At 33.6% G+C, this 72,089-nt stretch overlaps 1 protein-coding gene across 2 annotated transcripts; it reads left to right on the forward strand.

Moving 5' to 3' along the window:
* Positions 1–8,798: 8,798 nt before the first annotated feature.
* Positions 8,799–40,949, forward strand: LOC143229640 (putative methylmalonate-semialdehyde/malonate-semialdehyde dehydrogenase [acylating], mitochondrial). 2 transcript variants are annotated; one of them, XM_076462246.1, is made up of 15 exons: positions 8,799–9,062; positions 10,601–10,648; positions 15,290–15,364; positions 15,718–15,879; positions 17,808–17,886; positions 20,188–20,342; positions 29,063–29,210; positions 30,554–30,618; positions 31,036–31,092; positions 34,039–34,098; positions 35,211–35,340; positions 37,173–37,354; positions 38,440–38,619; positions 39,187–39,285; positions 40,350–40,949. In XM_076462246.1, the coding sequence occupies exons 1-15, from the start codon at positions 9,027–9,029 to the stop codon at positions 40,449–40,451; spliced, it is 1,578 nt and encodes a 525-aa protein (XP_076318361.1). In that variant the 5' UTR covers positions 8,799–9,026; the 3' UTR covers positions 40,452–40,949. The 2 variants fall into 2 exon arrangements, with proteins under 2 accessions (XP_076318361.1, XP_076318362.1); XM_076462247.1 differs by lacking the exon at positions 8,799–9,062 and adding an exon at positions 9,329–9,420.
* The last annotated feature ends 31,140 nt before the right edge of the window (positions 40,950–72,089 follow it).

Here is a 72,089-nt window from a genome sequence, read left to right on the forward strand (position 1 = left end):
AAGAAATACGAATCTTTGTTCGTTTCTTTGTTTCAAAATATTCGATCAAACATGCCCAAAGAATTACCATCGCACATTAACTGGGTTTGTTTGTTTTGAATTTCGCGCAAAGCTACACGAGGGCTATCTGCGCTAGCCATCCCTAATTTTGCAGTGTAAGGCTAGAGGGAAGGCAGCTAGTCATCACCACCCACCGCCAACTCTTGAGCTACTCTTTTACCAACGAATAGTGAGATTGACCGTCACATTATAACGCCTCCACGGCTGAAAGGGCGAGCATGTTTCGTGCGACGGAGATTCGAACCCTCCGACCCTCAGATTTCGATTATCCACCTGGCCATGCCGAGTCTCCCTAACTTGGAATTAATAGACTAGAAGGAAGGCAACTAGTCAACAACACTAGCCGTCAGCTCTTGTTCTATTCTTCTTATCGCACAGAAGGATTTTTTTATCACTCTTATAAGAAACTCATGATGTAGTGGGTACATTTATGGGACAATATGTCGCAAACCATAAATCCTTGGTTTTAAGCCGTGACATACTTATCATTAAGTGACATAGGCCAGTGTTTTATATACTTGTATTGGTATCCAGTAATGAGATAATCACTCTGACTTACATATAAAAACAATCAGTTACCAAGCATTGATAGAAATTAGCATTTATTTAAGAATAAAAAACGTGTATAAAATAAGTTTTTCTCTGATTAAAATATAAAGATAAATATCTAGATTTGACGATAACATGAATTAGAGGTTAGAACAACTTGTGTGGTTTTGACGACAACGTGAAGTAAATGTGACAACATCTTGTGTGGTTTTGAGAATAACGCAAAGCAGAGGACAGAATAGTCTGTATCACTACCTAAACGACCCCCGCTAATCTAGCTGTAAGTCTACAGATTTTCATAAACTGATTTATACATAATTACGTAGTCACTAAATTATATTGAACTTGTTTTTATGAAGTTGTTAAATCAATATTTATTTTTAAATCTATTCTCATGAATCGATATTACGAATTGTGACTATTGTTTTCAGTAGAAGCACAAACCAATTTGAGGCAGATGTCATTGTAGTTTTCGTTGATGACATTAAGATATTATTATTATCCAAGGATAGATGTGGCTCTGATGCTGAATGTTTTTCAAGTCATTATTGCTTTGGTATTGAGTCTTCCAAAATTATATATAAGATTCAATATCCCTAACAAGGTATTATTATTTGTAATAAAAATGCACATTTTTGTTGCATATGATAATGAAATCATGTAATTCTTTAGACATTAGAAGTGTAACAGTATGCGTTTTAAGTTCCTAGATGAAATGGATGCTGTGTTTACTTTGAATTACTTATTGTTGTGTGAACATTGATTAAACAGTTTACAAACTGTCTTTGTTCAGTCGCTGTAATTTATTTAAAAAGTAATTCATACTCACTTACTTTAAAATCGAAATATTATCTTCAGTGGGGGCTTGCCTCGCAATCTGAATGTCGCGAGTTCGAATCCCCGTCACACCAAACATGCTCGCCCTTTCAGGCATGGGACGTTATAATGTGACGGTCAAGCCCACTATTCGTTGGTAAAAGAGTAGACCAAGAATTAGCGGTGGATAGTGATGACTAACTGCTTTCCCTCTAGCCTTTCATTGTTAAATTAGAGATTATAGCGCAGATAGCTCTCACATATCTTTACACTAAATTCCAAACAGACAGAACTTAGGTGAACTGGATTTGAAGTAACTAAACTGAAAATTTAAAAACCTGCAAACAGAGATAGTGAGAAAGTAGACAAATATTAACTCAATTTACAAACCCCTATTTTGGCTCCATGCTGTTGCCTGGAGTCACATTTCGTGAAGTTAAAATAATGTTTGTAAATATCATTTTCTTAATACTTGTATAGAATGTTAAAATATTAAAAAGGAAACATACAATGTTGAAAGCGATAAATATTTCAAAATATTTTTAATTCAGGCCAGTCTATGGCCTGTAAAATGTGGATCTTTTATCTTTCATTGTTTACCACATTGGCCTGGCATGGCCAAGCGCGTAAGGCGTGCGACTCGTAATCCGAGGGTCGCGGGTTCGCGCCCGCGTCGCGCTAAACATGCTCGCCCTCCCAGCCGTGGGGGTGTATAATGTGACGGTCAATCCCACTATTCGTTGGTAAAAGAGTAGCCCAAGAGTTGGCTGTGGGCGGTGATGATTATTTGTCTTCCCCTAGTCTTACACTGCTAAATTAGGGACGGCGAGCACAGATAGCCCTCGAGTAGCTTTGTGCGAAATTCCAAAACAAACATACAAAGTTTACCACATCATCATCAGAAGTGAACGTGCAAGACGTGTCATATTTATTCATCTTTTGATAGGTCATGTGACCTGTGTGTAAGTTTACTTTTCTGCATAAATCCCAGTGGATATCCCGCCACATTCTCACACAGATAACTGCCTGGATTTTTTTTACTTAATAACTCACAATATTATTTTTAACTTTATTATTTCTAAAGATTCACGAATTTTACTTGCTCTAACAGAGAGATTAACTACTTGTGAACAAAAAAAGCTACGGTAAATTGAGAATAGTTATTGTGGGAAAAGTCACGCTTGAAGAAGAAATGATATGTTTATTTATGTTCACGAGGCGTGGGACCTAGTGTTAGAGTGTTCGATTTGCAACCTGAGAATAGCAGGTCCGAATCTCCATTTCCAAAGATGCTCGCCCTTTCAATCGCAGGGGCATTTTTATGTGACAGCCATTCCTACTATTTGTTGATAAAAGAGTCGGCGGTGGGTGATACTGACTAGTAAATTAGAAAGCGCTACCTGGAAATAAGATGGACATTAGCAAATAAATCTTACCGAAAAGTCTCATATATCGATATCTGATGTATTCCAATTGTTAACAGCGGCCTTGGGACTTAGAAAAAGTACTGAATTTGAGCAAGTACATCCTTGTGGGAGAAAAGATGTGCCTTTTTATATTGTTTAACTTGTTATGGACAGAGGCATGTTTGAAGTAAGAAATATATGCCATTTTTTATACTGTTTAACTTGTTTTGGGCAAAGACATGTTTAAGGTAAGAAATATATGATCTTTTTTCATACTGTTTAACTAGCTACAGACAAAGACATGTTTTAGGGAAGGAAGATGTGCTTCTTTATAATAGCTAGTGCTGAGAAAGGATACACTAAGAGGAAATACAAGCTGTTATCCTTTGAACTGTATTTTTTTTATTTCGCGCAAAGCTACTCGAGGACTATCTGCGCTAGCCGTTCCTAATTTGGCAGTGTAAGACTAGAAGGAAGGCAGCTAATCATCACCACCCACAGCTGACTCTTGGGCTATCTTTTACCAACGAATAGTAGGATTGACCGTAACATTATAACGCCCTACAGCTGAAAGGACGAGCATATTTGGTGCGACCAGGATTCAAACCCGCGACCCTCGGAGTACGAGTCGAACGCCTTAACATAGTTGGCCATGCCGGGCCCCCTTTGAACTGTCTAGCAAGAGAGGAAAGGTGTTTTTCTTCCGTCGTAAATTATCGTAAAAACACATAAATATCGTTCTTACTGTTGAATTTGAAGTTAAAGTTAAGTTTGGAGATGTTATTTTGGATTCACATATTTGAATTATAAAATCCAATCTCTAAAATAGTTTTGAAAATAAATAAAATAACGTTTACAGTGCGACCAAGTAAACAAAAAAATACTTAGTGTTCAATTTCAATAATAGAGTTTTTTATACTTAAACTGTTTTTAAAATAGTTTTTTATCCAAACTAACACTGATGGTGTAATACTTGTACTTTTCTGGAAAACGTAATAATGAACATAACAGTTCATTTTAAGATTAATTATTTTATAAAATAAAATTAAACTAATTAGTCAATCTGTAATGCAGGCACACTTAATTATGTATGATCCAACGTTTAATGGGTTTTTTTTTATGTTAATCCCTGATTTATGTGGACCAACAGCTGCAAAATAGAGAGCTTTGTACTTTCCTTATGAACCCGTTCACCATGTCCAATTATATATAATTAGCTTTGTTCAGCAAAGTCACGCTATAATCGATAATTTAGAAATGATTCAATGGATCATAATAACTTATGGGAATAAAATGTTATGCTTTCTCTCGTATGTGTATAGACTTAATTTTACAATACTAAAAAGTTGCAAGTGTATTTTATTTCAATTTAGGTTACTTTGAAACACTGTAGTGTGTCGTGTGGTCAAAACAAAATGGCAAAACGCACTGTATTATTAGCAAGAGTGATAATGTAATTCATTCCGCTTTCTGTGGAATTTCATACGATAGAAAAACGTTTTTAACTTTCATGGATTTGTTTTCAAAGTTGGTACACTGATAGATCTTACCTATAATTAAGTATCAAATATGGTCTATATATAAGATATTGTTGCAAAGTTATTCAATAAAAACTTCTCACATTTGATCAAAATATTTGCGCATGCCTACGCAAAAAGTCACGTGAAGTATCGGTGTAAACGTTTAATGCAGCTTTACCTAAGAGTAAGAGTAGACCACATGGCTTTTATCGTTCGGAGTAAAAACGGCTAACTTACAGCACCAAAACTATTGGGTGAGAGCACGTACAGGTACATAGGCATTGTTAGGCGAGACAAACTAAACTAGGAATTTCTATTTCAAATTTTCGAAAGAACATTACAGATAGACAGTCAATACTAAGTATCCATTGCTAACTTTTAACAACACGTTTGCTAAATTTTATAAAATTATCCTTATTAAAGTATGTTTAGCGTCACGTGATATTAGATTAGGCAATTAGCATAAATAATGCTGCTTGATACGGCTGTACCGAGAGTATGTGTGTGTGTTCTCTGTTTGTGTGGATGTGTCAGCAAGATTTCTCGAAATAACTGAATGGATTTGGACGAATATAGGTACAAACATCTGGGCTATGATCCAACTTATAAATGATTAGTTTCTGGAGGATCAAGGTCACGAAAATAAAAACGAAACAAAACTCCCTATCTGTCAGCATGAGGACCGATTTTCCGCACTGCTTTTGTTCTATAACTCAGTCAAAAATAATCGGATTTTGATAAAACTTCATAGACTTATGTAGAATATTATTCCTTGTTATTCTGCCAAAAATGTTCCGCGTCTATTAGATAGAAATACGTTTTCTTATTGTTTTGAGAGCCAAATATGATGAACAGGTAGTAGCGGAGTCCTGTCGGTGGCACAGCGGTATGTTTGTAGACAGACGCTAGAAAACAGGTTTAGATAGCCTTGTTGTGCAGATCATAGGCAACCCTTTGTGTAGCTTTTGTGTTTAACTAGAAATAAACAAGCGCGGAGGAGGTATGCTCTCTGCTAGGTTATCTAGAATTAATTATATATTTACAGTTATTATTCAAAACTAGCAATTTTTTCATTGTCTTGTTGAAAATCATATTATTTTTAGCACGGTTGAAAAAGCAAGTGAAATTGAGCAATTTCTAAATATGAAAACAAACAGCTTTTAAAAATTTAACTATTAAAGTTTTCGTGTTTTCTTATAACAAAGCCACATCGGGTTATCCACTGAGTCCACCGAGGGGAATCGAACCTCTGATTGTAGCGATGTAAATCCGCAGACTTACCACGGTACCAGTATGGAACGTATTAAAGTGAGAAGGGAAATTTGAAAAAATTGTTTGTTTGTTTTTTAATTTCGCGCAAAGCTTTTCCAGGGCTATCTGCGCTAGCCGTCCCTAATTTAGCAGTGTGAGACTAGAGGGAAGGCAGCTAATCATCACAACCCACCGCCAACTCTTGAGCTACTCTTTTACCAACGAATAGTGGGATTCACCGTCACATTCATTATAACGCCCCCACGGCTGAAAGGACGAGCATGTTTGGTGTGACGGGGATTCGAACCCGCGACCCTCGGATTACAAGTCGAGTGCCTTAACCCACCTGGCCACGCCGGGCCTTACTGAACAAATACTTTAATACAATTAAAATTAGAACGTTACTTATTTTTTACTTAAAGAGCTGTTTATTGGTTAGTATTTTAATTAAGCTTATAATTATGTTCGAACGTCCCTCATTTTGCATTTGAACACTAACAAAAATCTATATTTATAGAAGTACTCATGTTAATTGTTAAATAATGACTTAGTTGTATTAGCTTTGGACTCACAGATCTAACTGTATTCAATTTTAACCATATCTAGAAAATTGTTTTCAAGAGAATATTATTATAAAAATGTCTAAAAAATGTCAAGTGTTGTTCTTATCAAAATAAGTAGCTATGAGCAAAACTTATGTAACAAAAAATGAGACTTGGTGTGTTTTTTCTTATAGCAAAGCCACATCGAGCTATCTGCGTTGTAAATCCGGAGACATACCGCTGTACTCGCGGGGTGCGAGATTTGGTTAAGAAAGGGTTAAAATGAAGTAATTATAATAACATTTCGAGCTCAATACATCACCTATTCTTACCAAAGTTGAGCCAGGCATGGCCAGGTGGTTAAGGCGCTCGAGAGTCGCGAGATCAAATTCCCGTCACGCCCAACATGCTCGCCCTTTCAACCGTGGGGACGTTATAAATGTAGGTCAATCCCACTATTCGTTGTTATAAAAGTAGCCCAAGAGTTGGCAGTGGGCTGTGATGACTAGCTGCCTTCCCTCTTGTTTTTCACTGCTAAATTATTGACGGCTAGCGCAGATAGCTGTCGTGTAGCTTTCCGCGAAATTCAAAAAACAAAGAAGCAAACAACTTTTGCAGAAGTCCTATATATATCTAAATCCTATAAATGTTGTACGTATGCCACTTTTGAAAACACTTTCGAGCATCTCTATAGTCGATTCTGCAATCAGCAGTGTATGTTGCTATTTATTTCCTATTATATAAGGAGAGTTAATTTAATGTTGAAATTCTTCGAGCATTATAAAACTACTGTTATGATGTTTTTGCTGTGGGTATTCTGTTCTCTTACTGGATTTCAAACTCACAGTAACAGCAAAAACGTTCTAATAAATTATGAATAAATTGCTTCTTCAAAACAGTTTAACTGTTTGAGAAATATATTATTAAACTTTATTTTCAGTTCTTGCTTATTGCTGAATTTTTATTACTTATTGTTGTTTTTACGTGATTTCAGTCATATTGTAACTTGTTTAGACCATAAAACGCTGATGATTTAAAACAAAGTAAAATAAGTTTATTTATCGTTATGAATATGTGTGCTAATGGATCAATTCAAAACTCTTTGTAGATATAGTAAAAAGAATGCGTTTTTTTACTGTTTGTTTCTTGCTAAGCACAAAATTACGCAATAGGTTACTCGTTCTACACTCACCACAAGTATCGTAGCCCGGTTTTTAGCCATATAAGCCTACATATTTACCAGTAGGTCACTGGAGGGAACGACAATTGAGAGCAACGAAAACACTTTTTAATGTTCAGCCAAAAATGTTTCCCATTGTTGCAGATTAATTATAGGAAAAAAAAAATATTTTTAATTGTATGTCTTCAAATTATATCAGATGCTGTGTATAATATATCAAATTAATTATAGGAAAAGTAGCATACTTGTATGATTTGAAATTATGTTTGTTGTTGTGTATAACATTTTAAGTGTTACTCATTTTTAACAGCGGAATGTCTGCGAACTTACAACGCTAGAATTGATGTTTCGATGCCCGTAGTAAACAGAGCACAGAGAGCTCATTGTGTAGCTTTTTGCTAAACTTCAAACGAACATACTCTTTTTTTAAAAAAATCAGTAATTTTCTGAATGACTAAAAAATGTTTTCTCCATTGTTTCCAACACAGGAAAAAATAACATATTCAAAATTAGGTAACTCTAAACATCATCTTTTCTTTCCTCTGTTGTCTAAATTTTATTATGTTTATTTATCGCTACGTAACTTGTGGTAAGCATATTTACGTATACATATTTATTTTGATTTAGAATCATAGATTATGTTTTGCTGGTTTTATTCATACTTATTTTTCTTATCCCAATATTATCGTTGCTTAATGTTTTGTGGTGAGTTTGAACGATTTGGATTCAAGGTGAATCAACGGGATATGTTTTTAGTTGATTCTTAAAGAATAAAACTTTCTGAAACATTATCCATAATCTTTTATATTAAAAATCACTCTCACTGTTTCTTTTTCTACTGTTAAATTCCTAGCTTAGCTGGTTATGTTAGTTCCATTTTAATTTATGTTGTGTTTTATTTTCTTCTTTTTATTATCCATGGATCCTTTGTAGAGAAATAACAATTAAATGAATTAATATAGACCTAAAAGTGTTGATTGCTGCTATCAATAAGTGATTATTCAGCCCGCTATGGCCAGGTGGTTAAGGTACTTGACTCGTGATGCGATGAGCGCGGATTCGCATCCTCGTAACATAAAACATGCTTACCCTTTCAGACGTTGGGGCGTTACAAGAGACGGTCAACCTTATTGTTCGTTGGTGAAAAAGTAGCTCAAAAGTTGGCGGTTGGTGATGATTACTAGCTGGCTTCCCTTTAGTCTTACACTGCTAAATTAGGGACGGCCAGCGCAGATAGCCCTGTCGCTTTGCGCGAAATTTAAACCAAATCATATTCTGTAGTAACAAAGATAGTACTCACGTTTTCTAGCATTTTTAATGAATATCAGTAAACTATTGTTTGAAAAACACGTAATGAAACAAAAGGTGTAACAAAACAGAATGCATTTTTAAGATATTAAAAATGGGCAATTCTCAATAAACTTAAGTACAGAATGCCATTATTTATTTTTTATTTTTTACTTACATATCTTGTTTGGCACTGTCGACAAAGGTTTAAGCAAAACTACAAACATCAAGCATACGAAGCTATATATTTAATTTATTTAGACTAATTCTGTAAATTTAGTTTCAATTAAAGATATTCGCAATCAAGTAAATATAATTTCAATTTTAAGTGGGACAAATTTGGAGCTTTATTATACTTTAAATCATAGAGGGCTTTCATATCACAAGATAGTGTTAATATAGTTGGATTAGGAAAATGATAACCATGGAGATTAGGGGTCCTTTTTTCAAGGTTGGTAAAATTTGAGTGTTTACATATAATTGATAAGGAAAAATAGAATAAATAAGTTGTAAGTACTAGTATTCAACACTAATAATCCTGTAAACTTAACCCTGTATGCAATAACAAATTGTAATTTGTAAATAACCTCTATTTCTTGTACTACAACTCACAGGTTGTAACTTGTGGTGATGACCTTAGTTAGATACTACAATTTATCTAGTGCTGGCTGTATGTACTTCTAGTAACACTGGCTGCGCAAACTCATAAGGTAACTAACACTGGATACCAGGAAGATAGGATGACCTTCAGTCAACGGTTAGAATGAATTGGTTTGAGTACAGTTTATATTTTCCATGATTCAGACTTGGTAAATAATGTTTTCTACAACACTTTGAAAGTTACTTGTCTTTATCTCAAAGTTTATGATCATATAAAACTTACTATTAATAGTATTAGTACAAGTCACTTGAACAGTGGCAGTTTAAGTTAAAACTGTTTTGCTTATAAAGGTTAAAATTTAAAAACGTTGCTTCTGTCCTTATATTTGTGGTATTACTATATTATAGTTGTTACTGTGAGGCTCACACTAGAGAACTACAAGATTAGCTTCCAGTACCATGGCATAAAATACTTGCAGCCATAACTTTATCCACATGATTATTTAACCCTCTCGGTAGTTCCAAAATGTTATGTTCAGCTCACTTGTGTGCTCTATTGCTTGTTGTACAAAGTTACCAGACTCAATTTCTATTTTTAAGCTTTCATCAATCCATTAAGAGGTAGCTCTTGGTTTATTAAGGATGCTCTATCTAAATCAATGAAAAAATAAACTCAAGTCCAGCAAAAAAAAAATTTGCAGTATAAATTCTTGCAACCATCGACTAGAAAAGTTGTTTATTTTGTTGTTTTCTGGTCTCATGATAATAGTAAACATGTTTCTCAATTATGTGAAAAAATTTTACAGTGTAATTGAAATGGAAATAATTTAATAAAGTACTAATAAAATATACTGTAAATTCTTAAAACTTTGAAGTGAAATCATCAGGTTGGCTGACAGACTGAGACTAAAGTGCCTTTAGAAGCTTTGAACAGTAATAAGAAATTTCAATTAAAAACAAAATCAGTTAAAGAAACTATAATATTTTAAGGTGTTGAATTTCATGATTTTAAGGCTCAGTAAATTTTTGGAATTTTCATATGCTTTAAGTATGTAGTGCAAGATGTGTATATATGACTTGTCTTTAATTGATGGTTACTCAATACTAAGGAAAAACAATACTAATAAGTTTTGGGTTTGACATTTTATCATTAAATATTGTGCACACATTGCTTTTAAATGTTATCTGACTATAGGAAAACTTCTATAATGGTAACGACTCATAGTTACTAAATTATTGTAAAATAAGCATAAACTTCTGAAACAGTAATTTAATTCTAAACAATAATGGAATAAGTATTTTTGTAAAAATTAAAGTAACCAAGAATTTAACAAGTATATTTCCATTATGATGTCAGTAGTTATTATTGAATTTTATTTTTTATTACAGAGGCTGTTTCTTTCATTTGGACAAAGAGCATTTGCAACTTCAACTGTAGTAAGTAGCAGCTTTTCATATATACGTATAAAATATGCACATACTAATGAATGTTTTAGCTTTAAGGTTATTTAATGCAAGTTTCTTTACTTACCATAAAGTAAAGAATGAATTAAACTGAAAAGTTCCACCTACAGTATTCAGGCCTTTCCCATTAACTTTAATGAATAATCAGAATTTTTTTAAAAAAACTGCCTAAAGCTAGTCATTTGTAACTTCTTGCAGTTATGAACATTAGAATAATATTCCACTGAATTCCTCCTCTTTTCAATTAGAAGGAATTATTTAAATCTCTCTGTAATTTAAGATATTTGAAAATTGTTTTTAATAACCTTGTTCGATCAACTTGAAATTTCTCCAATCAAGAACAGGAATAAACTAGCCAATCATGGCATGTTCTCCACAATCCACCAGAATGCTGTAAAGACTGAATACACTGTACGTGCACTGACCTGAAGGTGAATATCTGAAGACTTTCAAAATGTTTTCTCTCTTCAACATTTGTTTTTCTACAACAGCCAGTTGCTGTCCATTCAACTAAATTTTGTTCTTGTATGCCTTTTTCAGCATATTCATGTTGTTCTTTTGACAATACTAAAAGATGAAGCTCGACAAAAAAAATACATTTTTTGAAAGCATTCCTAATTCACTTTTACAGTACCCTGCTAGTACAGCAGTAAGTCTACTGATTTACAATGCTAAAATCAGAGGTTTGATTTCTCTCTGGACTCAGTAGATAGCCTGAGGTTGCTTTGCTAAATGAACACACACACACACATACCTCTACAGAAAGAAGGTCTGCTTAATGAAAGCATTTAGCTTGTTTCATTCAGTGATTTATGGTTTTTATTTCACTCACTGATTAACAAAAAGCAAAGTAAAGTACTTATTTTAGCAAGATGTTAGTTGCGTGAGAGAGTAGAAGCTTACATGATTTCTAGCATTCATTTGGTAATGTTACATAAACTAATTTCTGAATTAGATGTGACAAGAATTTTATACAAAATGAACTATTATCTTGGCTTATAACATTACATTAATGTACTATAAAATAACTGATTATAAATTATTGATTCCACATTTCTGAAGTATTCTGAAGCTCTGACACTCTTCAGCAGGAGTTGTGAGTTACTGTAATAATGATCAGAGGTACTCTGATAGTCATTGCTGTTATTACAGTTGTGCACCAAGTGGTTGATTCCATTGTAATTTTTGACTCTGTATTCCTACCTCTGTTCCTTCAACTGAGTCTGTACAATCTTTTTGTGAATTTGACCATCTATTTTCATTGCCTATTCTTGCTTCTGGTTTTCTCTTTTTGAGATCAAATAATCTGTTTCAACCTTTGCTGCTTGGTTTAATGAGAAGTCTTTTTTATCTCCCTCCACTATTGTTTTTTTTACTTTGTTGTATGAGCCTCAATCATTTTAATCTCTTTCAGTTTTGAAATCTCTTCTTTTTTTCTTTTTTTTCCTTTTTCACTCTCTTATTCTGCTCATCTCCATCTCTTACTATGGAGCCTCAAAGTGGATTAGCAGTTAATATCAGGGTTTATAATGCTTAAATATTTGAATTTCCTGTAACAGGTGCAACACTGGTTACATTGTCAAGCCAAAAGCTTGACAACAATTAAACCTTTTAACCAGTGCTTTACATGTTTTATTTGAGATGTGGTTCTGGACATCTGATCCATCTCTATAGGCTGGTATTCATAGGAGCAGTCTTTCAGTATTAAAGTCCTTGAAATGTTGGTTGCTCAATGAGCTTACCATCATCTCCTGATTCATCTCTCTGGTCCTTTTTGTTTTTTATGATACATTCATATACCTTCTCTTTCATTTTTTCAAACCACCTGCAAGAAGGTACATATTTTTTGGATCATTGTTTTCCTTGCCTTTTCACTAGATTTTCTCTTTTGTGTCCCCAGCCTCATTGTTCAGCTTTCAGTCTTATCTCACAAGCTTAGTCCCTGGTGGTAGATTGATTATCTTGCCTAAACTTGCAGAGTGATCTCTCCATCCTGTAGTATTTTCAATGAATGTGCTTTTTCTTTGAATGCCCCATTTTCACAATCTTTCTGAATTGCCCAACACCTATATTTCACATTTTTGGTCTCCATTTCTGGATTTTTTCTGTTTTGGTTATGGGTGTTGTGACTCTGCATTTCTCAATCTCTTTATTTATATGCCTATTCTGCTATTTAACTTCTGCTTATTTCAGCTGTTACTAATTCAAGACATTTTTATACTTATTTCTGTAGTCCCCATCCACTTTCCTTTTCTTACTCCAGACCCTTTGTGTTTTATCCTAGCTATTTTCATCAGTCATCCTCCCTATTTGGTTTCTCCTCTTAACTGGATCATTTGATTAGGTCTTAGGATTCTTACATCTCTTTGTTTTAAAACATTGGCCACCCTGCACCTGCACAATCTTTCCCTTTTAGATGTATTTTCCTCTTCTGATTTGCAGGAGCTGTTACCCTGATATTTTTATCTTGGATGTTGTGTGCACTTTGAGCCACTTGGTACTGGGTTAATATTATGCCCTTATCACTCCTTCCTGCTCATACTTAGGCTGCACAGGATGGTGATCATTTTACTTAACATTTCATCCCTAAACAGTTACTCTAGTCCAAGTTATTTGTGTTGTTCTGTATGGGTCGTTTATCGTTACTTGGGCCACTACATTTCAAGGCAGTTGGCATTTTTTTCTTGCCTTAGAACTTTTTCTACAGTAGCTTGTTTACTTCCATTTTGATTGGTTTGGTAATACACCTCACAGTAATGGAACCCACCATATAACCAGTGTAGTCTCACAGGAAATATTTCTCTCTCCTGAAATTTAAAGAAATTTATAAGCCCATCTGCCACTGCTCAGTGTCTACTGTTTAGATGTGTTTTTTTTTGCAAGATTATTTTGTCTGTCAGTGTGTAGGACCTTGTGTAAATGATATAAAAAAATACATTTTTTAGTCCACATACCCTTCTATTACATGAATTCCTCCTTTCTTTTTTCTTCTTGTAGAGTAATGGGAGAACCCTTGTTTCCCTAATCCCAAGCCACTAGAGAGGTCAGTGTGGATAATTCCCATTATGGTCACAATAATCACATTGGTATGAAACTCGATGGATGGACTGTCTGGGAAATAGAGTTGGGATACTTACCTGGAAGTGTGGTACAGGTCATTTTCTACACTACAAATTTGGCCATTCCTGATAGATATGCCAGTCTTTTGTTAATCTTGGAAGGGAATTCTGGGATGATTTCTCCTTGAACTTATTGTGGTAATGCTTTAATTTATGTATTTCTCCAATACTGTGACATAGCTACATTTAAACATAGATACTCTGCTGACTACTTGAGATATGTCTTCTTGAACAATTTTTATAGCATCCATCTATGAAATACATTGGCAGCATAAAGTTCTTTCTTCTTTACCTTTTGCACTGTTACCTTTATTGGATGAAGAGTATTTGTTGTACAAGAAAGATACTGCCTCCCACCTTATGATTTCTCACTAGACTACATCCCTAGTAAATCATATACTTCTTGGGCTTTCTTTTTCAGACATAATAATTATGATAATCTTATATTTGTTAAGTTATTTTGCTCTACACCAGTTTCAAAATTAAAAGAAAACTTGTTTCACACTGAACTGAATAACTAGTTAGTTTGTCAATTGATCTCTATCTGTGAGACAAACTCATAAACTAGATAAATAAAAAAGGAAGTTGTGTATCTTAAGAATCAAGAGTAGAATTTTGAAATTGTGTGAATGAAAATGGAATTAGAGTTGCTGAAAATAAAGCCAATGATGACAGTGGTTCACATTGTCCTGAGAGAGAGAGAGAGAATACTGATTTAGTAACTTGTGAATAGTATTAAAAATGTAATGAACCCATGAGCTTTCCAAAAGAAAAAATAAATCCAACTTGCAATTATTTCCATATCTTGTCCTTTTATCTAAAGCAATGTTCCTGAATAAACAATTTCCTGTTATAAAAGATTAATCTTATGTTAAAATTATATATTACTAACAATACTTTTGCATTCAGCTCTTCAGTATTCAGTAAAAAGTCCAAACTCCAAATAAAAAAGTAAAGAAAAGTTTCCATAAATAGTCCTTCAGGAAACAATATCTGAAGTTGCAGTTACTTTTTATATGGAGACTGGACTTTTTATTACATATGTTAACTTCAGAATTTGATGGTAAAGATAGATTAAAGCTAATGACCTGCCTTGTTTAAAGATGAAATTGATGAAACATTTGAAGTTTTGTGTCGGATGAAATAATAGTAGTACATTATAGTTTTGTTGCTGTATTAATGTAACTTTCAGTAAAAATTGTGATCAGTATATTTAGACAATGTTTTCTTTCAAAATAAGTGATAAAAGGAAATTTATCCTAAAATTTTAATAACATGAATTGTCATATGTTTAGTTGGTTAGAGATCAAGAACAGTCTTAGTTTTTAGGCTTTCTAGGGTAATCAAATAATCAAACATTTTGTTTACGTAAAACCTTTTAAATCATTAAATGGTTCTTAAGGTATTTTCAATCTTTGTTTTTGTATGCATGCATACATTGTAAGCATTAGTTCAATATTTTTGGTGATGTATTTATTTTTTTAACAATTTTCAGCCTACCACAAAGTTGTTTATTAATGGGAAGTTTGTGGAATCAAGTGCTTCTAAGTGGATAGATGTACATAATCCTGTAAGCTTGGTTATTATTTACAGTAAAATTTTTAATGTTTTAAAACTAAAACTTTGAGTCTAATTATTAACACCATGTTTGATTATTAAACTAAAATTGTGGAAAATATTCTTTTTAACTTTTATAATGGTGATAAAAATAATCAAATGGAATTATCATAAAAATGGAATCACGTTGTATTAAACAAATATAAACAACCTTTCATTTAAAGTTTGTATATGAAGGTTCTGCTTTAAATTATTTTATATATTTTGTTTTAGAAAATATATGATTGTTAGAACATTTATTGCTTACATTTTTGGAATGTTTTTTTCTACTTAGTCTTATTTACTTTGTGTAAATTAATATTTTAGGCTACTAATGAGGTTGTTACTCAAGTTCCAATTTGTCCGAAAGAAGAAATGGAAGAGGCAGTTGCCTCAGCAAAAGCTGCATTTAAAAGCTGGTCCAAAACTTCCATCCTAACACGGCAACAGACCATGTTTCGTTACCAAAGCTTGATAAAAGAAAATATGGTAAAACGCTTTTCACTAGCTTCTAGTTTCAAGATTGATTATATTTCTGTTGCTCTTTATTTTCATTCTTACTGTAATTGACTAATTGTACTTATTACTTCTTTTGATTTTTTTTATACATTTTTATCAAACATGCAAGAAATAGCAATTGTACATGTTATCCAGCATTGAAAAATTTAATTTACCCTATATTTTAAAAAATTTGTTTTCTTTTAGTTGATAGTTAAAATCTTTCTTGAATTTATTTCTAAGTAGTATTGGAGTGAAAAAATTATTTATGGCATAGTTTTACATGCCATGAATTAAATAATCATCTGAGCTTTTAAACCTTAATACAAAGATAGCTAAGTCTTGAGATTTGTAACAATCATTTAAGTTTAAATTTGAAAATCAATTTTGTAGCACTGCACTTTTTATTTTGAGCAAAAAAAGATTAACTCTGAATTTCAAATGTTAGTTTTCTATCTTTTTTAAAGAAATGAAAATTTCTTATTTTAAAATAGTCTTAAATTTCATAGTGCAGTTTTGCTTGTGCTTTGGTTCTCTATTTTGTCTCCTGTGAATGGAATTTATTCACTTGACCTTTCTGAAAGATTTGTTTCTTTTTATTCAACTTATTCTATAGAACTTCAAGTTTAAAGACTTTGTTCCTAGCTTAGTCACATTACATATTGATTTACTTTAGACATTTGAATTTTCTGAGTTTATTAGATTTCTTGGAAAGCTAAAAATGTTATAACATTTTTTATGTAAAACATACTTATCCTAAAAAATTTAGTAAGTTAATTTTACTTTTGTGCCAGAAGGCTTCATAAACCAATTTTTATTAACAGGAAATATCAGGCTACAAATAATAATCTTACAATAATGAAAATAGCTTGTATATATGTTTTTGTGTATGTATGTGACCAAAATAATAAACAAAATTTTGGCACCCACTACTGAATATATCACAAAAATCCATACAAAATATTTCACACTTTGGGTATTCAAGATTGAGACAGTTAGAAAAGTAAGTATGATATGTGCAATAATCATTCCTTTATCACAGAACACAATTCTACATAAAAGTATGCTTTTGACAATAACATAACTTTCACTAGGACTGTATGTGAGGGTTTAGTTATGTCTTTGTTGTTGTAAGTTGTAAATACTGAGTTGTTTTTTTATATAGAAATAAGACATGAATATTGCAGTCAGTAGTGCATAAGACAAACCTATAGGACAGTGTTTCTTCTTGTTGAATGTTTGAAATGTATATATTGTGATGCACAGTTTATCATAGATACATCAAGGTGATGAAGTAAAGAAAACAATAGAAATAACATAATAATTACTTAATACAAAAACTAAAAACATAAAAATCAAATTTCAGTTAATGATAGTTGTTACAAGCTGTGGTTAAGTTTTGGCCATTACCTAGATATCAACATATCTTTAAGCAATTCCTAGTTAGATGAATATGGTTGTAAAATGTGTGTACTCTTACCTGTATTGTTATATAGGAGAGAACGATGAATATATTAGTTTATAACAGTCCTACATGATACTCATATATTCTGAGACCCATATTTTAGTTGAAATTTTGTCCCATCAGTTGAAGTGACCTTTCAGTCAGCACATGTATATTTGCAAACATTCCATATTACTTGTATCTCATCTACTTTCTTTAATTTTATTCATTTAACTTATTTTGTAGCATGTATGTATTAATTAATATGTTTTTAATGTATTACATATCACTGATGATGGAATGTGTTATTTTTAAAAACATTCAAATATTACATGTGGTATCACTCAGACATGATTTTCCTGTTCTTGCTTAAGGTCCATCTTCCATCTAATGAATCAGTAAATATATATATATATATATATAAGAACTTATATGCTATGGTGTGTTTTTTCCTATAGCCTTTTTGTCTTTACAGAAAAGATTAGCAGCAAGTATAACAGAAGAACAGGGTAAAACATCAGTGGATGCAGAAGGAGATGTGTTTAGGGGACTGCGTAAGTGTTCTTACTCTCGATATATTGAAATGCCTTGTTATAAAGATGGTGTGGGCTCATGTATATTCAAAAGAATGCTATATAAATCTTGTGGCATTCAGTTATGATCAAGTAAACTACTGTAAATAGTTTTTTAGATATGTATTTTAAAGGGTAACACTGTCGCATAACTCACAAAATTATATTGTATAAAGAAGACCGATGCAATAAGTTCTAGTTTAAAATTATTACATATTGCAATTTCAAATAGAAGTTAAATGTCATTATATATCCAATTTATGATACTTGCCAACAAGATTGATATGCAGTTTCTTTGATACAAACAACAATTATTACAAATAATACATGTAAAAACTTTAACTAACTTAATAACAATATTAAGTCTTCTACCTAGTCTGAAACTTCTTTATTTTGTTGAGGGCTCACAATGGGTGAATTAATTTGGAGTTGCTAGCTAGCTCTGCACTATTCTCTCTTTTCTCACAGTATTTAATATTGATGTTTCAATTTATGATGATTTTTATGAGTGTTGTGTCTATATAGATATCATCAGTACCTCCATGTAATGCAAATATATAAAGGATTATTAATTATGTATTAACTCTTTCACTATGACCTCAGTATAATATGCATGAGTTTGTTTGCACATTTGCTCGTGTTAACTGTGTGCATTATAACTTGATACAGCATGTGTACATCTACAAAATTTGGTAGACTTTTAGTAAAGATTACATATATTTTGTATACAAAAAGTCAGATTTTTAATGAAATATTTTTGCTTTCTATTTGTGTGTGAAAACAGTCTGTTTCATTACTTGTCTGAATACAAAGTGATTTATGTTATGATTAAAAAAAACACTCTTCATCCCACAAATTTCTTTTTCATAAAGACTTCATATTTTTTTATTTTCTATACTCTTAGTATATGGGGTCAGTCACTTAGTCAACCTCATAACCATCATAAAAAATTAGGAAACAAATATAAATTATGCTTTTTTTGTGCTGGAACGACTACATACTATAACACGAAAATAAAAATGTTTAGTCTGAGAAGCTTAAGTCTGGTAATGTTATATATTTATTATTTTTTATTATGTTGAACTTCCAGTCATGCCTACATAACTTGCATTGACATGGTGCACATGCACTTGTTACATATCCAGTAATGTACAACTAACCTTTAGTCTGTTTTGGCTGTGTTGTAGTGGACTAGTGTTATGCGATATGTAGTTACATTTCAATGATTATACATTATATATATTTATATAGATTATTAATATTTAGAAATAAATTTTTAAACTTGTTTTTGTTAAAATATGTAACAATAAGTCAAGAAGTAAAGCAAATGCGTATTCCTTCTTGCTATGTCCTTTTTTACTCTATTGCTACTGTACATAAGTTGCTAAGCCTTTTAAAATTTCACACATGGAGGATATTAAACAGTGTTTTTTTAGGTTTTAAAAAATACGAAACATCGAGCACACTAAAGATACCTTGCCTCCTTGAAGTCTTTGATAGAAAGAACATAGTAGCCTTTTTGCAGATGAAGATGGCTGAGAAAACCATTCTGGGGACTTTCAGTTGTTGATTGGTTATTAATGTCATAGTGACATCAATGTACATAAGTATTTTCAAAAATGGAAAGAGATGATGGGGCAACTGTGTTTGATTCAGTACATAAACTGTATCTCAGCAAAATAAAAATGATATGAAGTTCCTATTTTATATTCTAGCTTGTCAGTATTAGTAATTTGAGTTTCTAATTTGTAGAAAACTAAAGATTTAGTATTTTGACATGACAAACATCACTGCATTCAACATATGTGACTCACTAAAATTTATATTTATATATTATTTTAATATTTAATTTTAAATTAAGAAATTAACTCACATATAATGTTAAAGTTTGAATTGTAATCTACAGTTTGATTCCCAAACTTATTGACATAAATTATAAAATAGTTCAATACAATTTTGAATGAAAGTCAAATGATATAACATGGCCTTTGGCCCATTATGTCATGAAAGGGTTAAGATTTAATCATTTTAGAATTGTTGGGTAAAAACATGTCAATAAAGCCATTTAAATATTTATTCTAAATGAATATTTACTTGTATTTTTAACTCAATTATACGTGTATTGATAGCTTATTTCAGCCTTTGAACATTAATAGGTTTGAAAACCTGATATACAGTCTTTTATCTCTTAAATTGAGAATTTTTTATTTATTTCTCAGTATTAGCTTTATTTTGCATATATAAGTGCTTCTCTTTATAATTACTTGCTCACAATTTATGCAGAGGTTGTAGAACATGCTTGCAGTGTGACTTCTCTGCAGCTAGGTGAATCCTTATCATCCATAGCTCAAAATATGGACATTCACTCTTACCGTATCCCTCTTGGGGTTTGTGCTGGAGTCGCCCCTTTTAACTTTCCTGCCATGATTCCACTTTGGGTGAGCTAGTATTTATTTTACTTTCATTTGTTATTGTTAGCTTTATGAATTTAGAAGTAATGAATTTTCTTTATGTAATAAAGTTGTGCATGTTATGTTTACTAAGGCTTCTTTTGAAACTTAATATTTGACATAGTTAATGGATACAGTACCATTATATCAAATTTTTGTAGTTTTCAAAGGGTTTGTTTAAATTCACTAAATCTTTTTGTTTGATATATGTCAATTAACCCTTTTACTTCAGGCTAATGCATGCTGTATTACTTTAATGGGGGAAGGGCATTTATTAAAAAAACATAACAGTAACTCTAGGCATCCTTCACAAAATCTGACAAGATTTATTAAAATGTATAAGTATTTAGCACACAAAGAATGACATTTGAATTAAGTCTTCCTAATAAAAGTGTCATTTATCTATAGTACTTACTTTGATTCGAACTATTAAAAAGTTTGAGTGCAAAGTGATTTTCATTTTAAGTATAAAAATATTTTTCTTATTGTTTTCATATTTTATATACACAACCCCTAGAACCTCCTCGGTGAATATCAAAAGTTTTTAAAATTCTAATTCTTTTTATTTTCTCTACCATATTACTAACTCTAGCTATTATCATCAATGTACAGTGCAATGGTATAATTAAAATTCGGAAATAGAAAAAAAAATACATATATTTTAATTTTTTGTAGAATGTTTTTAAAGAGTATTATTTTTCTGTTAAATTCATAATTTCAGGTTTTATCCTTTTCACATTTAGTTCATTTTTAATGTTTCTTTTTTGCCCTTTACTGATTATTCATCTTGACACTTGTTAACAGTGCTTCTAGCATGTATGTGTGAAACTCTGGCAAAATTTTTGTGCAATATATAAGCTTTGGGAAGTCTGGTGTAAAGTTAAGTTTAAATCTTTAATTTGTGCATTTTGAAACATAGTTTATATATAATTAATAATAACATATTTAGGTAAGAAACATCTGTAAGTGTTGCAATCAAACAACCATCTAACAATGCTACACTCATGGAATACATGCAACTAATTGCACCAGTTTTAAAATACCAGTGTTATACTGCAGTGTATAATACATTTTCTAATGTATGTCACAAAGTTTAAACAAGGCTGAAAGTGAGTGTAACATCTTTTAAAGGTTAAAAAAATTCATTATTTATTTCAACTGCATTTATTCAAAGAACTTTGATATATATACTGGCCAAAAGGTTATTTAAGCACCTTATATTACAGATGTACATCTACACACCTGCCATTGTATTATTGTAGGTACAGAGGGAAAAGTAGAGAATTTTTGTAGCTCATTGATCATGTGATAATACATCTGAAGCTTTTAGTGGGTTTTTAAAGATTTCTTCTGAAATGGTACGACTTTCTCTCACCTCAAGCTATCATGACCTTCATTTGCCCTTTGAGTATCATTAAAGTTTCCAGTTTTTTATACCTCTTCATTTTTGCACCACTGCACAACATGTGCTGATCATGTGACTCCCCTCCACCAATTATGCTTCATCTGTATTGGCATTATAGTATAATCCTCGCTTTCTCAATTGATATTCTAATGTATAGACAATTGTTTTAACTCATTCTACATGTGACTACAAAATCACAAATTATATTTTCCACTTCTTGTATTTAATTTCCATTATTTCTACTAATTTGTGTCAGAAATGTTTTCCAAATTCTACTTTGTTCATTTGAATATGAAAGTTAATATGGTCAATGATGAAATTCCTGCCATAAGTAGGTTGTAATTCTGTACCTACTCAATGACAAAAGAGTTGTCATTATATTTAACATTATTATTATATGATATTGTAATATACTCATTCCAAAGTGCTTCTCCAAGATATTGTTTTCCCAGGTAGGTTGTTCTTGTTGATCATGAAATAAAAGTTAGATGCAAGATTCTTCCACTGCATGTTTTCTGTCCAGATGAACTGCTCTTGTTATTCACAGTAAAAAACAAGTGCTTCTACCAGATTTTTTTTTGTCTGGGTGGACTACTTTTTCTCTAAATATCTTATCTACAAGGTTTGAAACGGATCTTGTACAATGCATTTGCACTGGATGTTTTCTGCCCAGATGGACCACATTAGTCATACTCCATAATATCACAAGGTGGTTTCCCTGGATGTTTTTTGTCTGAGCACACTGCATTTGTTGATCTCTAATTATATTACAATCAAGACGTGATCAAGTTTATGCAAGGCACTTCAACTGGATATTTTCTGCTCAAATGGACTACACTTGACATTCTGCATAATATAACAAGCATTTCCTACTGGATGTTTTTACCTGAGCTGACTGCATTTATTGATTACAATAAACAGTCATGGACAGAATTGGAAGTTACAGTCGTGTGCAAGGCACTTCCATTGCTATTTTTGCCCAGATGGAGCACACTTGGCATCGTCTGTTGTATCCCAACACATTTCTCTTGGATTGTTTTTGCTCAGTCAGACCTCACTTGGCCTATTCACATATGGTCCTTTAGCCCAGATGATGCATTCTCATGTTAGATTACAGGCACCTCCTTGAAATTCAACTATCATTTTTTCATGTGCTCATGCTTGTTACATATGTAGATTTCTTATGTACTGTTTTCCATGAGGAGAATCTATATTATGTAACCTCATACCTGTCTGATAAGTTCCACCTTATTCATTACTCAGCAAAGATCATACCTTAAAATAATAAAGAGCATAACTGTTCCAGAAGTAGAGATAGACCTCTCAAGTGTGCCTCCTCCTATAATTGTGGCACACCTTTTCTTTCATGAAAGTTGTAAGTTGTTCTCTGCTTGTTTGATTACATTTGCACCTTCATCGGCCCTTCCACCTATGCAGTGTGGGATTCTAGTTTTGGTGAAAGGAGGTAGTACTGTTTCAGAAGTTAACATTTTCTAATACTGAAAATGTTTTTTCAATAGTTGCTAACATCTTCTCCCAACTGATTTTCCAGTGTTTCTGGTTTGTGTCTGCCAATTCTTGAAGATGAGAATTGTGCTGCAATGGTAAAGGAAGCTACCTGGGATAGTGAAGATGATTGGTTGGGATACTTCTTAAGTTTAGATAAAGGGAAGACAATAGCATAGTACCAAGCATAAAAAAATATTCTCCTGATAGATCTTGTTAAAAACTACCTGAAGAATTGTAAGAGAAGCATAATCAGGTGTAACCAATGTACTGCGAGACCAATGAAGAGCAAGCTGGAGTTTGTTCCACTGGTTCAAAGGGTCAGTTAATCATTTTGCCATAAAGCAACTAGGCTATCTGCACCAAACAACCAGTAAAACATAAAATTTGTATAAAGTGTAAAAAGAAGTTGAGTTAAAACAAATCAATGGTCAAAATTTGGATTAAAATCTAAAATAAAATTAAAAAGGCCAATAGCTCTCAAAAAGTTAAAAACATAAGTAATATAAACAGTCACTATCAGTGATGACACTTTCCAACATCAGGGGGTAAACCTGTGGAAAAATGTATCTACAATGGTGACATCATTCAGAATGGTAATAATGGCACAACAGTAAAACATCTGCAATTATATCTTGAGTGTCACAAAGGCTACACCTTAGTGCATCAATCCCAGATGAAAGAAAATGAGTTAAAAAACTGTGACCAATGTGTAGCCTTGCGAGGACAACTTCCTCCTCCTGATACTTGCAGAAACAAGATAGCCAAAGAACAATAAAGGGTTTGATCTGGAAAAGCTTGTTATTATATTGCTCACTCATAAAGCTAAACCTTGAATACAGGACCGTAGTCCATATATGGGAAAGGCACAGCACTGCTAGCACCAGAGCAGACAAACTTAGCTGCTGTGTCAGTGAGCTTCATCCTGAGAATGCCAATATGGCCTGGTATCTAGAAAAACTAGATAAAGGATGATAAAGAGAAATTGGCCAGTCAGTTTTGAATATCAATAAGAAGAGGATGAGGACTGATGTGAGGTGATTCCAGAGCCAGAAAAGAGCTAAGTGAGTCTGTATAAATCATATAATTTGTGTACTGTGTAACTTCTGCATAATCCAAAGCAAGAGAAATAGCATACAATTCAGCAGTGAACAAAAACTGTAGTAGAGCCCACCTGATTTCAAACCATCCATATAAATAGGAATGGAAAAATGGTTCAAAAGATGTTTATCAATGGAAGATGGGGCTTCCAGTCAGGAGTATCTGCTTTCCTCAGATGACTCAATAAAAGGTCACATAGGGGATGGTAATAAGACATGGTGGTATGGGCTGACCAGTGGAGACACCAATGTCATCCAAGAACAGACTTAATTCAGTCAGGCAATTGTGCTTGGCTATGAAGTCCTAAAGGAACAATGGAAGGCCATCTGTTTGGAAAAAGCATAGCCTATTGAGGAAGGAAGACACAACCCCAGGTAGGATGTTGTGGTAAGGATTGAAGTTTTGAGTAAAGAAAGTTGTAAATGGTACTGGTGTAAAGGAGGTTCATGAGACTTGGTATACAGACTGGACTGGAAAAGTGTGGAAAGCCACTGTGCAGAATCAAAACCACAGATGATGTACAGGGTCCAATATCTTTAAGGCTGAGGTCCTGACAGAACCATATATCATAAACTTATAGTCCATTTTCAGTCAAATGCAGGCATAATAGATCTTCAGCATACAACTTTGATCTGCTCCCAAAGAGATAGAAGAGAGGACATAGAGAATGTTCAGTGCTCTTGTACACTTGATGTATAGCTGCTTGATGCATGAGATGAAAGTCAACTTACAGTCAGATTAAGAGTAGCCCTAAGAACTTTGCCTTAGGGACCACTGGAAGAAGAACATAAGCAAAACGGAGCTCAAGATGAATACCCCATTGGTGGCAAAAATGGATGTAAATAGTTTTAAAGAAAGAAAACATAAAACTATTCATTGTAGTCCACTTAATTAAACAATTGAGGGCAGTCTGAAGCAGATGCTCAATAAACCTCATGCTTGATGACTGACACAGTATGTGAAACTTGTCAACATAGTTTGTTTGAAACAGAAGAAGGCAGTTGTGCAATAATGGTATTAATCTTCACACTGGAAAGCGTGACATTCACTAGGCAGCCCTGGGTATTCTAAGTTCCTGTGGGAAAGCATCAAACTTACACAAACTTGGAATTGCCAGTTCATTAAAAAGTCCACTTTTATGTAGGCCATGTAACCCATATGACTGGAGGTTTTGCAAAATGCTGTTCCTCCAGGTAGTATCTTAAACCTTCTCAAGGTCAAAGAATACAGAAACAAGATGATGTTACTTGAGAAAGGCTTCTTTAATCAATGTTTCAAGTCATATCAAGTGGTCCATGGATGAACACTGTCATCAGAACCCATACTGGGTGGTTGAGAGGAAGTTGTGTGATTTGAGGAACCAAACAAGACAAGCTTTTAACTATCCTATCTGAAATCTTAGAGACAACTTCTCAAGACATTCAGACCATAGTTTGAAGGAATCTTGGGATCCTTCCAAGGATTTAGTAAAAAGGGGGACAGTCACCTGGTGCTGAGCATAAGGAACATCATTCTCATGCTACATCCAGTTATAAACAACCAAAAGAATAGCAAGAGAGACAGGAAAGAGAGATGGCACATCATCTTGCAATGAATATTATCAGGTCTAACCAATGTGCTGCCAGACTGACAAAGAGCAACTTTGAGTTTCACCAGTGTAAAGGGGTGATTATAATTATAGAGACAATCAGCTCAGAGTGTAAGGTGATCTCTCTGCCCAAGTTTTGTTGGTTAAGAAGATGAAGAATGAAACAGGAGTGCTAGATGTACAAGAAAAGCTTTTGCCAAGAGTATTGGTGATGACCTGGGCATCAACTGCTTCTTGCCATTGGAGAGCAAAATTGAAATGGGAAGGGAAATATACTGACCATTGATCTTCCAAATCTTATCCCATATGATTTTGGCAGTAGTGGTAGAAAAGATGCTGGTTGTGAACTTAATCCAAAATTTCTTCTGGCTTTGACATCTTACCTGCAAAACATGTACATGGGCTCAAAGAAAAGTGATGTGGTTTGAAAGTGTGGACAACCTACAAAAGGTATCTTAGGCCCACTTTTGAGCCAAGCCTTCCATGTCATTTGACATGCAGGATTCCACCATGAATGAGGATACTGTGGGAAACATGTTGAGGTTTTAGGAATTGATTAATGAGCTGCCAAGACAGTGCAGTCAGTCACTACTGCCACACAGTCATCTGTCAATGGCTTATAGATTATGACAGCATCATCTTCCAAGACAGCAGTGAAAAGGAGCAAGTTGGCCTGGTCCAGCTTCCACCAAAGCACATGGGTTGGGTGGCATCCACCACAGCCAATGACCCTCAAAATTATACAAAAATTAACTCAAAACCTCATGGGTCACTGTCAACCCTCTAAGGAAAATGAGAGAAGAGTGAAGGGAAACAGACAGAGAGATTAGTAGCAGTAAAAGACTAGCTAAGTGCATGAAAATAAGTATATGAACAAGTATTGAAGAGAGAGAGAGATTATGATCCAAGAACATACACTCTCAGAATAACTCCTCCCATCAATATCAGGACTATGTCCATTAAAGTTCCTTAGGATTTAAGTTGTATTGAGTGGCAAGACAGGGTGAACACATGCTAGTCCACCAGCAGCACCATCCCTTCATCTATTCGTATATCACACAACTTGTTTTGGTATAAAGAAAATTTCCTAAAGGTGACTATCAGCAGGTTCGAAAAACATTTCATATAAGGAGAGATCCACAGGATTAAAAGAATTAAAGAAATCCTAATATCATTTATCTTAAAACATAAATCTCAATAGTTCCACAGTATCAAAGTAGCCATTTTGTCTTATGTGGAGGAGAAATGGGTAGAGAGCCCTTCTGTTTTTGACTACATTATTTTTCTTTAGTGTAAGGAGGTTTGTCAACTTTCATGGATCCTTTCATGAAGGAGATGGACCTGAGCAGACACCAGAAGCCAGAGCCCAAAGGAAGTGGATCCTGGACCTACTGGAAGGAGTTGTGGGAACAGAGATGGGAGTAGATGTTAACTCATAAACTCTTTTAAAAATGGAGAGCAAAAGACTCTTCATGTGGTTGAAGAACAACTCTGTCAGACAGGGAGAGATCTGTCTGCACTCTCACTGTAACAATGGAACAGAGTGCAGCAGCATATGTCTGAAATGGAGTGGGTAGGAGATATTGTTCATCATCTTTAAATGTTGCACTTCTTTCTCTTTCACCCACTGAGGGCAAGAATGAAAATAAGAAGGGTGGAAACTATTAGAATTAACACAATGAGATTTGATTCGCACTTGTAGGCATCATGTTTTTTTGCCTCCACAACAAGTACATGTTAAAGATCCAGAACAAGATTCCTTTGAATGACTGAACCACTGGCCCTGGAAACATTGGAGAGAGTGGGGAATATGTGGCCATACCACACAGTTCAGATAGCCTGTTTTGATGATGGCAGGTAAACATGGCAATGTAAACATCAAAATAAGAATATTTGTAGGCAGCATTATTCCATCCTTATCAGTGGAGATACATTACACCACAGAAACACCTTGTCTGGAGAAATCAGTGAGAATCTCCGAGTCAGAAATGTTCTTTAAATCTCTCTCAACAATAATTTCTCTTGAGGAATTCAAAGTTGTACAGACAGTAGTTTCAGTGGTTATATCCCCAAAGATCTTTGAGTTCAGGAGTAGTTTGATGTGTTGTGATGTTCATGTTTCTGCCAAAATTACTCCAGACTATAACTTCCCTACTGATTTCAGGGGAGAGAGCAAACCCTTCTAATCTCTTTTGAATTGAAAATGGAGACATCTGTCTTAAGGATTTCTTAGATAATGAATGCAAAATGAGAAATCATGGTATAGAATCCAGTTTTGATGGTGACTGTGCAACAGTTATCCATACAGGGTCATTTTCCAATTATCTGTTTTTTTTTTTTTTTTTCACTTATTGGGATATCCATAGCAAACAGATTTCATTGTCTGCTCTGAATGTTCACAACACCCATTGAGAATGTCTAAAACTGGTGCTTTGTTGACTACCTCAAGTGGACCAGTCAGTTGACCCTGGGGTGAGAGCTACCCCAAAGCAACCCATTTACAGAAATTTGAGGAAAAAGTGGTGCATTGGGGTTTGAACCCTCAACCATCAGGATCCTCTTTCTCCCTTTACAGTTCACCATGCATGGCAAACACATCCCAGAGGAGGTTAAACTGAAAGTACAGAACCTTCTCTGGGAGTTCCCCTCACAACATACAGGAATCCATCATGAGGAGTAGTATAGGTGATGTGGTATGATTTGTGGAGGGTAGTAACATGATCAGAACACATTACTGCAGTGGTACAAAGATGAAGAGCTATAATATTCTGGTGTGCTGTTGAAAAATTTTAGCAAATTAAGGTTGAGATAGCTTTGATTGAGAGATGTATACCTATTGGAAATGCATTTTCAGCATTAAAAATGTTAACTTTTGAAGTAAAGAACTTAAGGGTTAGATAACATAAATCTTCAAACCATGACATGTATTATAATATTAATTCAGATAAATTGATAATAAAGGTATTTTTCATTACATTTTTAAGTTGACAAGTTAACTTGCACATATAAAGGGTTAATAATGAACAGTTTATCAGGGAAATTCTTCTAAAGCTACTGTCAGTTTTCCTGAGTAGTTCATAAGTCTTCAGTTTTATTTTGTGTTTATAGATGTTCCCTTTGGCTCTTGTTTGTGGTAATACCTTTGTCTTGAAGCCTTCAGAGCGAGACCCTGGAGCTTCAATGATACTCATGGAACTTTTAAAAGAAACTGGTGTCCCAGATGGTGTAGTAAATGTAATCCATGGACAACATGAAGGTTAGAAGTTGAACATAAATTATTCAGCTAATATTGTGTGATTTTGTAAAATTCTCAGCATTGTTAAGATTTTGGGTTTTAGAGACAACAATGTGCAAGAATTAACTAAGCATCAGATGATCATTCAAGACTGAACATACTTTTGAAAGACTTGCTTAAATATTAATTACTATACTTGTCAAAGGCTTAGCTTTAAAGTCACTATGTATCAAATAAATAAAACATTCAACCAGTATGTGTTTTTAGCTACAGCACAGTGGCTTATAGAACGGCTCTGATTATTCATAAGTACAAATGTTTAACTTGATCTCCATTGTCTCTTGATTAATTTTAGTTTTGATTACAGTTCTGGACTCAGGAGGTCAAATCTTTTCATTTATTTGACAATGTCCAAGGTCTTGTAGATTAATTACTCTAATTCTGTCTAAAACAATTTCAGTGGAGATCCTGATGAGTATTAAAATTATATTTGGCATACGTGCACCCCATGGTTGGTATTGCTGGTGCTCAAAAATATAGCTGATAAAAAGGTCTCTCAAATGAATTTACTCTAATCCTTCCTAAATAATTTCAATTGTCATAGCTGTTGAGGATTCCTTCTACTTATGTAAATAAATAATGAAATACATTAGATTGAGATTTTACGTTAAATATTACAAATATACTATTTCTTAAGTATAAATTTTATAACCCCAAATTAATTTCATTTGCTTGTGCTCATTAATAGAAATTTTTCAATTGTTTTTTTTTTCTACTTGTATGCACACAACAAAGGATTTTGCTCATATATGAATTTGATAATATAGTTTATTAGAGAAAAATACATGTCATCATTATTTTGATGGTTTTAAATAAACAAATATATATTAAAGGCAACTAAATAAATTCTGTAATTGCAAGCTCATGTCACTTTTTTTTAAATCCTATTACATTATACATGCTAGTAAGAAGAACAAATACTGTTCACAGTGCCTCAGGCAATAAAACATATCATCTGAATATATATTTATCATTAATGACCAGTCTCACAAATCACACACCAAATGAGACTACAGTTGGCATGATAATGATTTACATAAGATCTTCTGTAAAACTTTTGATTTTGGTGAATACAAGAATTAATGTCCTTAGGTCATTCTCTGACTTATTATGTATTTGTTTTCTGTTAGTACTATGGAAGATCAAATAAGTCCCAGTAATGAGTTCTAACATTATGAGAAATCTTAATACTGAGTTACAACAGTTGTTTTTATATGAATTTACCTAGAGTAATGATAAAAGAAATAAAAGCTCTGTGTTTGTGTTTTTTTTCAATAACCAACAAATGTATTCTCTCTCACTAGCTGTGACATTTATCTGTGAACATCCGGATATTAAAGCAATTTCTTTTGTTGGATCTGATCAAGCAGTAAGAATATTTTCTTTTGAATGGATATAATTATTCAAATGGATTTGCTGTGTACATTAATAACCTTAATTTGACAAGTGTCCCATAAGTTATTGTATTTATTTATTTACTTATTTTATTTGGCATAATGTATGTTACTTTGCATTTTTCATAACTGGAGATAGTGTTTCATCCTTTGTATGGTGCATTTATCTAATAGATTTTTATATTGAGCATAAGGTTTCACTAGTATTGTCTTATAACAAACATAAGACCAAAAGTTGAATTTTCTCAGTATATATTAAAACCAATATTAAGAATTATACATTTAGATTTTTTTTAAAAGTGATATAACCTCTTTTTGGAATTTCTCTGGTTGTTGCTGGTTGATTTTTTGCAGTCATAATTTTATGTAACATATAGTATGCACTCTTTTAGGGGAAGTACATTTATGAAAGAGGGTCAAAGAATGGTAAACGTGTTCAGAGTAACATGGTATGTATAAGTTTCTCTATATTAGAAAACTGTCAATTATTTTATTAGCTTGAAAACAACTTTATCACAGAGATGTACAAGCATAAGGGCACAAAAAATGTATGTTAAAGATTTCAGAATGACAATGATTTTGTCATGAATAATTTATAGAAACAAGAACAAATATAATTAAAGTAACAAATACATAAAACTAAATATCAATAATAATCACATTAGAACAATTTTAAGTAACATGAAGGTTTTGTAAGTGTTGAAAGAGGGAAGGAATTTTTTAATTAGCATTTATTTTTGTCTGTAGGTAACAAAAAATAGAATCTGTGACATTCTAAAATATTTACACTTGCTTTGTGCACTTCTGTTCATATTTTGTGATAACTTCAGTTCTAAATCCAGTGCTATACAAGCTGTCTTCCCCAGTAATTAAATTATTAATTCACAATAAATGTAAGACACCAAATTCTAGTTTAAGCCTCAAGTTCAAAATTTAAATAAGATACTGAATATTCTTTTTTGTGAAAAGGGTGTTTGTTTATAAATACAGTGCAGTAGATAAGCTGAATTTTTATGTAAGCTGTAAAATTATGTAGGGGATTCCCATACCAAAATTAATGCAAATGAGAATACAGGGATGATACAGCTATACGTAGATCATCCTCATGTGACTTTTAATATTAAAATTTGATGTTGCACTATAAATTGCACAAGTACAAAATGGTTACAAGATGGATCTTTTCAGCTAGCCTTATAGCAAGAGTCTGTAATAACCTGTAGTAATCAGACATTTCAACTTGTACACAAGTCCTAGGTTCTTAGTTCACTACAATAATACCTATTCTGACATGACAGTGATATTACAATAGACAAACTGCATAACAAGTCAGGAATTTATAACCTTACTGCAGTAATGTTGAAGTCAAGTCTGCATTTTTCGGTGTAACATTAAGTTTAAATATTGAAAGTCACGTGGGGATAATCTGTATATAGCTGTATCATTCTTATATTTTTGTTTGCATTATTTTTGGCAATACCATTTTTACATTATTTTACTTTTGCAAAATACTTTTCCCTTGACTGAAAGTTAATATAATCTGTTAATGTGTGTAATAAAATTTAATACTACATGTATTGAATTTTCATACTCCACTCCACACATGATATAGTCGTTGGCTGTCTAAGTACACTGATTTTCTAGTGTACAAAACATTGAATGCTTTAAACATTAGTCATCTAATGCTCATCTGTTATTGGCTGGAAATTTGTTTTACCCTTTAATTAATCTTTTTAAAGGAGTGCCAGATTTATGTAAAAAGCCAACTTCAATGAATAATGATAACATTGTTTCCAGTACAATTATTTTTTTTTAATTACTACTAGCTATTACAACTAAATGATGGCATTGTGCACTGTCAAGAAACTAGAAGAGTGGATGTAGGCTTAAACTGACATAAGTTATAAAACAGTTGTATAGTTATCTCAACTGAAATATGAAAAAGATAAAATCTGATGGGTTGGTCATTTCTGCTTCAGTATATTAGCAATGATTTCTTACTTTGTTTTAGGCTTATTTGGTGCAGAAGCAAATGTGTGTGGCAATAATCTTTTAAAGTAAAACTGTCATTGCTGATTTTGTAGTATGCATATTTATTTTACGCCTATTGAGTACCTTAATGTGCTCGACATATACTAACATATTAGTCATTTTATTTCATTAATCGGCTTATGGCGTATGCACAACAGTTAAATAATTTTTAACTCCTTGTATTACTTTCATCCTATTGCTTAATAAGCTAAGGCTTTGAAAAGGCCTATTTGCAGAAATATAAAATAAGTTTAATGGGTTATTATTCTTTAATTAACATGGCCACCAAATAACTTGTAGACTAAAAAAAAATTAACTTGTTTAAGGACGTTAATTATTGACCAACGTAGAATATAAACATAATCTTCAAAAGTTTAAAGTATTTGAATACAAGATAATTGTTTCCTAAAAGAAGTACATATTTATAAATAAATATCAGTTTTTACAATATAGTTTCAAACCAAGATGCTTTATCTGTAAAGAGTTATAATTTGTAAAACTACTTTACAAATCTTTACAAAGATTTGGAATTTGTAAAACTACTGTTACATAACTTATATTGAGACTAATTTTTTACAACTAACTTATTTATCGAAATGTCAAGTATATTATCATTGTTTTAGCAATTCTACTTTGATTATTTTTTGCTCTATAATTGCTAGTATGTTTTAGATTTAAAATGAATCACCTGTATAGTTGTCTGACTAGTTTTGCAGTTTTATGTGTCTGCAACTTCTAAAAAATACAAACACATGGAACAGTCTTTATTATGTGAAGACCCCATGTTAACACGTACAACTTTTCACTTGTTTTGTACCAGAATATCTGAATATGTGTGCTGACAGGATGTGATAGGTGTACATAATTTTTTCATTTTTATTCTTGAAGTCTGGTGTTAGAAACAGAAGAAATTAAAAAGTTAATGAATGTTAAGAATGAATCTTCCATTGAGTGGGAAAAGATGAATAACAATAAGGGAGATTTCAGCAACTTTAAGGGGTAAAATAGGATTAAATGTGTCACTATAACATTAACATGATTCTGTAGCTTTAATACTTGTTTAATTCTTTAAAAAATGGTATAAGTAAAGTTTGCTTGCATATCTCAAAAATATCAAAAATTGTTTGAAATTTTGGAAAAGTATATTCTTTGTGATTTCATATTAGCCCTTAAGCCCTAAAATTAAACTACTTATAACAGTGTTATCAACATTCACTTTGAAAAATTCCTAAAATTTGATATTTATTTACTAAGTAAAAAAAAAAAAAATTAATTGCTGTTACATTTGAAACTAATGTGAAATATTTAAATTGTCATGATTGATTTTTATTGCAGTACATGACTTGTTTGTTTTCACTCTGCTTCAGGGTGCCAAGAACCATGGTGTAATTATGCCCGATGCAAATAAAGAACATACACTAAACCAGGTATGTAGAGATCAGTTTCTTAATATAGGATTATGGCTGAAATCACACAAGTAAAATATAGATTATTAGACTGATATAATTTATGTAGCCATTGTGTATTGGTGACTTTGGTGTTGAAAGCTTAGACTAATCTACAGGTATATTCTTTGAAACTATTAAGATACACGTATAATGTGAAACATAACCGGAGAATTATAACTTTATTTTATTTTTATGTTTGTTTCTTATCAGGCTTAAAGTAATGATTAAGAAATAAAAACATTTATTTTTCCCATACATGGAAGTAGTAAATACAGGAGTAATTCAAAGTAATTTATGTATTTGTAACTGCTAATTAGTGAAGTACAAGACATGGTTAAAAGATGGCACTTATAGTGTAAAAGACAGCCTGTTAAATTATTTGTATTGATGTGTATTACAATACAATACAGTGATTATCAAGCTTGGTATTGTATGGTGTTAAGGCATGGTACCACTGTTACCAAATATTACTGTTTGTGCATAATTGTGATATAAGTGTTATTGACTGCTGTAATCTGTGTTCTGTTATAATATTTCACTGTTTTAATAGCTTGGTATATTCCTGCTGTATTAGAATTTTCCATTGTTATTTGCTGTCAAAGCTTGTTTCACTGTTTTATTCATTATCAGGTTTAGTGTTGTACAGATACAGAACAGCATTTATAAGTTGTTGACTGCCAGTATCCATAGTGTACTATGCTATTATATGCTTCCAATTGTCAGTATTTAACAGTAAGATATAACACTGCAGTTACTGGCTGTCAGTGCTAATGTTGTTGTAAGTTTTGATGCTGTAATTTCAGATACTACATTAAAATGTCGTGTTACTGATACCTCACTTTATACTCTGCTTGATATAAACACTTCTTTTATATACACTGAGAGACATTAAAAATTCAACAATGTATGTACAGTTAAACAATTTTGATATGCTAGGTTGAACACAAGTTTTGTATAAAACAACTCATTTTATTAGTTGTTGCATCTTTAATGCTGCTTAGTACATGTGTGTGTGTGTGTGTGTGTATTTGAGATGTTTTTTTTCAAATACTTTTGTACAAAAAAAGCCTCTGTGAAATTTGTTTTCATAGCTTGTTGGAGCTGCTTTTGGGGCAGCAGGACAGAGATGTATGGCCCTTTCCACTGCTGTGTTTGTTGGAGAAGCTAAAGAGTGGCTTTCTGACTTAGTGGAAAAGGCAAAGTCTCTTAAAGTTAATGCAGGTATTCTGTTTATTTACTTTGGAATTTGTCGTACACTACAGTTTCAATAATTTTAAAGAAAAGTAACGGTTGGTACCAGCTTTATTATTAAAAGTAAATATGGAACCCAATCTATTATTCTGGTTGCTGAATTATCCAGTTTCAGGAATCCCACTCTTCATCAGTAAATTTGGGTAAAGGCAAAATGGGAGAAAAACAAGGCTAGGTTTCCTGTATCATTCTTCAAGTCTTGTACAAATAATACAAGTTCATGTTGAGAAATGCAGAACTTAAAATGCCATACATATAGTTTGATATTTTATGGTTGGAGATTCACCTTTAACCAAGTATATCATCAGGTATATACTTTTCATGTTTTAGCAGTAGAAGCAACCTTACTAAAGTGATAAAATTTTTTTTTTCTGTTCTCTAGCACTTGATCCTCTTGTCTGTAACAATCAGTATCCCACTAAATGCTTTGAACCAGAAGGGAATGTTTCATAATACTTCCTACAACATCCTGTTGAACATTTTCTCAGCCTTTATCTATCTCATAAAGCCTAATTTTCAAATCCAGATTTAAAAAAAAAAAAATCTTAAACAAAAAAATAAGTTTATTTTTGTGTAATTTCTGTTTTATGCTAAATACTTAAGATAGTTTTTCTCTGTAAAACAATTTTATATTAAACATGGTAGTTTATTTAACATATTTTTTGCAGGAATAGCAGTTTTGTTTTCTTTTTTGTTTTATTTAATTATACTTTACCAAATTTTTATAGGTTAAATAGTTTGTTTAATTCATAGCCATTTGTTATAAAATGTAAGGTTACTCTTTTTGATTGTATATCTAATAATTATAGTACTATATTGAATATAACTATCATTCAATTTGATGTATTTTTATTGTTATTCATTTATTATCAATTGTTTTGTATTGTGAACCTAAAATTTGGATTTAGTACAAACCTAGATTTCCTGAACTGTTCAAACTTCATGAGATATTATTAGATTGTTAAAAATATCAATAACAACAAGGATATTTAACTGATGAAACAATGAATTCAAAGATGTAAGAAGAATATATTTGATTAGCTATACTAATGGAAAGGTTGAATTTTGGTTTCATTCTAAGTACATGACATATTCTGATTGGAAGTTATTGCTATCTATATACACATTCTAGTGTTTATTTGTTCAAGTAGTTAAAACAATACTTAAGCAGTTAAAAGATAAACCCAAGTTTTTGTAATACTAATTAATATTATCTTCCAATAAAAAAAATTACCAACTTAGATTAAAATAAATTAAAACTCAACCCAGTAATGAGTATATACTGCCCTTATTTTCTTATTTATAAAAATTTAAAATGCATTGTTACACAAGTTGGGTACCCTCACTATTAAGTTGTCTGCAGACTTACAATGCTAAAATCTGGGTTTCAATACCCATGGTGGGCAGAGCACAGATAGCCCATTGTGTAGCTTCATGCTTAATTCAAAACAACAACACTGTTAAGTGTTTTTGGTTATTGTAAGAATAGTTTAAATAACTGGGGTGATAACCCCTTTAGACATTATTAAGTCAAATGCTAAGAATTCATTTACAGGTGTTTTATAAAGTGTCTTTAATAAAGATTTTTAAGAATGGAAATGAAGTGGGGGAATAAAAATTGGAGACTAGAAGATTAAATGTAACTTGTCTTTAATGCTCTATTGAATTTATAACTAGTGCTTATAAGGTATGTACAGTGCTGCAATAAAACATGACTTTCTTTATTTTGGAAGTAATAATTATAAATTTATGGTAATGTTTTGTGTAAGAACAATATGAGGGATTCAGAAACATATTTGTAGGTCATATGCCTGATGCCGATCTTGGACCAGTCATTTCTCCTCAGGCAAAAAGACGTATTTGTGACCTTGTCCAAAGTGGTGTAGATGAAGGAGCAAAGCTGTTATTAGATGGAAGAGATATTATTGTTCCAGGTTATGAAAAGGGAAATTTTGTTGGGCCCACTGTTCTGTCTGATGTTAAGGTTTGTATTAGTTCTTAAAGAACTGTCATTTAGTGGTACATAGGATCTGTCAGTAATGCAAGGGTACAATGAAAAAATTATACAGTTCAATTGGCAAGCTTATATAATGAATTGTCTCAATATTTTTTTATAGGTATACATTTCAGTTGCAAATTATTATTATGGAAGAAAAGGGTCCCAAAAATGACATTATTTAGGTCTTTTGTTGATTAAGTACAAGTTACACCCTTTTGTCATACAATGGTACAATGCTTTGTCATGTGTAGTAGGGAAATACTTTTTATATACTATTAAGAAATATTTAAACATTATTCAAATATTCTTCTCAAATAAGGAATAATTATGAATCCCAACAGTTTATCATAAGTTGTACTTTGTGCATATATATAAATTCAGGGTTAGTATACCTAACTATCATCTGTCATATGTTTATAGATAATGTTTCAGATAACCATAACTTGATATCTTCAAGATTTTAATTTAGTTTTGGAATCAACAACTCATAGGATAAATAAAAGATGGGTCGCTTAAATGTTTTTGCATAAATAATAAAGCATTCCCTGAGAGAGAAGAAACTACTACACATTAGTGCATTGTGATAAATTGTTACTTTATTAGTCAAGGTAAACTTAATTTATTTCCTGTTTGGCCTTTGTTATTAATTCAAAAAATATATGTGGACTCCTAAACCTATCACTGTTTTTTATTTTGAAAAAAAACTGCATACATGAAAAGCCATATTCCAAAATTAAACATTTTAGTTTCTACAAATTTAACTTTATAAAAAATTTTTTTTCATTCTATAACTCATATTTTTGAAATATTTTTATGAAATTTTGAACATAACTTGCGGATCACCTTGTGAACTCAGGTTGAGAAACACTATTATATATGAACAGGTAACTAACATTGTACTTCCCGAAGTTCTTAAACTAATGTCAGATAGAATAGAAGAATACTGCAAGTACTAAACTGCACTTTTATATATTATAATTATTTGTTTATTTCAAATATTGTACAATTAACAATGATACTTGTTAAATAAAAGTTATATTTATTGTTCTTTTTTACTTTTTCTCCCTCAGCCACATATGAAGTGTTACAGTGAGGAAATATTTGGACCTGTTTTAATCACCATGTGTGTTGATACTATGGAAGATGCTCTAGATGTGATCAACTCTAATCCTTATGGAAATGGAACAGCAATTTTCACCACAAATGGAGCCACAGCAAGAAAGTTTACACATGATATTGATGTTGGTCAAGTATGTTTCAACTGTTTATATGCATCTACCTGTTTTTAATCATAAGCAGATCTAAAAGTCTGTGTAATGTCAATACTCTTAAACAAGTTGCCACCATATGTTTAGATTTGTTTCTGAAAATAACAATGATTATTTAGTTCTTTAAAACCATAATTATAGAAAGTTCATTAAAACCTGTTGTGCTTTATAGAGGATATCCCAATGAATAAATAGAATTGTCTGATGTAAATGTCATATGTAGTATATTGAAATAAGTACAAGGTGCAAATGTTGTATGATTGTCTTAAATTGTAATACACTTTTTATAAAGACGTTAGCCTAGCATGTTTTAAAACTATGTGAGCACTGTATGTACTGTTTAAAACTTGTATATTGCAGGGTGTTTTGATAGTGCTTAATGTTATATAAGTTGTAAATATTCAGTAGAATTTATTTATTTAAAGATAGAACTCTACTTCTATTGAATATTTACAATTTATATAACATTAAGTACTATCAATCCTTTATTTATATATAGTGAAACTTTTTTACTCAACTCCAAATTTGAGATTCTTGTATTTTTGCTAGGTCGGAGTAAATGTCCCAATCCCAGTGCCCCTTCCCATGTTTTCTTTTACTGGCTCCAGAGGGTCTTTCCTTGGTGATTCCAATTTTTATGGGAAATCAGTAAGTAATAATTTTTGTATATATAAAAGTTGTTTTTGGTATTGTTATGTCTAGAAACACCACTGAGTCAATAAATATTTGAATTTTTTCATTATGTAATATTTTATGATGAATTTTGTTCATCTTCTTATTTAAAATGCATCAGTTAAAACTTTGTTTTTGTTTTAATTTTGTGCAAAGCTGTTTAAGGACTATCCATGCCTAATTTTAAAATGATAGACTAGAGAGAAGCCAACTAGTAAACATGACTCATGAATTTTTTTTTCAGTGAATAGTAGGATTGTCTAACACAATATATTGCCCCCACAGTGAAAAGGCAAATATTTTAAGTAATAGGGTTTAATTTATAATCTATAGGTTGCAAGGTTAGTCAGTGCCCCAGGGGCTTAGATGATGGGGAAGGGTTGAACAAGCCACTCCAACATTCAAGTCATTTATCACTTGGTAGCTTACTATTGTAAGGAATTTTTGCTCCACACAGTTTTTGTTCTCTTTAATTTTGAATAATTTTATTTAATATGTTTTACTAGCAGTAAGGGAGATCATTAAAGTTATTTATACAGAAGAATGGGTCTACTTTTTTACTCAATAGTACTAGCTATGACCGTGAAGTACCCTATCTGCCATGCCTGTTAAATGTGTACGGATGAATAAAATTATTTTTTCAGAGTAAGTAAAGGTTTGTTAATATTGAGGAATATTTAAAACAAACATATTTGCACCAACACTGTAATTTTTTTTTTACTTAGAAGGACACTGTGGCAGTGCAACGTAATTCATTGAAAACAAAATGTGGAGAAAGATGTGAAATAGACTTTTTTTTTCATTGGACGGTTTTGAGTTTATTGTTAAAAGATTTGTTGCTTTTAGAAAACTTTGATTAGAGTGAGTTTCCATCTTGTGAAACATTAAAAGTAATTTTTATCAACAGTTATTTCAGTGCAGTTCACCTTGTCTTTAATTTAAAAATTCTGCAAAGGGTTTTCTAAGTTTAAAATACAAGATTGTTGGTACCTGCCCTTGAAAAATATCTTAAACAATGTGTCATAATGGATTATTTCTAGGGCTTAAATTTCTACACCCAAGTGAAAACCGTAACTCAGCTATGGCGAGATCAAGATGTTTCTGAAGGACGAGCAGCTACAACTATGCCAGTAATGAAGTAAATGAAGATGAAAAACATCATACTATATTGATTAGTGAGGAGAGAGAACTGTGACAGTTGGAGTATCTTGGTGTTAAGGATAGAATCTAAGTTGATTGTTCATTTACTTTTCATTACACCATTGGGTATTTTATAGGATAAAAAAACGTGAAGTGTATTTTTTTACTAGTTATTCAACATATATGAAAGCTGGGAAATATTTCTAATGTGTGAAAACTGAATACTCTTCAGTAAATTGTTGAAGGTGTCTTGTTTTAGGTTATATTCTTTCAATTTTCGTAGAACTAAAATATTGGGAAATGGTAATTTTTTTTTTTATTATTATTATTATTATTATTGAAGTACAAACATTGTTTTCTTTTTATTTTGGTTCAAACTTGAAAAATGTATTAAAGAAATAGATCATTCAGGTAAATATAAAAGTACTCCATACTCTTACTGTCAAGAATTTTTGTAATGTTTGTACCAAGATTCAATAAAAGCACACACATTTGCTCAATATGTAATGTAATATATATGTAAAAGTAATACACAATAAAATAATTTGAATTTCTCAAAACAGACACAAGACTTCACAATACTCATATTTGTTTAGCTTAAGAAGAAAAGTGAATTATAAACATTTTTAAAAATTCAATAAAACCAAGCTTTCAACCTCTCGTTAATGAGATTCACCATTCCTCACACTGTCATGGGTAAAGCAATGATACCAGTTGTTATTATTCTAAACATAGTTTGATGCAAACTGGAGTATATTGTGAGATGCTTCTTTAGAAGTGTAATACCCATAATGATGCTTTATATGTGTATATATACAATATTTACATTATATTTTTATCATTGGATTATAAATGAAGATGAAGTTGAATCAAGGTCATTAAAAATAAAATAAACTTCAACAAATCCAGTGTAAATGGACTGGTTTTTTAAAGAGACACTGTTGTTTTGGTAGTGGTTATAAGTTGCTCAAAATGAAAACATTATTAGTTGTAAGTCCTATTACAAATTTCTATTGGAATGTTTTATGCATTATTGAGAACAAAGATAAATGGACACTGACTCCAACTGTTTAATGTTTTACCACCAAGATCCTATGATGTTAGTTTTGGGCTTACAGTGCAGTTCATTCTACACACATTTTAATTGTCAATTATGAACAAAATTTCTATACATTACTTAAGATTAAACATTAATTATTCTTAATATTAATACTGAAACTCGCTAATTTTAAAACTAGGGGAACATGTCAATCAAGAAAATTTCTTAATTATTTTTTATCATAAATTACTATCAGAAAGGTTTGGTTAATTTATTCATGTTTTAATGTTTTGAACTTTGGATACCAGCCAAGCATTTCTTGAAGCTTGTAGTCGAGTTTTCACTATTTTTCTCCAGTTTTATTTTGTTCCTTGTGTTATTTTTAAGTGAGATCGTATAATTTTAAACTGAACAAAATAGAGATCACCAGAAGAATCGTCACTCCCATCCACGAGCAAGATAAGCTCGATAATTATGGTAACAAAAATACAAAAAAAAAAATCAGTTTTTGTATTTCAAACAACTTTGTTAATAGGTTTACAGAAAATACAAGATTACTATACAGAATAATTGATTATAGACAATTAAAATATGATACAAAAATGTTGACAGTATTGCACAATACACTAGATTTATTGAAATCACCTGAAGAAACGTCATCCATGGTTATTCAGCTAATCCTAAAATAGCTCATAAATGCTATGAAAACTATTACTGCATTATGTATTTTACTCGTATTATTTTGACCTATCTGTGAAATAGGTGTGACCTTGTGATAGCGTGTTGATACAGTGAAATCATGCGTTCACTATTCAGAACTGGTTTTTGTAAAATATATGCTTCACGCATTGAATTGTAAGAGCAAAGTTCAAACCCTACCATTCATGAGACAAAAGTTGGCGGCGAGTACTACCTCAGTTTGACATTTGGAAAGTACATGCTCAAGTAAATAAGCGACTCACTGTTAAGTCATGGAACGAAGTATATTTTTGACACTTTGTCAACACACATATACTTAGTAACATACCCTGAACATCTGTGTGCTAATGGGTCATGAAATGATGTGTAAACTGTGGAATATTTTATTAGCAAATAACTGGTTCCTTACAGTATAACAACTTGTATTCACAGTATTTTGAGATATAGATAATGCAAATCTTCATCATAACAGCTAGCAAGTAAAACTCGTCACGCTAGCTCCTACCTCTCAGTGGTTCAGCGGTAACAAAAGTCGAACTTAGGCATTCGCAATGAGCACATAGTGAAGCTTTGCGGTTAGTAACAAGTTACTACATTATTCAAAATGTATCATTACCTCCCTACACAAAGTACAACTGGAAATAAAAACGTAGTTTAGTTTCTTGAGTGCCTACGCAAAGGGTATATGATCCTTAAGATTTACACTTTAATCACTAGCCTCACAAAATATATCGTAAATAAATCTTACAACGACATACATTATAGCCATGTGGCTAATAAAACAATATTTTTAAGTTTATTAACAACAGAATATTAGGGGTGATAGAAAACGTACATTCTGATGTTGGCCTTTTATCTAATGGATAAAAGTACTCAGTTAATCAACCTAATGTAAAAGAAAAAAAAAAGTAGAACAAGACTTGATATCAACTTATTCCTAAGCAAAGTCTTTGTAGAATGGTGATATACCCTCCCATTCAACAATACATGTTTTCCCTTTAGTATTCAACCCAACGCAAAAGTGATTATCTTAAAAATCGTACAAAAAACTCAGATTATACTGTGCAGAAATGTAAGCTCTGCACTGCATTTTGCAACATTAAGAATGTCGCGTAAATAACAAATATATTAAAATTTGATACTGGAAAAATGGGTGTGGGTTGGTAACATTTTTGTTTTTGTATAATTTTTCACTCCGTAATATCAAGTATCTGACTTGAAACTCACAAACAAAAGAAATCCAATACACGTCGACGTTTTAGTTAAATTGTTGACCATACAAGCGTCACATTTAGCTTCTGCTCAAAGAAAGGACCCAAGTTTTTTTTATTCCCCCCTTTAAGTATAAACTTTTATAACATAGCTCTGTCATTTCTTGACCGTATAAGATTCTAATTACAGGTTTGTGGTCGGGAGGTCAAACTCTTGATTGATGTACTTGACCCCGCCCAAGGTCTCTTAAGTTCACTTATTCTCCCTAAAATAATTTCAGTTTGATGGTAAAGATCCTGAAGAATAATAGAATATGATAAACGCAAGTCGCTCGCTCAGTACTGCTGGGTACAAATATATAACTAATAAAAGTGCGGCGAATGTCTCTTTGACGAATTTACTCTAATTATCCCTAAATGATTTGAACAGGTGTTTAATAAACTCCACTCGTTATCTGACGATCGCGGGTTCGAATCCCCGTCACGCCAAACATAATCGCCCTTTCAGCCGTGGGGGCTTTATAATGTGATGGTAAATCCCACTATTTGTTGGTAAAAGAGTTGGCGGTGGGTGGTAATGACTAGCTGCCTTCCCTTTAGTCTTACATTGCTGAATTTGGGACGACTAGTGCAGATAGCCCTCGTGTAGCTTTGCGCGAAATTCAAAGCAAACCAAACCTAAAAGATTTTCAAGTTCCATGGCTAGTGATTATTCCCACTTGTTTCTAATGACATCTGCAGAACACAGAAAATCAAATTATATATATATATATATATATATATATGGTCGTTGTGCTGGTTTGTGTTTGTACTGTCACTATCACGTCATTATGTAGACAAAGTGTTCAAGAATCCCTCCATTACTCCTCGTGGATATAAAGTAACAACTGTCATTAGATGATAAATATTATGTTATCGAACTGTATCTTACACTTAAAGATGTTGACGTTATGACTGACATAAGTTTTCATTTTACTGAACTTCCACATTAGAGACGACGTAATTGAACGTTAACGTCCCATGGGATCGCTGGACGAACGAGCACAAAAGCCATAAAGTGGTGGGAGGGAGAACAGAATCACACATGATGACCCTTTGGCAACAAATACTCCATGAAGTCTGAAGGTTTATATTACCTGATCATGACGTGTAACGAGGTCAACTTATTTCAGCACACACGAGTGTCTGCGTAATGTTGTCTAGTTGCTCGTCAGACAAGTAGTCTTGTGACAACTGAACGGATGTAGACAAAGATGTGTCTGAAGATAACAAGAGAGGGTTGCCACCGTCAGAGCTATAAGAGTTAAAACTAGAAGTGGTACAAAGTAGAATAGAACGTTAATATATCTATATATAGTTCAGTGTTCCAGTTAGTAGATTGATTTTCTTTGTCCGATGACTTTTATTGTTATTGTTATGGAATTTTCATGACACAATAATCCCTACTGTAGTACCACAGAATCTGACACGTCTTTGGTCTTTATTGTTATATGATAATGCAGTGTTCTGAATAGAGAATCGAATTATTTGACATTACTTTTCAGTCAGTTATTCACCTCCTGTTATTAACACAAATTCAGGTAATAATCATGGTAATAAGCAATAAACATATATTTTAACAAGGTAAACATTCACCAGAAACAAAATATGTTGTTTTTTGGTATCGAGCACAAAGCCATGTAAAGTGCTATCTGTGCTGTGCCTAGCACGGGTGTCGAAACCCAGTTTCGCAGATATACTGTTATGCTACTGGGGGCATCACAATATGAAAAAAAGGCATAAACTTCAAAGTTTGACTTTTATTCGAGGCTTCAAATTGTAATGTAGTAACTTTATAACATTTCAAAGTATCATGTCCAAAGCTCGTTTTTGTGGGTTTTTTTCTTTAGGGTGTACGATGGTGTTTATTTCATTAAATTGGACACAATTCATTAAAGTAGAAGTAAGTTGCTATTTTGATTAAACTAGTGTGTTTGTTAGATAATTTATGCAATATTAAATATAGCATATAATTTAAAGCCTGTTCACCCCTTCCGTAATGTCCCCTATTTAATCAATATTGTCTCTTCTTTTTGTTCCGGAAACAAATAAAAATACTATCTGTGCTACAGGACGTTTTACTATTACGTCCAACAAACCGCCGGAAAAGCGTTATCACAAAATCTTTGCCTGTATGATATTTCTGTTACGCGGAAAGGATTAGTTTGTCATAATAAGAACCAAATGACATGTATTAGGAGTCATATGAAAGAACAGTTTTGATAAAATAGAGGTTGACGTGCATGTAGAGAGGATTGCATATATTATAGTAAAACAGTTTTGAATAAGTATGTCATCAAACATAGACAATATAACGTCGAGGGGAAAGATAACAACAGCCTTTCCTGATGTAACATATTCATGTACATAAATCATAAAAATGTGGTCAAGTTGGGGATATAGAGTTTTCAAGGTGGTCATATTCCTTGAAATTGGATCAACTTGGAGTACTAAGACCATCCAGAAAGAGACTTACAACAAGTCATTACCTAAATGTTGTCAGCAAAGTGTGGTATCTTGTAATAGATGAAAATCCACGAAGACAAAAGTCAGTGGCACAAGCCATTCACGCACCTAGAATAACAGTATGCAATAAAGTGAAGAAAGTTCTTCGCCAATAAAATACAAGTCACGTTCACATAAGGTGCTTGCACAATATATCGGTTCATCTGTTGCAGTTTCTGCAATTGGGGAACAAAATAAGCGTTCATGGTATTTAGTTTAAACTAACGTACAGTGAGTAGTCAATCATTGAATTGAACATATATGGAGTTAATTGCTATTGGATCATTGGGGAACTATCGTACTCGTGCACCAGATAGACTATAGATGACAATCTTGTGACGAAATCTTCTGCGATGGAAAATACGCTGCGCGCATGTCAGATGAAGGATGACTGGACTTGTAGATTTTAACCAAAGTTTGAGACACCAAAATTATGTTATATTATAATTCGGTACAAACTATATATATATAATGATACGAGGGTCGCGGGTTCAAATCCCGGTTGCAGCAAACACGCCTGCCCTTTCAACCGTGGGGGCTTTATAATGTTGCGGTCAATCCCACTATTTGTTGTTAAAAGAATAGCCCAAGAGTTGGCGGTGGGTGGTGATGTCTAGCTGCCTTCCCTCTAGTCTTACATTGCTAAATTAGGGACGGATAGCACAGATAGCCCTCGAGTAGCTTTGCGCGAAATTCAAAAAACAAACAAACAATATAATAAGTAGTTTTTAAACTAATGTTAAAAAATCTTCATTGGGTGTTTCTATGCATTACTTATCAAATTAGGTGTTTTACACAAATACATACTTGTGCATAGTTGTTCAGTCTTGAAACAGACCTAAGTGTAAAGTCTGGGTTCGGTATGGCCAGGTGGTTAAGGCAATCGACTCGTGATCTGATGATTGCGAGTTCGAATCCCACTCACACCAAACACTTTGCGTGAAATTCGAAACATAATTTAATGTAGTATAAACTTATAAATTCCACTTTATAGAATCAAACTCATAGGTTATTATAGTTGTTTGTTAATGTTTTAGTTAAACCGTTTTGGTATAAATGAAAACATTATTAATATCACATATTTCAGAACTTTTTAAAGCAAGATTTTTAATAACTGGATATATATATATATATATATATATCATTTGATTATGTTTTTGGGTTTTTTTGCGGGCCATTTGTTTTTTTTACTTCTATTTAGTTTTTTCCTGATTTTTTAAGCATTGTTTAGATTTTAACTTTTTTTTTTGCACGTTATAGTATTTTACTTTTGGTTTTATATCGGTTGTCTTGTGCCGATAGCCTTGCTGTTTATGCCAAAAGACGCCAACCAATAAACCACAGAAACACACACATACCTATATGTGTATATATATATATGTAAAAACTCACTAAAACCAGACATGATGCACATAGCCTAATAATACTAACTACAAGAGTAGCTGTACAGATGTCTTATATATAAAGTGGAGCGCCGTTAAGCTGCGGTATTTGGGGGGTCAACCTGCTTAACTGCGGCTTAAGTGATCCGCGGCTTAAATCTTTGTGAATGAAAAGCCGAAGTCGCCAACAGCTCCGCCGAGGAGCCTCATCCGGGGCCATTGCGTGATCATTATATCGGATTATCGAGTTAAAATAATACTTTAATTACTGATCACTTTTTTCAAGGATTTACCGCGGATTAACTTTAATGTATAGAGAGGTGTGATTCGGTAACAATGGCGGCCTCCATAAAGCTGACATAGAGAGCGGATAAGGTAGATTAACGGTCGATTTCTATTGTAATATATTTTATTTATTTCCCAAATTAAAGCAAATCCTTTTTAAATGGCCCGGCATGGCCAAGCGCGTAAGGCGCGCGATTCGTAATTCACGGGTTCGCGCCCGCGTCGCGCCAAACATGCTCGCCCTCCCAGCCGTGGGGGCGTTATAATGTTACGGTGAATCTCACTTTTCGTTAGTAAAAGAGTAGCCCAAGAGTTGGCGGTGAGTGGTGATGACTAGCTGCCTTCCCTCTAGTCTTACACTGCTAAATTAGGAACGGCTCGCACAGATAGCCCTCGAGTAGCTTTGTGCGAAATTCCAAAAACAAACAAATAAACAAACCTTTTTAAATATCCCCTTGAAGTTATAAAACCAGGATTAAATTCGTAAGCCGCGTTTTTTCACGTTCTTAAATTAGCGGTGAGCCGCGACAATCCTCGCTCACAAGACTTGCTACAGCGGCTTAAGCGATTTCGTGGTTTACTGGTCCGCGACTTAATGGCGCTCCACTGTATATATATAACTTTACCTATAAACTCTAAATATTACTTTAATATTTAGTTATCACGATACGCTTTATTCATCTCTAGCATATACATTACATTACATTTTCGAGTAAAAAATTACTGCCCTGAACCTTTGAGTAAATAATAAATAATTTGCGACATACGCACAGAGTTTTCTAGTAACTAGTCATGTATGTTGTGCATTTACACCTCTTCGCTTTTGAACATTAACAAATATAAATCTAATTTCAAATAATTCACCCTAATGATATAATTAAATTAGAATAAGTATATATGTTAAAACGGCTAGTTTGGGTTGAGAAAATTTTTTACGTAGAGGAGTGAACAACGTTTCGACCTTCATCGGTCATCGTCAGGTTCACAAAGAAAGAGACAGGTAACTGACCGGAAGCTGACCACATGTTTGGAAGGGGTTGTGTAACTGAGTGTCGGAATGTAGAGGGCGGGCTTAGATGTTTGAATATATAATTTTATATTATTTATTTTGTTATTATTATTTATTATATTATTTTTAATATAGATATAAAGGTGTTCCTTTGTATTGATTTATTTTGGGTTTAAGTTGTTGTATAAGTAAGGCTTCTTTAATTTTGCGTTTGTTTATGTTTGTTTCTTTATTTAGTATTTGAGTGTTTTCTATGGTTATGTTGTATTTATTTGACTTGCAGTGTTCGAAAACGTATGAAGGTGACTTTTATGTTTCTTAAATCTGGTTTCCATTTTCTACTTGTCTCTCAATATAGAAGTCGTGGCAATTATCACATTGTATTTTATAAATAATGTTTGTCAGTGTAGTTTTTTACATAGTATAGACCTCAGTTTTGTGCCTGGTTTTTGAATAAATTTGGTATTAACTGGAATGTCATATTTTGTTACTAGTTTTTGCCAAATGTTGGTTATTTTTCTGCTGATATCGGGAATATATGGTATGCAGCAGTATATGGTTTCGTGATTTTTTTATTCGTGAGATATATTTACTTTTGTTGGTTGATTTTGCTTTATGTCTAGGTGTGTGTGTGTATAATGTTTTCTATGGTTTGTGGAGGAAACTTATTGATGTTGATGAAGTATTGTTTTATTTTGTCTAATTCGTCGTTAATTTTATCTGGTGAGCATTGTTTTATGGTTGTGTTTATTTGGTTTCTTAGTATGTTGAGTTTTTGTTTTGTTTGATGTGCTGAGTCCCAAGAAATGTATAGTCCAGTACGGGTGATTTTTCGGTTATACAACCCCTTTCAAACATGTGGTCAGCTTCCGGTCAGTTACCTGTCTCTTTCTTTGTGAACCTGACGATGACCGATGAAGGTCGAAACGTTGTTCATTCCTCTACGTAAAAAATTTTCTCAATCCAAACTAGCAGTTTTTACATATAGGTTTATCCTTTATTTTACACCTTGTGGAACATGTGTAAGTTATAATCATTCAGACTCTACAGTTTGTTTGTTTGTTTTTTAATTTCGCGCAAAGCTATATGAGGACTATCTGCGCTAGCCATCCCTAATTTAGCAGTGTAAGACTAGAGTGAAGGCAGCTAGTCATCATCATCCACTGCCAACTCTTGGGCTACTCTTTACGAACGAATTGTGAGATTGACCGTCACATTATAACGCTCGTCCTTTTAGCCGTGACGGTCCAGCGGGTCACGGGTCAAGTGCCTTAACAACCTGGCCCTGATGGGCCACACTATAAACTACAACACATTAGTTAAAATACAAGCCTAAACTGTGATGATAAAATTTATGTTTATGTATGTTCAATATTCTGTAATTTTCAAGAACTAGAGGTGGTTTTGACTTGTAACTACCGGCACACAACTACACAACGTGTAGCTGATTTGTACGCTTTGTTCGCATTCTAAATTACTCAGTAGTTTTCATTAACAGAGCTTTACCCGCCTATTCCTGTATGTACGTGTGCTCGTTCCGAGACTTGAGAATATGGAATTAATCCGCTACGGTTCCCAGCTGTCGTGTTTTTTTTCACAATTAGTGTGACTCAGTAGTTAGTATTCTATAAGTAGCACTTTTCAATTACAGTACAGATTATATTAAACCTTCCTGAATCAGTCTAACACATTAAATACCTGGAAAGGGTGCGGGTGTTATATGTAAAAAAGGCTTCTGTTTGTTTGTTGTTAAACACAAAGATAAACGTGCTATCTGCATGTATCGTACCTAGATTTTTTGCGTTATAAATTATCAGACTGAGTTTCTGGGGTGTGGGTGGGGGAAGTGATGTAGAAAATAGTGTTAGATTGTTTATGTTGTGATAATTATTTCTCTTCTAAAGGGCTAAAACTGATAATTCACAGAGTATATACGCATGTAACATTAAATTCAGGGTAACTAAGTTCTTTGCTGTTCTAAAGACTTAAGAAAATGTTACTGATACCTGGTATATTAGGTTTCTCTAAGACATTACTATGCTTACCTAATAGAGGCCTCACCTTATTGCTCTCTCTCTCTGTAAGTCTGCCCCTTCCCCCAGCGGCTCAGCAGTATGTCTGCGGACTTGTCCGCTAAAAACCGGGTTTCGATACCTGAGATGGGCAGAGCACAGGTAGTCCATTGTGTAGCTTTGTGCTTAATTCGAAACAACAACAACTGTAAGTCTGAGGGCATATACATTAAAATTCGGTTTGCGATACTCACGGTGGGTAGAATACAGGTAGCCCATTGTATCAACAAGGTTTCTCGTGTACATATGTATGACATAAATATAAATATTCAATTGCAGTAAAATACTATTAATATGTTAAGCTCTTCAAATAATTTAACAAACAGAGTATGATATTTGTATGATAGAGTATGATATTTGTTTGATAGAATGTGATATTTGTGTGACAGAGTATGATATTTGTATGATAGAGTATGATATTTGTGTGATATAGTATGATATTTGTATGATAGAGTATGATATTTGTTTGATAGAATGTGATATTTGTGTGACAGAGTATGATATTTGTATGATAGAGTAAGATATTTGTTTGATAGAATGTGATATTTGTGTGATAGAGTATGATATTTGTGTGATAGAGTATGATATTTGTATGATAGAGTATGATATTTGTATGATAGAATGTGATATTTGTGTGATATAGTATGATATTTGTTTGATAGAGTATGATATTTGTGTGACAGAGTATGATATTTGTGTGAAAGAGTATGATATTTGTGTGAAAGAGTATGATATTTGTATGATAGAGTATGATATTTGTGTGATATAGTATGATATTTGTTTGATAGAGTATGATATTTGTGTGACAGAGTATGATATTTGTGTGAAAGAGTATGATATTTGTGTGAAAGAGTATGATATTTGTGTGAAAGAGTATGATATTTGTATGATAGAATGTGATATTTGTGTGATAGAGTATGATATTTGTGTGATATAGTATGATATTTGTGTGACAGAGTATGATATTTGTTTGATAGAATGTGATATTTGTTTGATAGAGTATGATATTTGTATGATATTTGTTTGATAGAGTATGATATTTCCAGATTTATTAATTATTCCAAATTTTAGGCAAGTGAATACTGCTTAATTTTTTCCTATATATATAAAACTGTAATGTAGGTGTAATGTTCATTGTGTAGACACGCGTCTCTCCTATAAATGTCCTCCTCCATACTATAAACAAACCACTATTATTTACCAGAGTTTTATTCGTCATTTTCTGGAGATAAAAAACGTATCAAAATGTGTTAACTCGGGCTTGTCTCTTGAAACTATATAAAGCACAAAGTAAAATATGATTGTTATTCAGAATTCTACAACGGGTCATGTTTACCCACAAGTTTGTATACTAGTTTTATAAAGAACAGTAACCAATATAGATCCCCAAGTTCTCGCGATAACCTGAACCACTCACATGTAAATGAAACACTGAATATCCAACTTAAAAATAATTTAAGCAATCAACTCACTTTCACTTGCATTTATCTTCTAACTATTTCTTACCCTTAACCCACGTGTTTTGTAATGAAATCGAGTCTATTCTGAAATGTAAAGCAATACTTAACATATGAAACGATAAAATGTTAGGACTATAATGGAACAGCAACCTTGCATATGAAATATGAAATCACGTGTAGCATACGTTTTAAAAAGTATTTATTCCAAATTCCTTCTACGTATTTAATAAATTACAAGAGTACGTTTGCGAACTTACAAACTGAAATCTGGAATTCATTCCCCTGCAGTGAACATAGCTGAGATAACCCGTCGTGTAGCTTTGTATTAAAACAGATGATTTAACTTTAGTTTTTACTACAAAAGTCAGGCGATACCGTGAAATATTCACCTTGAGATTTTAATATGTTTTTAGAAATTGTTACATGTAGTCATTACACCTTCGAGACTAAAACACTAATTGAGTACGGCGCTCAAACCACATACAACATGCAATAAACCATAGCCACATCACTTCAACTCCAACAGAACAAGGTCCGGCATGGCCAAGCGTGTTCAGGCGTTCGACTCGTAATCTGAGAGTCGCGGGTTCGAATCCCGGTCGCACCAAATATGCTCGCCATTTCAGCCGTAGGGGCGTTATAATGTGATGCTTAATCCCACTATTCGTTGGTAAAAGAGTAGCCTAAGAGTTGGCGGTGGGTGGTGACGACTAGCTGCCTTCCCTCTAGTCTTACAGTGATAATTTAGGAACGGCTAGCGCAGATAGCCCTCGAGTAGCTTTGCGCGAAATTCAAAACAAACAAACAAACCAACAGAACAAAGTCCTAAGAATAGCACTTACAGTACCCAAATACACTCCTATCGAATACATGTACGAAATTTGTAATATACTTCTTCTCACAGATCGCCTTAAAACACTAGTCTACAAATACTATGAAAACGCAGACACGCGTAACTCCTTAACTGCCAAATTACATACCATGACAAGCGCCCCCACACAAAATAATATCCCCACAACGCATATCCGGCCTCCAAGACATCATAAAGTAACATTGAACACAATATATTGATTAATTTACTACTCATTATTTGTTTTTTTATATTCCACCACTGGGCACAGGACAGGTAGAATACTCGGCGCCTGTCTTGTAAAATTGGGTTTTCTCGAAGTACTCCCGTTTTCCTCCACAGCAAACTCTGAGGCATTTCGATTTACAGCTCCCAGCCACCCCGTGGCCCTGATCATGAGACGTTTGACTTGCTTCTTTTTGTTCTTCTTCAGTCCAGCCTGGACTGTCTTCTCTCCAACACCTTGAATCGACCGGACTTTTTCTGTTGCTTTTCTCTGAAACTACCTTCACTATGTCAATCTTCACGATCATCTCATACGAAACAAAAACTAGGAGAATTTAATCCAAATTTTCAATGCACACATCAAAATTATATCGCGAGCGAGGCGAAGAGGGATATAAATATCCCTAAACTAAACACCCCAGGAATTTTTCGTTTGTTTGTTGTTGTTGTTTTACTAAAACACGTACAAAAAACTCGGTCGAAAACTGTTTATCTTTAAAAGGAATATTTTACAAATTGAATACACATACATATATATATACATATATATGAAAACACACGGTCCTGGATTATCTGACCCAAACAAACTTCCAGCACACAGTGTATGACATTAACGGGTGTGATAGTTTAACAATTTTCCATTTTATATAGCTCAAACTGTGGTAAACCAAACTAATATATATTTTTAGTGGAGATGCTCCATTGAACACTTACTTTACATATCAACTTTCAGGGCAATTCGCTAAAAAATACACGAGATATAAAATCTCGAATTTTGGTTCCTTTTTTTTTTTTTCTCCTTTTCATCGAAAGTACATAAATTCTATTTGATAGAAATATACGGATTTAAGTTCAATTGATTTGTTGTTTGTTTTTCACAAACTTTGTACACTGATATATCTTACAACCTACAATTAGGTAGCATATTTGGTCCAAATGCAAGGTAATTTGGTACACTGATATATCTTTTAAAACATAATTAGATGACAAATTTGGTCCAAATACGAGGCACTTGTACAAAGTTATTCAACACTGATATATCTGTCGACCTCCATGAATCCTGTCCTTGGTCGAATGGGCAGGTCTCTGTCATTGGAAGAAGGTTCCAGCGACTGAGAGGGTGAATAAATAAAAATGTGTATCAAAATTTTTACTTTTTCTTGTTCCTGGACAGAAAGTGTTATTTCCCAATTGGTTATGCCTGAAGTAAATTAAAAAGACCTGTTTTTTTATCTTCAAACTTTGCTTTTATGACCTGGAAACGTATGACGAAAACATGATGGGAGACTATATTTGAGGGCTGATACATGAAAGTGATTTACATTACAGTCGCAAATCTCGAAAAACTACTCACTTCTAAACATTTCTGTATAACTTTAGCATAAATACATGTAGATCTTGATTCATATGTTGTTTTATTCAGACCTTATGTAAATGAAAATGTGTAAATTTGCCCGTTTTTACATAGAAAATAGGTTAATTTCTAAACTTCATTATCCAGATCACAAAAGCAAAGTTTGAAGGGAATAATGGCCATTTTATGTACTTTTACAACATAAGCAATTAAGAAATAACACATACTATTCAGGAACAAAATTTGTGTTACACGGTGTAATCGTTCTGTATATCGGGACGGGCAGGAGAAGAAGAGGGACCCGGAGCCAAAGAAAGTGGACGCAGAGAGCAACTGGAAGGTGTGGTTGGGACAGAGATAGGAGAAGACATTGACTCGTCTACTCTCTTAATCAGGAAGGTCAAAAGACTCGTGAGGTGGTTTGAAGAGATATGCCTGCATTCCCACCTTAGCAGTGGAAAGCAGCGCAGCAGTGTATGTCTAAGATGGAGTGGGGGACATTATCTTCCGAACCTCTTGATAAGTGATATTATTTATAGTTTTTAAACTTTGTACATCTTCCCCTCCACCCGCATAGGGCAGGAACGAAAGTAGGAGAGGTGTGAACCACTGCAGTTGACACATAGTGATTCCAGTTTGCATTCGTAGGCGTGATCTTTGCCACCACAACGAGCACACGTTAAAGATCCACGACAAGAGGTATATGATTGTTCAAACCGCTGGCAATAAAAATATCAGAGAGGGTTTCGAATATGTGTCCTAACCTTACAGTTTAATTAACCTGTTTTGATAGTGGCAGGTGGATGTAGCGATGTGAACGTCAAAATAATTACATTTGTAAGTAGCATTATTCCGTCTATGCGAGTGGAGATTCAGCACACTGCATAGACGTCTTGGCTGGAGAAATTAGCAAGAATCTCCGACTTGTGCATGTTCTAGAATTATCTCTCAACTATAACTCTTTTGGAAGAATTCAAAGCTGCTGGCCACGTTCGGATTTAAGAAAAGTTTTGTATGTTGTGATAAAGATGTTTCCAACAAAATGTCTCCAGATCATAACTTCCTTACTGACTCGAGGGAGCCAGCAAGCCCCTCTAATTTCTTTTGAATAAAAAAGGGAGATATTTGCCATGAGGATTTCTCTGATGAGGAAGTAATGCACAATTAAAAATCGAGGTACAGAATCTGACTGTGACGATGACTGTACAAGAAAGTCTTCCATGAGTGGTCATTTTCCAATAATCTGTTTTATCAATATTTTTATATTTATTTTTATAGGGTATTCATAGTAAAGGAAGTATATTTAAATGTCCATTGTCCCCACCCACCATGGAGCCCTACTAGTGGACGTACTAGACATTGCAACAACGCCAGAGTTTTATTAGTACTATACCTCAACACCAGCATCAGACACAATGTCCACAACACTCGTTAAGAACATCCAACACTGGTACGCAGTTGACCTTAGCCCAAGTGCACCAGCCTCCTGTCTATAGGAATTCATGGTCAAAGTGGTGTGTTAAGTTGGACACCTGAACCACGAGGATTCTTTCTTCCCCTCCAAGGGTCGCCACGCACGGCAAACACGTGAGTGGATGTTCAGATACAAGAGGAGGTAAACTGAAAAGTGCAAAACCTTTTCTGGATGATCCTCTCACTATGTACATAAATTTGCACCGAGAGAATTCACATTAAAACAAAACAAAGAACAAATTTTGAGTAAAAAAGTATAAAGAATTATAAATGTCAATGGCCCTTAAAAATTAAAAAACCCAAGTAAAGTGGACAGTGTCACCATCGCCAATGACACTATCCAGCATCAGAGTTAAACCCCTGAAAAAAAATCTAAAATGGTGTCGTCACTCACGGTCGTAACCGCGGCATGACTGTAAATCGTGAGCTGTTGTGGCCTTAGTATTACAAAAGGCCACAAACTGGTGCACCAGTCTCAGATAAAAGAAAACGATGAGCTAAAAACTGTGACCAATATGTAGCCTCGCCAGGACAACTTTCTCTTTCTGATCCTTATGGAAATAAGATGGCCAAAGAGCAACAGAGGGTTTGATCTGAAAAAGTTTGTTATCACGTTGCTCACTGAAAATCGAATACCAACTGGTTCGGAGTTGAACCTTCAATACAGGACCATAGTTAACACTAGAGCACACGGACTTAGCTGTGGTGCCAGCGAACTCGTTCACGCAAATACCACCGTGGCCTGGTATCGAAAATAATTGGTTAGAAACGGAAAATAGCGGACTATACTTCCAATAGGGAATATTCGCCTTTCTCAAATGACTCAAAGAAAGGTCACATACGGAGATGGTAATAAGCCACCGTTGGATGGGCTGACTAGTGGATACAGTAACGTCATTCTAGGTAAAATTCATTTCAGCCAGCTTTGCCTGGATACGAAGACCAAAAGGAACAATGGCAGACTGTCTATTCTGAAAAAGCATGACCCATTAAGGAAGGAAAACACAACCCCAGGTGAGGTACTATGGCAAGGATTGTAGTTTTGTAGCATACTGCAAAGAATGTTGTAAGTAATGGAGAGGATGTTGTTGGGATTCGATGTACAGTATCTGGACTGAAGAAGTGAAGTAAGTCCCTACATAGAGCTGATACTACAGATTGTGAGCGACTTCCAACATCTTCAAAGCCAAGGTCCTAGCATAAACATTATATCATAAACCAGTTAGAATGTTAGATCATACCCCAGTTTGAATTGAATGAGTGCATAATATATCATGAGAATAGAACATCGATCCACTTCCCAATAAATGGAATAGAGAAAATGGAGTATTTTCAGTGCCCTTATACACATGACTCTTAGTATGTAGAATGAAGATCAGCTTATGGATAGAAATAAGCCCCAAGAAAGAGCTCGGGATCGGAGTGAATATCCCGTTGGTGGAAAAAGTGCATGCAAATGGTTTTAATTAATGAAATGTTAAAACCGTTCTCTGCAGTCCACAAATGATTAATGGCAGTTTCAAGCTGCTGCTTAATAAAGCTCATGCATGATGACTGACACGAGATGTGAAAGTCGTCGATGTAGAGTGACCGAACCATTGACATTAGAAACACCAGAGAGTTGCAAATATATGGCCGTACCTCAAAATGTTGAGATAATCCTCATTGTAAAAACTCCTTTGGTGGAGAAGCCAGCGAGAATTTTTGTCTCGGGGTTAAACTTCAAATCCTTATCATCAATAACTCCTCATGATGAATTCAAATTAGTATGGGGAGTAACCTCAGAGGTATATTCCCAATAGTTTTCGAATTAAAGAGGAGTTCACTGTGTTTTGGGGTCGATGTTTTCACCAAGATTCCCCAGAATGTAGCTTCTTGACTGATTTTGGAGAACCAGCAATTACCTCTAATCCTTTCCGAATAAAAATGGGAGACATTTTCCCTAAAGATTTGTCTTACAAAGAATGTAGTATGAAACAATAAGATGCAGGTGTTGAAGAAGGTGAAGATTATTGTTCAAAACGTGTTTAACAATGAGGTCTTTATTGTCTTAGTTTAATTTATATTTGGGGGATCAATGACGAAAGAAGAAAGATTCAATGCCCACTGACCCCATCTACCATGAAGCCCTATGAGGGGATGCACTACAGGGTCAAACAGGAAAACTGCACATAGGTGGAGAACGTTCAACACTTGTACTCAGTTTACCCTAACCCAACAGGGCCAGCTGATTGATCGTAGAGAAGCCATCCAAAGACCGCCTATCTACTGTAATTCAAAGCCAAAGTAGCGTGCTGGAGTTGGACCCCTCAATCACCAGTCACAACACATGGCAAATACGTGAATGGATGTTCAGATCCCATAGAAGGTAAATAAAAAGTACAAGAATTTACCTCGAGGGAAGGTTTGTAGAACTGGGAAACAGAAATGCACAAATTTGTAATTAATTAACTCAGTGTCATTAGAATTTTTTCGTAGTCCAGCAAGTTTAGAATTAAAAATGAACTGTTGCAATGTCGACTTTTCTAAGTCGAAATAAAAACTCGAATTTTTAAGTACTGATTGATTCACCAAGATTTGATAAAGATAATAGCTTATATATGCATATATTTAGGTTGATACGAAATACTAGATTTTTTAATTTTTATTAAATAACGCGCACTCTGTAATTGTTGGTTGGTTGTTTGGGGTTTTATGGCGCAAAGCAACCAGTCTATCTGCGCTAGACAACCGTTAAAAAAGGCAAAAAGAAGTAAAACAAAAACAAGCTAAAACAAGTCAGGTAAAAAAATGAATAGAATAAAAAAACAATGGCCCCCAAGTATCTAAAAACACAATCAATCTGGATCCCCCTGTGTATAAATTATTCCTTCCTTGGTTCTAACATGTTAACATCTTTATGTTATAATATACTAGAAGAGCATAAAGTCGCCGTCCGCTAGGACAGCGGTAAGTCTATGGAGTTACAGTGCTAAAATCAGGGGTTCGATTACCCGTGATGGGGGCAGCAGATGGGTCGATGTGCCTTTCCTATAAGAAAACACACACACAGTATAAAATTAGATACCTAACTCAATGGTATATAATACACTAGAACAGTATAAAGTCAGATTCCTAACTCAGTGTTATGACACGAGAACATTATAAAGTGAGATCCGTAACTTAATGTTATAGCATACTAGAAGAACATAAAGTCGCCGTCCGCTAGGACGGTAAGTCTATGGAGTTACATTGCTAAAATCAGGGGTTCGATTCCCCGCGATGGGCGCAGCAGATGGCTGAATGTGCCTTTCCTATAAGAAAACACACACACAATATACAATTAGATATCTAATTCAATGTTATAATACACTTGAACAGTCTAATGTGCTCGTTAGAAGCTTCAGCGATTTCGACACATTTGTTTATCCTTAATTAACAGCTTATCTTACTGTTGTTGTTTTTTCAATATAATACTCAAAATAACTTTATCTTAATCATAAAAGAAAAATATAATATACTTGTTCATTTGTGGTTTACCAAATTAACACTAATAAAATATCAATTGATAAAAGAAATAAACTAAACTTTGAAGTAAGAAGAAGTGAATCAATACTTTAACGGACTACAATGAACATGCCGCTACAATCAGGGTTTAACAAAAACAACAAAAATTCACACTTACCAAAATATAGTTAATTAAAAGTACCTGGCCAGAACTTTACACAAGTATTAATAAACAATATGTCATTAATATTGATTAATAAATATTATTTTAAATAATCAAATAAAAAAACAAAGAAGAACCTAATTTCAAAAATAAAATACAGCACATATGATATTCTAAAAATATCTTTTAATATCAATAACGAGTGATATTAGATAACGATATTAATCAATAATTATTTTGTGACTCTTTCTCTTACTGAAGTTAATGTTTTTACTTATACCTTCGTAGTACTGGTTTGTGATAATAGCTTAACTAGCTCTATAAACGCTAGTTTTAATTTCTTTTTTGTTTGTTTATTTTTCAGAATTTTCTGCAAAGCTGTGAACGGGGAGTATTAATAAGATTAATTATTAACCGGTAAGATTAATAGGGAAGACAGCTAGTGAACATCACTAGCTATATCTTATTCTGAACCGGTAAGATTAATAGGGAAGACAGCTAGTCAATATCACTAGCTATATCTTATTCTGAATCGGTAAGATTAATAGGGAAGACAGCTAGTCAACATCACTAGCTATATCTTATTCTGAACCGGTAAGATTAATAGGGAAGACAGCTAGTCAACATCACTAGCTATATCTTATTCTGAACCGGTAAGATTAATAGGGAAGACAGCTAGTCAACATCACTAGCTATATCTTATTCTGAACCGGTAAGATTAATAGGGAAGACAGCTAGTCAACATCACTAGCTATATCTTATTCTGAACCGGTAAGATTAATAGGGAAGACAGCTAGTCAACATCAACAGCTATATCTTATTCTGAACCGGTAAGATTAATAAGGAGGGCAGCTAGTGAACATCACTAGCTATATCTTATTCTGAACCGGTAAGTTTAATAGGGAAAACAGCTAGTCAACATCAACAGCTATATCTTATTCTGAACCGGTAAGATTAATAGGGAAGACAGTTAGTGAACATCAACAGCTATATCTTATTCTGAACCGGTAAGATTAACAGGAAAGACAGCTAGTCAACATCAACAGCTATATCTTATTCTGAACCGGTAAGATTAATAAGGAGGGCAGTTAGTGAACATCACTAGCTATATCTTATTCTGAACCGGTAAGATTAATAGGGAAGACAGCTAGTCAACATCAACAGCTATATCTTATTCTGAACCGGTAAGATTAATAGGAAAGACAGCTAGTGAACATCAACAGCTATATCTTATTCTGAACCGGTAAGATTAATAGGGAAGACAGCTAGTCAACATCACTAGCTATATCTTATTCTGAACCGGTAAGATTAATAGGGAAGACAGCTAGTGAACATCACTAGCTATATCTTATTCTGAACCGGTAAGATTAATAGAGAAGACAGCTAGTCAACATCACTAGCTATATCTTATTCTGAACCGGTAAGATTAATAGGGAAGACAGCTAGTCAACATCACTAGCTATATCTTATTCTGAACCGGTAAGATTAATAGGGAAGACAGCTAGTCAACATCACTAGCTATATCTTATTTTGAATTGTTAAAATTATAAGGGAAGGCAGCTAGTTAACATCACCCATCACCAACTGTTGGGCTACTTCTGTTGAACCGTGTTTATTGAGACAACGGGTCGTGAACCATAAATCATCCTACTTGGTGTCCAAACATGCTTATAACTTTTCTCTTGCCTCAAGTTCAGATTTTTCCAAGGAAATTAAATACATATTATTACAATATTTAATGAAAATCTCTCATATTTTACAAGTGAACTAAAACTAACAATAATGTGCGTAAGTTTAACTCCCAGCTGCCAATCACTGAAGACATAACAAATAATTCCCTTCCGGTTCCTTTAAACCGTGAAGTCAACCAAAGCATTTCAGTTTTCAAAGCTTTCTTGTTAAACCGAAATTTAGCATATGTCTTTTGATGCTGTCAGAGCTGCCTAAGTCTCTCATTCAACTCGTTTTACTATAGTCACGTGATTGAAGAGGAAATTGCGGTAAGAAAAATGTTGATTTCAGTTCACTTCTGACCACTTCCTAGCGCTGCTATCCGGAAGCCGTGACGTTTGTAGTTGTCAGGAAATTTTGGAAAATCCTCAGACATGAACCTTGCTCCATCCGGTTTATCATTCGGTTATCCTTTGTAATGGTCATTGTGACGTTTACAGCTTGAGATCTCATGCTTTGCATGCATGCCACATTGTGATCAAAAGTATGTCATTAGATGCCTATTGTATTCAAGTCTCTTTTGCAGTGGTATTTTTTGACTAAGTGACATGGCCATACGTTATTTTATTTTTATTGAAACACAATAAATACCATGAGTGCATAAAGAGAAAAAGTTATCTTCAATACGTGTATACCTTATGAGTAATAAAAGTTTATTTAAAGCATAGTTTAGTAAGTATTAAATATAGGTAAATAATCAAACTTAAAGCTTGACTATCACCATCATAAACTATGGGATATAATACACAACACATAACGTAGTTTTATTTTTTCGTGAACTTTGTTTTTATACCAACTTTTAATAACAAATCTTGTATCAAAAAGACCTGCCGTACAAGACAACCGTGAAAGATAATACAATTGAGTGTGATCGTGTTGATACCAAGTTAAATGCGTACAGTTTCTTAGATTAATGTTAGCTATTCAATGAACGATTGAAACGTGTAATTGGTACATAATGATTAAAATTACATTCAGGGTTAGGTTTTAAAATATGGTTGCTGTTTAGAAATCACTTAAAATGAAAAGTTCAAGATATTTTACATTTATCTGCATAATGAAACAGTTTTGTATTTACAATTTATCTCACCAGGGCAAAATCATAATTTTCATGACCTTAAATATTTTATGATTTGTGTTCAAATATTATCATTTACTCTTATAACGATACTAATTTTTCATAGCGGTAGCAAAGAATACGTTAATAATATTAATTTGCTCTAAAAATAATAAAACGTTAATTTTGTGGTTTATTTGTTTGTTTGTTTTAATTTCGCGCAAAGCTACACGAGGGTTGTCTGCACTAGCCGTCCCTAATTTACTAATATAAGACTTGAGGGAAGGCAGTTAGTCATCACCACCCACCGTCAACTCTTGGGCTATTGTTTTGCCAACGAATAGTGGGATTGAGCGTTGAAAGGGCGAGCATCTTTGGTGTGACAGGAATTCGAACCCGCGATCTTCGGAATATGAATCGAGTACTTTAACCACCTGGCCATGCCGGGCCTTATTTTATGAAGGGACCAGAGAATTTTTTAAAAGGAAACTTTATTGGTTAAAGCTTCAGAAACACGTCACTTGTTACAGAGCATGTCTGAGAATGTCAGTTTTGATAAAATGTTCTTTCTTCTGAATTATTTTGAGTGACTTTTGGAAACAAACACAAAAAACCTGGAATTTTGCAGCTGAATAATTATTTAAAATAATTGTGAATGTACTGTTTATTTTTAATAGTATCTTAGAAACTATAAAGAAATTTATTCTTTCCACTTAGATAATATTCAGAAAATTATATTTCTTTTTTGTGTGTGTGATTTCGTATAGCAAAGCCACATCGGGCTATCTGCTGAGTGCAGGAAGAGGAATCGAATCCCTGAATTTAGCGTTTTAACTCTGTAGACTTACCGCTGTACCAGCAGGGAACATTTCTTTTTAAGCAATTGCTTTACGCAGAAAACTGATTTCATAAACGGTTTCCATTTTGATAGTGTTTCTGGACGAACATTCAGGAAATATTACATTGATTGTATTTCATAATATGTAATTTTTATAGTGAACATTCTGTATGATGTTTGGAAACCTCCAGATCTTTCTGGATGAGGTATTAAGAATTGAAATTAATTTAAAATAATTGTAATTGTAATTTCTCAAAGAATTTTAAACACTGCTGAAACAAGAAATGTGAAGAAACATGTTGATTGTATGCAACACATGTAGAACCCTGAAGTTTCTTAAACGAAACTAAAATATATAAACTTCTAATAAAGAAAAAGCATCAATAATTCTTAGGTAACTACATTACTCTATTTCACTTTGTGCATAACTATGTGGCCCGTCATGGCCAGGTGGTTAGGGCACTGGGCGTGTAATCCAAGGGTTATGAGTTCGAATCCCCATTACACCAAACATGCCGCCCTTTCAGGTTGGTAAAAGAGTAGCTCAAGAATTGACGATGGGTGGCGATGACTAGCTGCCTTCCCTCTATTCTTACACTGCTAAATTAGGGATGGCTAGTGCAGGTAGCTCTCGTGTAGATTTACTCGAAATTCAAAAACAAGCGTAACTATGTATATAAAGAGGGCGTCACAGGGATATATTTGCTAAACCACTATAAAGAAAATTAAACTAATCAACAATAGTATACGAAGTGGCATTTAGGTACAGTTGTACTTTGAAAAGCTGAAAATTTAGAAAATTTTCACTGGTACCCAAAAAGCTTAAATGAAATATATTAAGTGTGTCTTTAACTTATTATACAACTATTTACTTAGTAGGAACAGCATATTACAAAGTTGTAAAATATATTCGCGTCAACATACATAGAACTAAAAAATGGTAAGTTATAGCAATCCACTTATACTTGTCGATATAAATTTACCGCACCCCAGTGGCACGGCGGTAAATCTGCGGACTTACAATTCTAGTAACAGGGTTTGAAACTGGCGTTTGGCAGAGCACACATAGATAGCTCTTTGTGTAGCTTTGTGCTTAACTACACACAAACAAAGATATGTACCACCAGGGGAAGCTGTGCCATGAAACGTAGGTAGCGAAATAAATGCAACTCAGAAAGAAACCTGATTATAAAATATATTAAAAGCATGACATTGAAGCTGAAAAAATGTCTTATAGAACAGCTCGAAAGTTTCCTTTACTCAATAAGCCTATGTTATAAATAGGAAAAAACATAAAAATATGTACGTTACAAAATACAAGCCCTCCAATGGCTCAGCGGTGTGTCTGCGGACTTACAACGCTAAAATCCGGGTTTTGATACCCGTGGTGGGCAGAGCACAGAGCGCTCATTGTGTAGCTTTGTGCTAAATACACAATTTAATCTTTTAAAAATAAATAGATCATCTTACAAATCTTTGGATTTAATTCTCACCGTTGTTTCTAGGAATTTTATTTTTCAAGTTAGAAACAAACTTGTGGGTTGATGGCAAATCACTGCATGGGATGCCAGGGAAACTGTTAACGCAGTTTAAAAGCACGAGATGTAAACAATACAAAAATGATAACCTAAGGAAGCTATTGATTAAACTAAGAGAATAAATATATGATATTAAAGAGTCTATACAACGTATAAAATGTGTGATATAAATAGTTGTTTTATAAGTTGTTCACACGAACTGTTGCACCATAGAAAAAATCAATTAGAGAGTTGTACAAGTAATTCAATGCTTCAATAACATAAACCAGTTTCCTAATGCAATGGTTGCATAAACTACTTATGAAATTAAAAACGCACAGACAAAACGTGTCTCACAAAACCACTCTAAAAAATAAAGGATGCCTAATTACTGATAGTATCTTGTATGTAGAAAACTTTATCAAACCTCTAAAAAATTTTGAAAAAAATATTAACACGCAAATATAGCATTTTAACATAACGACTAGATACACTTTAGTCCCTGGAATGAAAATGAAATATAGGTTTAAAACCTTATACGCCGAACCCACCCAACCAGGAAACATATACGAAATACAAAGTAGCAACTTCCAACATTTTTACATAAAAATAGGACGTAATTTGAACACTCTATTAAAAGAACATCAAGACCCTACCCACGTCAATGTGAACAAAAACAACCACAGTGTTTTTAATAGTGTCACCTTATTAAGACACGAACATGATCTTATGATAACAGAAGTATCAAAAATATCTTATTAATAAAATCAAACATCCCTACAATACACTTAAACTTAGGCATCACTAGTCTATACGTTATCATCATTAATATTCTAAACGTTCCTACTTTTACCAAAATTATTTCTTACTTTATCTTCCATATATCTAAAATTTATCAGCTTAATGATCGTTGTACAGATTTCTTTTCTCTAAAGGTGAAGTTGTAAATATGTCACTTTGAGATCAAGCTAAACAGATGAGCAGATCAAGAAATTCATCGAGGTTTTCAGCTATGAAATTAAATGTATAAACCTTTAACCCTAGAGAGCTAATATTCACGCACATAACTGTCTGTCTATCCTCTAATTTAAACACGTTGTTCACAGAAACTATTTAAATAAGTACGACGTTTTGAGTGATGGAGCGAATCTTCTCAAGTACACAGGTTATAATGATAAAAAATACTTGTATTTACGTTCTTTTTTCACTACCAGTATAGTGTATGGTGCATACTCTTATAACAAAGACGTTTCTTGAGTATCACACAAGGCTTATTGACGGAGTCAAGATCACCATATAAGTATATGTTCAAAACAGGCAGGGTAAAATTTTATTACTTGAAAAGATCTCATGAAATGTCATATTTTTCAAATCCTGTTACAGGCATCTAGATGCTTGTGATTTATTCCAGCTTTCCACTTTTTTAGTTGACATTGGATATTGTCGACCAATATACGACATCCAGAGAGTAGAAATAATGTCTCTCGAGACGATGTTTCGCAGAAATGGTGTAATATTCACGTCCCTAGAATGGTCTACCAAATTTATGGCTATATTTCACTAACCACCACTGGTTCTTAAGAAACCATTTTCTTCGCTATGATGAGTGGCAAGACAGCGCGCAGTGATTCAGGGATTTTCTGACAAGCAGCTTTTCACAAACGTCTAAAGCTCGGAACGGTTTCCGTTACGAATCTCGTGTGCACAGTTTACAGTATACTGTTAAAATGTGCACTCTTCAGCAATCTTATTTTCCAAGCAATATGATTCTGATATGAGTGCTTCCTTACACCGTTATTACAGCGTGACTGATATTCCTTTGGAAAGTAACTCTCTGTTTCACTGTTGGAAATAAACATAAATATCGTAAGTATTGTTTAGTGTGATAAGTACTGCAAACTGAACGTCTTCATTTGTAAGCAGAAAACAAATTACATTATCACATAATGATTAGAATTGTTACATAAATGTTTTCGAAATATAATTTCGGATGTCTAAATAAAGAGGCAGATAGATTTGAAGTACTGTACTGAATGCAAATTTGAGAGAATAAATGAGACAGTATGGTCATGTTCTTAAAGTATACGGGCTGAGTTCTACTTAAGATACTATAAAGAGGAAATAGTTGTTTATCATTTTTTATACAATCAATAAGCACTGACTCTTCAGCGCTCTTCTCTGCTTTATGGTTACCTGGTGTGTACAATGCAACTTTTCCAGTTATTAATCACTCTGACCTACATACATGTCTATGGAAAATCAAGAGGTCATTTGGACGCCATGTACATAACAGCACCAACAAAACTTTAGCTTTCAAAACCACAATAGATAAACGAAAACAACTCGGAAAGGCGATAATTTTCGTTACCTTAAAGTTGTATATGTCGAAATAAAAACATGTTGTTGTAGGTAGAGACGAAAACTATATCATTAAACAAAAGCTGTTATTTCTTCACATGTGGGTACTCTAAAAATCAACCACAACTGTGGTACATATGTACATATAAAGTTTTAATACTGGTAGATATGATACGATTTGTGAAAAATGTTAGTGAGGTCCTTTGTTTTACTAATTCATATATGTGATAGTGAGGTCCTTTGTTTTACTAATTCATATACGTGATAGTGAGGTCCTTAGTTTTACTAATTCATATAAGTGATAGTGAGGTCCTTTGTTTTGCTAATTCATATACGTGATAGTGAGGTTCTTAGTTTTACTAATTCATATACGTGATAGTGAGGTCCTTAGTTTTACTAATTCATATATGTGATAGTGAGGTCCTTTGTTTTACTAATTTATATATGAGATAGTGAGGTCCTTTGTTTTACTAATTCATATATGTAATAGTGAGGTCCTTTGTTTTACTAATTCATATATGTGATAGTGAGGTCCTTCGTTTTACTAATTCATATATGTGATAGTGAGGTCCTTCGTTTTACTAATTCATATATGTGACCTAACAAGTTTAGAAACTGAAGAAAAAGCTATTTACATCTGTGAGGAATAGTTATGTGTCTTAACTAACATTCAGTTGGTTTCTTAGTTGGTTGACTGGTTGGAGTTTTATGATGCAAAGCAGTTAGGCTATCTGCGCCAAACAACCGTTAAAAGGACAAAAAGAAGTAAAATTATAAAACGTCAATGGAAAATAAACAAAATAATGCCAAAAATTCAATTAAAAATTAAATGAAATCAAAAAGGCCTGTGGCTGCAAACATCTACAAACACAAACAAGCTGTACTGTCACCACCACCAATAACACTGTCTAACACTAACCTTCAATGAAGTATTTTGCAGTCTCATATTGCTTTTAAGAACAGACACCAGTCGGTTTCATGGTTGGTAGTAGCTTATAGGTTTAACTAAGTCTTATTATTAGTCGGTCCTCTAACGGTACAACGGAATTTCTGCAGATTGACACCTCTAAAATCTGGGTTTCGATACCCGTGGTGGGCAGAACACAGATAGCCCGTTATATAGCTTAGTGCCTAATTTAAAACAAAAACACATTCTTAATTAGTTATTGATTTATATTTTATTAATAGACAGTAATTAGAAACTAAACGTCCTTACGTGTTAATACCTTAGTCCACTTTGTATATATTATAAAAGCAGTCACGGTAACTTCATCACTTCCAGCGGTCAGCGTCAATTATATGAGTTTTTTGTGTATGTATGTATATATACTCTTCAAAAAAAGAAACGCAAAAGGGATATTTTTGTTATTTTAAAGAGAAATATGTGTAATAACGTTACAAGCTCAGAGTATGTGATGTTACACGTGTTAAGGCACTGATTGTCAGACCAAAATGACAATAAAAGTTGTGCACTTTGAAAACGGAGGAAAACATCGGATTTTTCGCCAAAACACATTCGTGTCCAATAAATTTGTTTGAGAGATCTGCATGTTCTGCAAGTGCAATATGTGCAAAATCCCTATAAAAGTGACGGGTTCTCAGTTTCCATAGCTCAGTGTTAAGCCACCGACACGCAATACAGTTACGCCAAGACTGACTGAAGCACAACTCAACAACGCCATTGGTCGCTTGGAAGCAAACGAATCTCGATCAGATGTTGCCAGAGCTGTGAATGTCCACCCAAGCACCATCACAAGGCTATGGAATCGTCACCAACAACATGGATCAACTCGTGACCGTCCACGATCTGGCAGACCTCGTGTGACCACGCCCGCACAAGATCGCTACATCCGGTTACGTCACCTTCGGGATAGGACCACCACTGCGACGTCTACTGTCTCAACCATACCAGGGCTGCGTAGGATTTCCAATCAGACCGTACGCAACCATCGACAAGATTCTTAGGCCCCATGTGCAACCCATCATGGTGAACGTCAACAACGTTTTTCAACATGACAACGCCCGTCCTCACACAGCCCGACTCACCACTGTCTTCTTGAGACACCACAATATCAACGTTCTTCCCTGGCCCTCCAGATCCCCAGATTTAAACCCCATCGAACATCTTTGGGACGAGTTGGACCGACGTCTGCGACGGCGACAACCTCAACTGCAGACTCTACCTCAGCTTGCAGCAGCTTTGCAGGCTGAGTGAACAGCCATTCCACAGGATGTGATTCGTCATCTCATCGCTTCCATGGGCAAGAGATGCCAAGCAGTTATTGATGCTCACGGGGGGGCATACTCGTTATTGACGTTGAGTGACGTTAAACTTCACCTAGTGAGCGTGGACTTCGCCTTTGCAGACTTTGGATGTTCAGCAGTGAATGTGCAAAGTTTCACACATGTCATACAGAACTACCCGGAATAAACTTGTTAACAATATGTCTCAAATTTTGCCTTTTGCGTTTCGTTTTTTGAAGAGTATATATAAGTTTCATAAGCAGGAAATACATAAGAAATATGAACAAGTCTTCGTTGTTGATAGTCGCATCACAAGAATGGCTGCTAGCTTAACTTTATAGGTTTTGCTTGAATAATTCGAACTTTGTCAATCGTATATAAACACGAAATGTTCAGTTGGTCCTGTGATCTGGTTACTGCTTTAACTTTTTGACATGTTCGTTTGACTCACTTTGTAATATTCAGGAATAGAGAAAATTTTATTACCTAAGTGAACAGGTTTGGACAAATTTAATCTTCTATAAAATATTCGGAAGCATATAAGATTTAATTGACATGTAATATTATACGTGTTCACGTGATGCCAATGAACGTTTGCCAGTTGTGTGTATTGCGAACCTTGGTGTCTGTCAGAGCGTTCGTTTGTCTTCCGTCTAAAAAGATGTGAGTTCAAACAGAGCTCAACATTCACTTTTGAAATGAAGGGAGAACATACATGAATAATATTAATGACAAATCTTATTTCGCAAACAGGATATTCTAAATTGAGAAGATGGGGCCAAAGTAAGGAGACCCGAGCAGCCACGAGAAGGAACGATGGAACCCGAGATAGGAGTAGACATAGTCTTGTCAACACGCTTATCTAAAGAAGGTAAAAGATTGCACTTGGTTTGAAAACAACTCTGTTTAAGGCACAGAAAGTTATATCTGCACTCCTACTGTAACAGTAGAATGTAGTACAGCAGTATATGTCCAAGCTGGAGGTGGGGACAATAACTTCCGAGCCTTGGGGGTAAGAAATGTTGTGAACCATTTTCAAACTCTGTACCACTTTCTCCCCCGCCCACCTAAGGCAAGAATAAAAGTAAGAGGGGTGAGAACCACAACAATTAAAACAGTGACGATCCAGTTCGCACTCGTAGGCGTAATGGTCTTTGCCACTACAACGAGCACACATTAAAGAACCACCTCTTCGAGTGGCCGAACCATTGGCACTGGAAACATCTTAGACGGTTGTGAATATACGGCTGTTCATTAAAGATTAGATAACCCTCATTGCAGAAACTCCTTGAATAGAACAACATTAGTATTATTTACAAAAAGATATTCTAAACTAAGTTGTTATGAATTAATCACACTATTATTTATGTTTTAACATGTGACGTAACGTAAATAATAAAAATATAGATGTAATGTATGTTATTGTTTAACTGCTCTTAGCATGATTAATATGCTTAACAAATATCTTTTCCTATAGGCAGTATAAATTGATTTAGTTTAATTTGTTTTGCATTTAAAGCAAAGCTACATGAGGGCTATCTGCGCTAGCCGTCTTTAATTTAGTGACGTAAGACTAGAGGGAAGATAGCTAGTCATCAACGCCAACTCCTCTGCTACTCTTTTACCAACGAATGGTGGGATCGAGAGTCACATTATAACACCCCCACGGCTGAAAGGGCAAACATGCTTAATGTGACGGGAATTCGATCCCGCGACCCTCAGATTATAAGTCGAGTGCCTTAATCACCTGGCCATGCTGGGGCCCATAGTAACTGGAGCAAAAATAGATAAAGGAAGCAGGTTTAAAATACGATTCCTGCTTTGTAGTTGTTTGTGAATTTCGGGCAGAGCTACACGAGGGCTATCTGTGCTAACCGTTCCTAATTTTTTAGTGTAAGGCTAGAGGAAAGGCAGCTAGTCATCACCACCCACCGCCAACACTTAGGCTACTCTTTTACCAAAATAGTAGGATCTTGTTCAGTAAGACATATAAATGTCACGCTAAATCTATGTATCCATAGCATCAAAAATACAACTAGTTTCGTCAAAATGAAAATAGAGAATGATCAGAAATGAAACTGAAGTAAAAATACTTGAACAGAATAAGAAGGAAAAACAACAAAATCATGGAAAGAGAAAAGAATCAGAAAATGTGGAAAGCAATAAAGAGAGCACATTGAAGTGGAGATTGGTGAAGTGATGTTTCTTTTGCAACAGAAAGAAGCAGCTTTATGATAAATATAAATAATTAACATTGCGCAAAGTATCGTAACGACGAGAACGATAAAAGAGCCAGAAAATGAAAATAAAAACAGAAGTAGCTATTTCAGAAAATGTTCTAGACGAGGTATAGGATCTACGTCAAGAAATGGACAAACAAATCCACTATCACAATAACTAAAGTACATAAACAAGAGGAGTGGAAGATTCGTTTCAATTATTAGAAAAGAAACTCATTTTAAATAATAATTTATTTTGTTCTCGTAGATTAGCTATTAGTTACATTTGAAAGTAAAAATAAGTACATTAATAATGATGTAAATATAAAAATCTCATTCACGGAACAAATAGACTGATTTGAATTTTGACCAAACCTACACAGAGGATATCTACGATTTCCAATTATAATATAAGTGTGAAAGA

The sequence above is a fragment of the Tachypleus tridentatus genome, chromosome 10 (genome assembly GCF_004210375.1).
Source record: "Tachypleus tridentatus isolate NWPU-2018 chromosome 10, ASM421037v1, whole genome shotgun sequence".
NCBI lineage: Eukaryota > Metazoa > Arthropoda > Merostomata > Xiphosura > Limulidae > Tachypleus > Tachypleus tridentatus.

What these genes read in the sequence shown, in the direction of transcription:
- LOC143229640 (XM_076462246.1), top strand. Translation starts at nt 9,027, where the DNA reads ATGATAACCATGGAGATTAGGGGTCCTTTTTTCAAG. An exon ending in GGATAGATGTACATAATCCT is followed by an intron (nt 15,365 to 15,717) that starts GTAAGCTTGGTT and finishes TTAATATTTTAG; the next exon opens with GCTACTAATGAGGTTGTTAC. An exon ending in CTGTTCTGTCTGATGTTAAG is followed by an intron (nt 37,355 to 38,439) that starts GTTTGTATTAGT and finishes TTTCTCCCTCAG; the next exon opens with CCACATATGAAGTGTTACAG.